The 72,089-nt window shown below is 35.9% G+C and overlaps 1 long non-coding RNA gene across 1 annotated transcript; it reads right to left on the bottom strand.

Annotated features, from left to right (window-relative positions):
- Positions 1-40,481: 40,481 nt before the first annotated feature.
- Positions 40,482-43,966, bottom strand: LOC138693714 (uncharacterized). The gene is made up of 2 exons (XR_011330397.1): positions 43,575-43,966; positions 40,482-40,809 (listed from the first exon to the last, which is right to left on the bottom strand). It is a non-coding gene; the product is annotated as an uncharacterized lncRNA (long non-coding RNA).
- Positions 43,967-72,089: the final 28,123 nt, after the last annotated feature.

Below are 72,089 nucleotides of genomic sequence, written 5' to 3'. Positions count from 1 at the left end.
CGAAGTGTCTGGATATTTTATCCACGTGTGTGGACAACATGCTATTATCCAAGACCGGCTAATCCAAATAAAGAAGCACGTTGATAACAATAAGCGATTGTAGTTTAAGAAGTCTGATTCCTCGATCATAAAATTCAACAAGCATAACAATATTGTTTTGCGGAAATTAAGTCAAAAAGTTGGCAAATGATTTTGCTAGAAATCCACGATGTTGGAAGCGAAGAGGAATGATTTTGTCGGTAACGTGCGAACGTTTATAGCATCGCACCTGATATGGGATTAGGATGTACTTAACGCTGACCAGTCGATCTTCCCGTGCTGTGAAAGGGATGAAACGCATCTTTGGCCACCAGGTGTTATTTCTGCAACAACACATTTCTACACGATAATGCCAGTGATCACAATGGCTGGAACTCTTTTATCACATATGTATAGTTTAGTGTCTGAAACAACGAGGACATCTCTTGCATAGGTACATGACTCCTAATCTGCCGAACATCAAAGCCTATCCCGTGAAGTTAGCAAAGATGTCCAAACAAGATCTTCAGATGTTTTTGAAAGACGTCTGGCCATAGCCAGACCTCACAGGAGGGAAGCACGTGCTATTAAGGTAAATGCCAGCAGTGACATTTAACCCTAAAACTCGATACATCTTCGGTGTGCTGAGGGTCCTGTGAGTAGCCATCTGGTATGGATTGAGGGTAGACTAAATGTCTTCGGTTGCTATAGTAACCATCGTGCTCTATCTTCTACTACATGCAGCTTATACGCCTGCTTCCATTTTCGATGCATATGCCTCCAAATTGTGAGTTTTCTCTCTTGTCTCCACTTCACTTGCTAATTTTTCCAATTTAATGTGGGGACTGTTGATTGTTCAGGAATTATTATTTTTTTACTTTGTTGTTTAACGGCGCTGTATCAACTACGAGATTATTAAATTTAGCATCGATGGAATTGGTGATGGCGAGATGATGCCTAGGATTAATCATATATTACCTGACATTTACTTTGCGGTTGGTGAAACAATCGGAAAAGACCCAATCAGATAATCAGCCCAAGCGGGAATCGAACCCATGCCCGAGAGCAATTTCCGATCGGCAAGCAAGCGCCTTAGCCGACTGAGCTACATCGGTGGATGAATTGTTATTCTAACCTTCTTCGTTACGATTCGTTTGACATCACTGCGAACGTCCTACTACATCGCATTCTGGAGTTACACTGCCTCGGTAGCCGTGCGTTCCGCCAATTCTTGCCTGAATTTCGTTCCTTCCGCGCATTGCTAGATGACGTCACCTTCTTAACTCAAGGTCACGTTGGATACATTGATTCTTCGGCTATCGATCGCCGTTTACCTCATTGGAATATGTCGTGTAGTCTAGGAATTATATGCGCGACAAAGCTGACCTGAAAATGTGTTGGTCGACTTTCAGAGATGACATCCTAGTACTGACCGAAATTACAGACGTATTAACGTCAAAAGTTGTTAACGATGTTAAGTTAATTATAACTTCATTATTTGATTTCTATTGTGCGCAGTAAGCCGCTTAAGTCAACATTTACATGGGTGTGAGAGGCAAATAGGCGAATTACTTCTGTGACGCAACAGAATTCCGTGATAAGCAGGTACAAGTGATTGGGCTAGACAACTCATGATAAATTTTAAATTGCCGCTAAGATAATTCTGCCAGTGAGTCAGAAATCGGGTTGTTAATTGTGTGGAACATATACAAAGTAGGTAGCCGCTAGTACTTCCCTACTTCTCTATTTACTCTGATATCAGTACAGATAGTAAAACAATATTGACGTTATTGTGATCAGTGGCGATCAAATGACAGGCAATTGAAAATTTTAAATTATGGTTTATTTAACGACACTCGCAAATGCAGAGATTATATCAGGGTCGCCGGTGTGCCGGAATTTTTGTTCCTCAGGAGTTTTTTTGCATGTCAAAAATCTAGCCACATAAGCGGCGCATTTAAACACACTTAAATGCCATCGATGTGGGCTGGGATCGAACCCGCAACCTCGGGCACAGAAGGTCAATGCTATACCAACTTTGCCACCCAGGGTGCCTATGCAGTTGATATAATATAAGTTTCAGTAGTTAATATTTAGAGTTTAATGACTTTTTTCGAGTTTAACGACTTTTGAAACAGCCTGTGAATTCGAATGTATATTGGTTAACTGATGTCAACGCCATCTCTACAGAGCGACTTCCTAGCTTACAGTATTTCGCCTGTCGCACCACTCGTGAGTGGTTTCTTTGCATTCGATTGAAGAATCTGGCGTAATGTAGTTATTATTACCGTATATTATGGTACTGAATTTATATTTCCAAGACTAGGAAGAGTTGTAAATTTATTTAAGTAGTTACTGATGCGCTAAAATCAAGACCATCTATTTTGAAGATTGAGTTCACCAGTATTATTGTGTAGTGCATAATTTTCCTTCACAGTATTCCTTCGTTGGAATCTGTTTGTGTGCACGTAAGTAGTTTCTGTGGACAGAGTTTAAGTTCAGTGTAAACCTGAAGATTAGGAACAGATTGCGAAGGGAACGGTGGAACATAACGGTAAGTTACATACTGATGATTTACAGCAGAGGCAGTTTAGATACTTAAAATAGTTATGTATATAAAGAAGTTTTGTATTTTGTCACGTTTAACCTCAAAATTAAAAAATAACCTTTTTATTGTACGTTTATCAACAGTAATCTCACTAGACGTTTTGATTTATCTAGAGAAAATCAAAACTCGAGTGGGATTTAATTGACTATTACACGATTAGAAGAAAGTATATAAAGATTAGAAGTAACGAAGTACTCCAATACAATAAAATATTAATTGACTTATGAAAATACAACTGTCTTCAAATGTATTATTGTACCATCTCAACTTTACAAATATTACGCTAGATGCATGCTAGATGGCAGTAGTGAGCAATGCCTTCTCGTCGAGAAGTTCTTGATCTATTATACACGATGGCAATGTTACTAGTCAGGAAGACTTTGTGGATTCAGTTTCATTTTTATTAAAATGCAACATTCCACTTCAATTATCCGAATCCCAGTAATCAACGTCACTTGACAGATGATTTTCAATAAATCTTAATATTAAACGATCTCTGATACGTGACTATCCATAATATCATATAGCATAAGCTATAACATAACCTAACTAATATACACAAGTGTTAGAAAAGTTTTAATTAACGACGTTGACATAAAAAATAAACATGAATAATTTTAAAAGGAATAATTAATGAATGTACAATTTTCAAATTTGAATGTGGTTGGTGGTTCAATTGATGTTATATTGAACATGTGCGTAATAGAAGTGGAACTCGTTGATTTAGGCCTACATGGTGCATTCAACTTATTCAGAATTTCCGAATGAATCATTTTAAAAGTAATAATTATTGAGTGTACAATTTTCAAATTTGAATGTGGTTGGTGGTTCAATTGATGTTATATTTTACGTGTGCGTAATAGAAGTGGAACTCATTGATTTAGGCCTACATGGTGTATTCTACTTATTCAGGATTTCCGAATGGTGCTCTTCATTTATTTGTAAATCGGATTTCAGAAGATGCATAGGTATGATCAGTGATTTTTATTAATTCTTGTTCTTGAATGCCAATGCGAGTCATATTTGAAACTGCTGTGCATCGACTGGAGTGGTTTGTAATTATATATATATATATATATATATATATATATTTTTTTTTTTTTGACGTCCAGACCAGCGCAATTTCAAATATTGGCAAACAAAGAAACAAATGCTAGGGACGCGATAAAATTAAACAAATGCTAGGGACGCGATAAAATAAGCAGCCATGATTGGTTGAAATACGTCCTTTCGTACCGTTTTATTGGTCAAAAGTAGTATGACGTAGTAAGAGTGTAATAGTCATGTAATACGTACTGTACGTCCAAGCTGCAAGCTGAAGCTTTCTGTGTATTATGCATATTTATTGTTATTTAAAAAATGTGTTATAGGCACACCTATGTCTATTTTTATTTACAACATTGCAAAAAACAACGTATTTGGGAAGAAATAGGCTAAGTAGGCCTATTGTATAGGTTATACACGTTTCATGCTCTGGGACCGGCAGACATTGGCCACTGTCTGCTTCTTCACCGGCTGATTTCAGGGCTTCCGTAGGAGCTGCTGTTTTCATTGCAAACATTTGTATAGCTTCGGTGCATTCGACTAGTTTGTCCAGTATTTTTCATAGGTTATCTGTATGTGAGACTGTGATGAACTGCTCTAATGGGAAAAGCATAGAGTTTACTGAAGAATACAGGAATTATCCTGGTCTGTGGCGAGCCTCAGAACCGAATTATAAGGACCGTCAGAAAAGGGGGAGGGATGCCCATCAATTTTTAAGCAGATATGTATGAGCTGGGATTTACGAAAGCAATCAACTATAAAATTAAAAGTTTCAAATGCCACTATCATAGGCTTCACGGAGGAGCGAAGAAAACCGAATTAATTAATTTATACAACTTGATCACACAACTTTTAACACTATATCACTTGGAATATAAAGTACCGTATACATACATATGCCTCCACGTGTTAAATAACTAAGTTACCTTGTTGACTAGTTTCAGCCTGTGAGTTATCCTCAGAACTGGGTGGTCTTTGCGCTTTCTGATTGCGTTTCCTGTGGGGGTGTGTTTGTGTAGTGTAATGTGGAATCAAAAAGTGTGTTCTGAAATTGAGTTATGTGTTGAGGATTTGATGCGGGTGTGTTTTTGTGTGTCTGTATATTTCGTATTGTTCTAGTGTGTTTAGTTTCTGTCTGGTTTTTCGGTTGGAGATATAGGTTTTCCATGTCTGTGTTTCTGTTTCTGTAGGTGTGGTTGGCTTTTGTGATGTATTCTGCGTATGTGGAAGTGGTTTGTTATTTGATTATGGCTGTGATGTGTTCTTTGTGACGTGTTTGAAATGATCTGCCTGTCTGTCTGTATACACCTGTCTCATTGTTACTTTATTTACCTATTTATTTATTTAGTTATTCACTTAATTATTTATTCACGTATTTATTTTTTCATATACATATATTCCCTTATGTATTTATTTGATCACTTATTTATTTATTCATTTATTTAATCAATTAATTATTCACTTATTTATTCATTGATGTATTTATTTACTTATTCAGTCGCTTGTTTATTTTGTCATTTATTTATTTAATGATTTATTTAATTTATTTAATTTAACCACTTATTCACTCAGTTATTCACCCAATTACTTATTCACTCACTTATTCATTCACTTACATATTCACTCATTCATTCATTCATTCATTCATTCATTCATTCATTCATTCATTCATTCATTCATTCATTCATTTTTAATTTCTCTTAAAGCAAGTACAGAGATAGGTTTGGAAGTAAATCTCGAAAAGACCATGTATAAGATTTTGTCTCGTGACCAGAACATTTTACGAAATAGAAATATAAAAATTGAAAATGTATCCTTCGAAAAGGTGAAAAAATTCGAATATCTTGGAGCAAGAGTAACAAATATAAATGACACTCGAGAGGAAATTAAACGCAGAATAAATATGGGAAATGTCAGAAATTATTCGATTGAGAAGCTTTTGTCATCCAGTCTGCTTTCAAAAAATCTGAGTTAGAATTAAAAAAAAAAAATGTAACCGGTTGTTCTGTATGCTTGTGAAACTTGGACTCTCACTTCGAGAGAGGAACAGAAATTAAGGGTGTTTGAGTTGAATGGTTTCTCTCATTGAATGGTTTCTTCCGAGGTTTTCCCCAGCCGTGGGACTGAAGCCGTATGGTCTATGGCGAGTCCTCAGCATCACTTCATTTCACCCCCTTGATTTGATTACCTGGTTGGGTTTTTCCGAGGTTTTCTCCAACCAAAAGGCAAATGCCAGGTAATCTTTTGGCGAATCCTCGGACCTCACCTCATCTCACTACATCTCACCAAAATATTATAAAAAATTGCACGAAATTGTAAAAATTGTAGAAAATTACTAAATTGTGAAACTGAAAATTGTAAAATATTGTAAAAATTTGTAAAAATTGTAATTGTAATATTGTAAAATTCTGACTTGTTCCTCATCTTAAAGCTTCATTGCTCACGTAAGATCTATGGAATAAAATAAATGAATGAATGAAATGAGAAAAGGTGTCTTAAGAAAAATATTTGGGGCTAAAATGGATGAAGTTACAGGAGAATGGAGAAAGTTAAACAACGCAGAACTGCACGCATTGTATTCTTCGCCAGACATAATTAAAAACATTAAATCCAGACGTTTGAGATGGGTAGGGCATGTGGCACGTATGGGCGAATCTAGAAACGCATACAGAGGGAAAAAAGACTTTTGGGGAGGCCGAGACGTAGACGAGAGGATAATATTAAAATGTATTTGAGGGAAGTGGGATATGATGATAGAGACTGGATTAATCTTGCACAGGATAGAGATCGATGGCGGGCTTATGTGAGGGCGGTAATGAAACTCCAGGTTTCTTAAAAGTCATTTGGTTTATTTTCCCTCCTGTCCCTACCGTTACGTATTATACTCTGTCCCGATAATCCAATTAATCATAAATAATTTTCACCAGATAATTATTGGGCTCTTACTGGAAAAAAGGAGCTTGATTGCAGAAAATAGAGTTTTATTCTATTGTCTTATTTCTTTTTGTTTATTGTAATGTTTCACAGTAAATTAATTTAGTAACATAATAATAATTAAAAAATCTTACTTTTACTTGAGTTTAGAGAGTCTACACGATCACTGGGAAAATTTCTTTCAAAGCGTGAAATAGTGTTACCTGACAATTTGAAAGTGAATCTTAAATTTGGAACGCTGTCACCAGTGGCTGAAAACCTTACACACATGACCAGTGTGGTAACTGCTGAAACTGCTTCATGGAAAAAAAATTCTTCCTGGTCCAATCAATTGTAATTTAATTTCAAAATCTGATCTTGACATACACGTAATTTAAACAAAAAATGATATTTCGGCCAACTCACTTCCTCAATCATGATTCTAGTTTCACTCCTTCCTTTGTGATATTTGCTTATCCAAAATGAATATGTGCGCAAATAGAAATGAGTTGTGTGCAAGAAAATCTGCAGTTTTAACTGGCAACTGCTGTTTCCCTCTCATTATTCCTGCGCAGTTGCAATAGTGGAAACGTGGCTTTACTGTAGAACAACATCATTGTGACCTGGAGGAGTAGTACATCCATTCTTAGAGACTACTATAACACTGCTTCAATGACACGTTCCCTTCCCTACTGATGTGGAGCTGCGCTTGAGCGTGGTTTCGATTCCCGCTTCGGCTGATCAACTGACTTTGTTTTCTCAAGTTTTTCCGAACTGTAAGCAGAATGTCAGCTAATCACATGGCGAATTTTCGACCTCATATTCTTCAAAAGACATCTCATTGTGACTAATCCCATCGACGTTAACTAATCTTGTAGCTGATGCAACGTCGTTAAATAACCGGCTACAAACTTCTTATATCAGCCAGGGAATACAACATGTTACAAAAACATTTTCTTAGAGACTAATCCTGTTGCTCCAAGACAAAATGTCATTTTTGCAGTCTTTCATGAGCGAGAATTACAAGTTTGTACGACTTGTTTAAAATCATAGTATCATGTTTTTTACAAGTTGGTTAGAAATTTATAGAAATACGTTATACATGTCATATTTTGCCACAATAAAGATAGGTCTAACATTAGGATGCACAGCATAGACTACAGAAAAGTCTCATTTTCGCCAAAAATTGATTCATCACATTTGCCTGGGAATCACAGAATTTCTGTACTGCCTATAGGCTATGTTGAAGCATTATCTCTTAATATTTTCCCAGGTGTGTTCCATAGCACCCAACACTGAAGGTATTATTGACGAAAAAAAAAAGTAAAAAAAATAATAATTTTCAAGCAGTTTGGAATATATAAGGAATTAGGACGTGAATTTGAAAACATTACAAAATAGGTAAAAATGTGAAAGAATTGATCGCTGCAAGTAACCTAAAAGTGATTATTTAACACTTGAAATAAAGATATAGAACACTTCAAAATATAACGCAAACACACATTTCACTTCACTTAGTATATGCAATGCACATAAAACGCCTGAACCAAGCTAATGTATCTTAACCTGTCACAGATTCTCGCACCAGAGAAGTTACAAAAATTAAAGTTGGAAGTTTCATTGTTGCGTGTTATAGTAAAGAATTTTTCGTGTCCGTAGTGACATGTTCGCTAGCTTTGTCTAAATTTCAGCCATGAATTGTTACGCAAAACGCACCAGCTTTGCACAATAAGTAATCGCATTGTGGAATCTGCTTTTTATAGATTTACAGCTGTGGAAAGACATCCCAGTTTGTCCGAATATTTATTTTATTACCGCGTAACAATCCCATTGCTGGTCTATTCCTCATTTAATTAAAAGAAAGGACAGAATTTGGTCGGAAAGATGAACATAGGTCCCTAAGTGCCTTTCATAGTTTGTTGGAGTGATTTCACGTACCTATTGAACTTCCACGTTATTATTACTGAATAAATTAACTTTTGTCATAATTAAATTGCCGAATCTTTCCGTATGTTTATGTAATTCAATTTTTACGTTTTCAGTAAAAATAATATTATAGAGGAATAAAAGGTAATTGTAAAGATACCAAATAAAATTTTAACCAACTAAAATCGGTAATTGAATAGTTACCCCGAAAAGAGATCTAACCCACAAACGACAAATTGTTGAGGAAACGAAAAAAACATTTTATTCTTATTTCAAGGTTAATATCTTAAGCAAAGCATACATACTTGCAATAGTCCATTCTATTTTAAACACATTTGAGTCAAACTATAGGCAAAATAATATATTACTATTAAATATTAACAAATTAATGCAAAATTGAGTGGAAAAACGATCTATCCCTGAAGATTGGAAAAATGATCTAACCTACAACTAACTTAAAATCTATAATAAGAAGTGTAAAAGTCACAATCAATGATGATTCAGTTTCAAATGTTATATTGTCACTTTCACTCAGCTACTTTGAGAGCTTTTTTATGAAACATCCGTCCCATTGTCACTCAGTTACTCTAAGATTTTGGTAGAATTCACGAAATTGGGGAGGAATGAACTTGCACATATGCAACAAATCCACTTTCTTTGCTTTCTTTATTGCTATATCTTCATTGTACAGTTGAGCTATAACTGTTGGGAGTGGAATTAGCTTATTACGTCGTTTGTGGGTTTCCAAGATCTCATAGGTTTGCCATGGTTGAAGAATATTATGGCTTGCTCGAGTTCTGAGTCTATTTGGCTTCTCTTCTGAAAACTGGATCCAAAAGCATGAAGTAATCTTAAATTTAAGATCTCTTTTAAGCATGCCAGCTATGAGTGACAGATCAAAAAATCTTCTGTGTCCATATAGTATGCGGAAAATCCCTGTCGCAGCGATAAAAACTATGTCCACTAACCAAGAACTTCTGATGAATGGTTGTAAAATATTTATTCCTAATGAGGTAATGATAGAGAGCTAAGCATCGCCAGTTATTATTCTGAGCGATGCAACGATCGTATGTTAGTTTGTGGAAGTTCTGGAATAACTGTTTCTTCATATCAGGAAGAATCTCTACACACTGATTACGACAGCGGCATACAGTAACATAAAAAGTGTGATAATAATAATAATAATAATAATAATAATAATAATAATAATAATAATAATAACCTGTATTGTACAAAAATCAACATATAGCTTACGCTTCAAATAAGTGTGAAAGCAAAATATTTTTGTAAAATTAATACTATTTTCTCCCTCCTAGTTTTCATTAAATTTTCATATTGGAAATAATGTGTATTCGACAAAACATGTTTTTAAAAATGGTTTCACGCGACGTAATATGTGTATGTTACCATGTTGCCTAAATATTTAATAAAATATTACCAATGAGTCGGACTACAGATCTGAAAAGTAATAAAAACAGGTTGTAATAAAAATTGCGGTTACATCAGTGTTCCACTCACCGATTCTGATACACATTTTCCCGACACAAAATACCCTTTTCTACTCATATATGGCTTCCCAGCATTCCTTAAGGCTTTATTCTTATTATCCTTCCATTCATTGATGTTTATTTTGCGCTTCCGGCCTTTATTGAATTGTTTTTCAGCACTAATACTCACAGCTTGTTTCCCTACTTCCGCCATTTTAGAACAGATAGATCACTATTCGCCGGAATCCCAATATTGAAACAAAAACACTAACCTTTGAAAGAGAAATTATGTCACTTTACGTCCGCCAGGCGATGGCATTTCTTTGATAGATCACTATTCCACTGAAAACTCATCTTTCGATTTTTTGTTGGTTAGATCTCTTTTCGGGGTAACTATTCAATTATTAGAAAAGGAAGAGGCAAAAATTAATAAAATAAACCAAGTCAATATTGATAGTGGATGATTTGCGAGTGCCATTTAGTATTCAAATTTATTTTAAATCTTTTAAAAATATTTTTCGTAAGTCATGTGCAAAGTATGTTGGCTAAATTTTATTCCCAGAAACGCTTGCGCGGCGATTACAAATTTCATTGGTTCTAGGTATTGTATTCCCAGCAGGATATGCGCGGCGATTATTTAATTTGATTGGTGTTTGTTGTTTAATTATATGAATTCCCAGCAACAATTGCGCGGCGACTACAAATTTCATTCGTGCAATATATGTTGGGTATATTTTATTCCCAGCAACACTTGCGCGGCGATTACAAATTTCATTCGTGCAAGGTCTGTAGATTACATTGTATACCCAGCAACACCTGCGTGGCAATTACTTAATTTAATTGGTGCAAGGTTTCTAGGATACATTGAATTCCCAGCAACACTTGTGTGGCGACAACAAATTTGATTTGTGCAATGTATGTTGGCTACATTTTTTTCCCCGACAATACTTGCGCGGCGATTACCAATTTCATTGGTTGAAGGTATTTTATTCCCAGCAGGATGTGCACGGAGATTATTTGATTTGATTGGTGTTTGTTCTATAATTATATTGAATTCCCAGCAACACTTGCGCCGCGACTACAAATTTGATTGGTGAAATGTATGCTGGCTACATTTTATTCCCAGAAACACTTGCGCGGCGATTACAAATTTCATTGGTGCTAGGTATTGTATTCCCAGCAGGACCTGCGCGGCGATTACTTAATTTCATTGATGTTTGTTGTATAATTACATTGAATTCCCAGCAACACTTGCGCGGCGACTACAAATTTCATTGATGGAATATATGTTGGCTACATTTTATTGCCGACAACACTTGCGCGGCGATTACAAATTTCATTGGTGCAAGGTTTGTTGGGTACATTTTATTCCCAGCAACACTTGCGCGGCGTCTACAAATCTTATTTGTGCAAGCTTTGTAGGGTATATTTTATTCCCAGCAACACTTGCGCGGCGTCTACAAATTTCATTGGTGCTAGGTTTGTTGGGTATATTTTATTCCCAGCAACACTTGCGCGGCGTCTACAAATTTCATTGGTGCTAGGTTTGTTGGGTATATTTTATTCCCAGCAACACTTGCGCGGCGTCTACAAATTTCATTGGTGCAAGGTTTGTTGGGTATATTTTATTCCCAGCAACACTTACGCGGCGTCTACAAATTTCATTGCTGCTAGGTTTATTGGGTATGTTTTATTCCCAGCAACACTTGCGCGGCGTCTACAAATTTCATTCTTGCAAGGTTTGTTGGGTATATTTTATTCCCAGCAACACTTGCGCGGCGTCTACAAATTTAATTGTTGCAAGGTTTGTTGGGTATATTTTATTCCCAGCAACACTTGCGCGGCGTGTACAAATTTCATTGGTGCAACGTTTGTTGGGTATATTTTATTCCCAGCAACACTTGCGCGGCGTCTACAAATTTCATTGGTGCAAGGTTTATAGGGTATGTTTTATTCCCAGCAACACTTGCGCGGCGTGTACAAATTTCATTGGTGCAAGGTTTGTTGGGTATATTTTATTCCCGGAGACCCTACAACAGTATGGCCAGGTTAGAAGACAATACAAACTACTGATAAAAGAGAAAAAAGCAGCGCACGTAGAGAAAGAAGGCAGAAGACTTGTCGAAGAAGCAGTGAAAGACCCATATGTAGCACTAAAATCCAGAAAACCGAAGTTCTCACAGGAAATATCTATGAGTACTTGGGAGGAACACTTCCAGAAAACATTAAACAACAAGCACACTGAGAGAGCATACCCTACAACCATAATAACAGAAGCACAGGATTTCCCAAAAATTACAGAAGAAGAAGTCACTGCATCAATACGGAGTCTAAAATGCAAAAAAGCCGCAGGTCCAGACGCAATCTTCAACGAGAATTTAAAAGACACTCTACCAATCTGGAGGGAAACATGGGCAATGCTATTCAATAAGTGCCTGGAGACAAGCAAATTGCCTGAAGTATGGAGGACGTCGACAATCAAAGTCCTCTACAAAGGGAGAGGAGATACAATGCTACCGGACGCTTGTAGGGGCATCGCTCTAGAGAATGCTGCTTTCAAGATCTTCACCAAAATCATCACACAAAGACTCTCGGAACTTGCAGGAAATATAATACCAGAAGAGCAATTTGGTTTCCGGAAAGATCAACGCTCCAGGCTGTCACAAAATTATTACAAGTAATAGAGGAAGCTCTACGTCATGACAAGGGTAAACGATACGTAGTTTTCATAGACTATAAAAAGGCCTTCGATCTGCTAGATAGACAGATATTAGTTTCAAAGCTGGAGACCAAGTTTGGACGGAATTATCTCACTAACATAATAAGGAATATGTTAGAGTATAATGTGGTGGACATAAGCGACAACATAAGGACATCAAGACCCATCACGCAAACAAAGGGTGTGTTGCAGGGAGATCCCGTCAGCCCCCTACTCTTCAAGCTAATGACAGCGGACGTGATAGAAGCAGTTCGCGGAGGTGGACAGACGGACGTATATGTGTATGCGGACGACATGGCCTTAACAGCAGCAAATGTGGAGGATCTGCAATCGTGCTTCGATAGATTGAATGACTGGGCGAATAACAACGGACTTCATATAAACACAGAAAAGACTAAGATTATGATATTTCGCAAAGGAGGTCGGATATCGAGGAATGATATAATCCAGCATAACCAAGAGCCACTAGGAGTAGTCAACTCGTTCAGATACCTCGGAGTGATCTTCCAAACATCAGGGACCTGTTTTACTATGCATGTAAAGGAGAGGTCAGTGGCCGCGATCAGGGCAATAAGCGACATAAACCACCTGCAATCACTGTCGTTGGAAACAGCAATGAAGCTATTCAGGGCAAATATAATGCCAGTACTGATGTACGGGGTTCAAATAATCTGGCAGTATTTAAAGAAGAAGGATCTGGAGATGCTAGAAAGTGTTAAAGCCACCTTCCTGAAAAGAGCCCTGGGAACATCAAAATATGCACCGTCGAGGCTGATATATATACTTTCAAGGGAAACCTTCCTGATAGAAGACCTCAGAACGGACTACTTACTGCCATCTACCAGCGGCTACGAGCAGCTTCTACGGAAAGAGAAGAGAAAAGACGCCAGATTCCTGACGGGTTCTACAGCACCGGAGCCGTGATAGACAGGAACTGGATGGGACCAAACCAACCGTTGCGACATGTGGTGACGAGACTATCAATTCATGGCTACCACCACAGACTGTGCATCAGATCAGGCTTCCATACTGCTGACGGATAGAGATGGGTAAAAAATAACACAACAGTTATTTTGGAACTGTTCCGGTCTCGGAACTGTTGCAAAAATGAACAGTAGGTCGGAACCTCCTGTTCCGAAATAACAGTGTTCCGACTCCGAGCTGCTCACTTGCCCAGCTGTTGCGGGCTCGCAGTACCGCGTTGCACAGGGTATGTTCCGACTCTCTCGGAACTGTTGCAAAAATGAACAGTAGGTCGGGACCTCCTGTTCCGAAATAACAGTGTTCCGACTCCGAGCTGCTCACTTGCCCAGCTGTTGCGGGCTCGCAGTACCGCGTTGCACAAGGTATGTTCCGACTCCGAGATAACAGTCGGAACGTCGGAGCTTGTTCCGATGAACCGACAGCTGCAGTTACACTGTTCTCGTTGTTCTTTATGTTATACTTGGAACTTCGTTGGATGAAGTTGGTACTTGAAACTCTCACGTGGTTGGAGGGGGGCGCATGGAAATTGAAATCCTTGCGGTGGCGCGAACTTTAATATCAACATTTGTAAGACTGGCCAATCATCTGTAATGTTATAGTAAGTATTTAATAATCTGTAATATTCATTCCCGCTTTATGGTTTATTTCAACATTAGTTGACTAATTCTGTTTTATAAACATTCTACAAAGTCATAAAGTACGCATACTATTATTAATTCATTGATCAGCTGATTCTATACAAAGGTTAAAGTCGTAAATGGTAATGAGTGGTTTAGTTACAATGTCTGTATGTCGTTTGTTGAGGTTAAGTCTGACAAGCACAAGTTTTTGTGCTATCTTCTCTGATATCAAAGAACGACAAAAATGTTGTAGCATTATTTGTTGGAAACTACCCATATAAGTACTGATTTGGAGAGCGAGGTTTAATGCGAAGTTTAAATTACACTTTGGTAAAGATGCGATTCCAACATTTTACTAACCCACTGCGGGGTTTCCAGGTTTCAGTACTGCCAATATATATCTTTTTTATTTATGAAATTGTAATATTTATTATTATTATAACTGCATTAAGAAAAGTAAAAATAAAAATTAATGATTTGTTTTTTTTATTATGTAATAGAGAGAAGAGACATTACATACCATATGTTTTAAATGTTATGTTATTTTTTTTAGTTGGCTACCATGTCTTTATAACTTTATGTACGAAAACAAAGTGTTGTATTCTGTCCTTGTAGTCAACAGCTGTTTAATTACTAACATTAAGCTTTTGAGTTCTGTCCGCATGCACAGCAATTTTCCAAAATCGATTCGAATGTGCATTGCAGTGCCATCTATAGATAAGAACGTGTACTATGTCATGCCTATGAGTGCTCCAGTGTGAGCAGCATGGTAATGAGGGAGGGTACTGTACCGTTCGTTTGAACGACTCAACGACTCCGACTCATCACCACTGGTGACTGTTATTTCGGAACTGTTATTTGGAACATAGTATTTTTTCGGAACCGGAACAGTCGGAACTGTTCCGGGAAAAGAACAACTTCGCCCATCACTACTGACGGAGATTGCGTGTGCAAATTACGTGGTGAACTATGTCGGCAATATCACATACTGACGTGTCAGAGGGCAGAAAAATCAATCACTGAGATAGGAAAAAGTGATATTTACTAGTATCTCTAACAATGCACACTCGTGCGCCTTTCTCTCTTATTATTATTATTCCCAGCAATACTTGCGCGGCGTCTACATATTTCATTGGTGCAAGGTTTGTTGGGTATATTTTATTCCCAGCAACACTTGCGCGGCGTGTACAATTTTCATTGGTGCAAGGTTTGTTGGGTATATTTTATTCCCTGCAATACTTGCGCGGGGTCTACAAATTTCATTGGTGCAAGATTTGTTGGGTATATTTTATTCCCAGCAACACTTGCGCGGCGTGTACAAATTTCATTGGTGCTAGGTTTGTTGGGTATATTTTATTCCCAGCAACACTTGCGCGGCGTCTACAAATTTCATTTCTGCTAGGTTTATTGGGTATGTTTTATTCCCAGCAACACTTGCGCGGCGTGTACAAATTTCATTGGTGCAAGGTTTGTTGGGTATATTTTATTCCCAGCAACACTTGCGCGGCGTCTACAAATTTCATTGGTGCTAGGTTTATTGGGTATGTTTTATTCACAGCAACACTTGCGCGGCGTCTACAAATTTCATTCTTGCAAAGTTTGTTGGGTATATTTTATTCCCAGCAACACTTGCGCGGCGTCTACAAATTTCATAGGTGCAAGGTTTCTTGGGTATATTTTATTCCCAGCAACACTTGCGCGGCGTCTACAAATTTCATTCTTGCAAGGTTTGTTGGGTATAATTTATTCCCAGCAACACTTGCGCGGCGTCTACAAATTTCATTCTTGCAAGGTTTGTTGGGTATATTTTATTCCCAGCAACACTTGCGCGGCGTGTACAAATTTCATTGGTGCAAGGTTTGTTGGGTATATTTTATTCCCAGCAACACTTGCGCGGCGTCTACAAATTTCATTCTTGCAAGGTTTGTTGGGTATATTATATTCCCAGCAACACTTGCGCGGCGTCTACAAATTTCATTGGTGCAAGGTTTGTTGGGTATATTTTATTCCCAGCAACACTTGCGCGGCGTCTACAAATTTCATTGGTGCAAGGTTTGTTGGGTAAATTTTATTCCCAGCAACACTTGCGCGGCGTCTACTAATTTCATTGGTGCTAGTTTTATTGGGTATGTTTTATTCACAGCAACACTTGCGCGGCGTCTACAAATTTCATTCTTGCAAGGTTTGTAGGGTATATTTTATTCCCAGCAACACTTGCGCGGCGTCTACAAATTTCATTGGTGCAAGGTTTGTTGGGTATATTTTATTCCCAGCAACACTTGCGCGGCGTCTACAAATTTCATTCTTGCAAGGTTTGTTGGGTATATTATATTCCCAGCAACACTTGCGCGGCGTCTACAAATTTCATTGGTGCAAGGTTTGTTGGGTATATTTTATTCCCAGCAACACTTGCGCGGCGTCTACAAATTTCATTGGTGCAAGGTTTGTTGGGTAAATTTTATTCCCAGCAACACTTGCGCGGCGTCTACTAATTTCATTGGTGCTAGTTTTATTGGGTATGTTTTATTCACAGCAACACTTGCGCGGCGTCTACAAATTTCATTCTTGCAAGGTTTGTAGGGTATATTTTATTCCCAGCAACACTTGCGCGGCGTCTACAAATTTCATTGGTGCAAGGTTTGTTGGGTATATTTTATTCCCAGCAACACTTGCGCGGCGTCTACAAATTACATTGGTGCTAGGTTTGTTGGGTATGTTTTATTCCCAGCAACACTTGCGCGGCGTCTACAAATTTCATTGGTGCAAGGTTTGTTGGGTAAATTTTATTCCCAGCAACACTTGCGCGGCGTGTACAAATTTCATTCTTGCAAGGTTTGTTGGGTATAGTTTTATTCCCAGCAACACTTGCGCGGCGTCTACAAATTTCATTGGTGCAATATATGTTGGCTACATTTTATTCCCGACAATACTTGCGCGGCGATTACAATATCATTGGTGCTAGCCTAGATCATATATACTAACAGATAGCTCTTTTATATAGGCTTTAGGGTTTGCAGTCGAGGCCGGCTTGATGTAGTTCAATAATCGTCAACAGATGGCATAATGACCAACACCATCACGAGACACGAACTCTGTGTTAAAGTGAAGTGTTCCAATTGTGTTAATACTTAGTGTTACTATTTTACATTTTATTATTGATCCTAATACCTATTTTCTTTGTGAACAGTATATATATTTTCGTGTTTTGTGCGAGTGTTTCGAGTGATCTTGATCCTCAAGCATGGACACTACATTAGTTAATGATCAATTTGATTTACACACAGACTTACCACGCATCTCAATTCAGAATCAGAAATCCCTCTATCCAAGTGAAACTATAAATGAAGAAATGGAAACCTCTCAAACTTCGAATAATGCAATAAATAATTTTCAACACATATCTGCAGAATCAACAATGAAACAATTGAAGGTGAGGAAAGAACCAAATAACAGTGATGATGATGAGTATTTACATCCAAAAAGACCATTACGATTTTATTCAGCAAACAAAATAGCTAAATCAATGGTAAAAACAAGCATACCCACTAACAATAAATTTCAAGTACTAGCCACTGCTTCTTCAATGGCGTCAAACTCTGATGGTATAGATGTAGTAAAAACAACAGAGACAAATTCACTAAATGTCAATTCCAATCCACAAATGTCTACAACATCAAACTCTGTACAATCAAAAACAAAGAAACCTCCACCCATTGTTTTAACTACAAAACTACCCAATTTCTTCTCCGAAAATCAGAAATTCCGCACCAACCTACAGGGCAACCTAAGAATTGTTTATTCCAATGAAGGTATCAAATATTTGTGCGATAATGATAAAGATTACAATAGACTCGTGGATATTTTCAGTGCTAACAAATATGAATTTTATTCTTTTACTTCGACCAACAATCGTCCGATAAGAGTTCTGATTAAAAATCTTCCACCCAATATCACAGAAGCGGAAATTTCAGACGAACTTAAGTCTCTCAACTTTCCAGTATTGAATGTTCAACAATGGATACAAAACAAAAATGATGAGAATTATTCTTACAGATTACCCATCTTTCAAATTACATTGGAAAATAATCCAAAATCAAGAGAAATATTGCAATTAAACAGCATAAACAACATCATCATTAAAGTCGAGGCTTATAACCCTCAACCTCGTTTACGTCAATGTCATAATTGCCAGTCTTTTGGACATGTATTTTCAGGTTGTAAACGAGAACCAAGATGCTTAAAATGTGGAGATAAACATTTAATTGCTCATTGTCCATTCAAAGGGCCTGATTATACCCCTAAATGTGCAAATTGTCAGGGAGAGCACACCTCAAACTACAGAGAATGTCCAGTTTTTAAAAAACATATTGACCTTTTCAATATGAGATTATCAAGTAAGCCTGTACAACAATCGATGCCACCTACACTCAATAATAAAGAATTTCCTCCACTGCCAAAGAGAAGGTTCCCTCAAAGCCAACAAAACATGTACACATCAAATACTTCGTCCACCATGGAGGATTTGAAATCCATTCTGAATATTTTCAAAAACATAAACCTGCAACAAATTTTAAAGAAATTAAGTGAAGTTTCACAAAAGCTTGGACAATGTAATGACACATGGTCTAAAATTATTATTCTGATAGAAAGTGTACTGACCTTCTCAACTGCAGATGGCTGCACACCCTAAATCAGTAATTTCAAAACCACTAATTATTTTAAACTTCAATGCAAACGGACTGAAAAATCAACTATTAGAATTTACAAAGTTCTTGCAAGACAACACTGTTGACATTGCTTGTGTAAATGAAACACATTTAAATCGAGCAGACAATATAAAAATCAAGAATTATAAAATCTACAGAACTGATAGGGAAAATAAACCAGGTGGTGGAACTGCAATACTAATTAAGAAAACTATTTCTCACAATCCTATTAAAATACCGAACCTGGAAAATGTTGAATCTACTGCCATAACTATATTGCTCAATCATCGTGAAACAACAATAGCAGCTGTGTAAAACCAACCTACAAAACCTTTGCTCTTATCAGACTTAGATAAACTCATACATACTACCAAAAATTTCATTATTTTAGGAGATTTAAACGCTAAACATCAAAGTTGGAACTCTTTAACTCAGAACTCAAGAGGGAAAGTCTTACAGATTCACAGTACTCAAAATAATTATGCAATTGTAACTCCTGACATCCCAACATTTTACCCTCATAATGCTAGATCTGCACCTGATATTCTAGATGTGGCCCTATTTCATCATACTGCAAACATACTGTCTGTTACAACAACAGCTGACTTAAATTCTGATCACAATCCTGTACTACTAACCATTGATTCGAGCGAAGGTCACACACTTTTCACGAGGAGTGAAAGAATTACGGATTGGGATTTGTACAAAGAAATTCTTACCAATATCCCTGGAAATCCAACAATTCAAACTAAAAGTGATATAGATACAGCTATACAAATATACACATATACAATTAAAGATGCCTTCGAAAGAGTTACTCATTACAAGTCATATAAACAAGTGCAATATAAAAATATAGAACTTGAATCACTTCTAAGTCGTAAAAGGGTACTCAGAAGAAGATGGCAGAAATACAAGATTCGTGCAGATAAAACTGCACTGAACAAAATTCAAAAAGAAGTCAAGAACTTACTTACAGAACTCAGACAGGATAATTTTGATGAAAAACTTCTTCTTTGTGAATCAGAACCTTCAAAATTGTGGAAAATTAGTCGTGCCTTGACAGGGAAAAGAACCAGACCTGAAAACCATGCGCTGAAGAACTGTGATGGAACAGTTGTGTATAGCGATCAAGGCAAAGCAGATATTATTGCCAGAGATTTACAATCACGGTTTCAAACAAACAGTCTTGCAAAATGTAATGATAATTTCACTCGTGATGTAGAATTCATACTTCAAAACTATTTCAGTAAACGTCCAGAAAGTTCACCAGAAATTATTTGTCCTTCAGAAGTAAGAAACATAATAAAAGATCTAAATCCTACGAAATCACCTGGTCCTGATCATGTTCATAATCAGTTATTACAAAATCTTCCTTTACCAGCTGTAACACATCTCACAAAGATTTTCAACTCTTGTCTTCGATTAAATTATTTTCCCTATGAATGGAAGAAAGGAGTTATTATTGCACTCCCAAAACCAGGAAAGAGTCCATCATATCCGGAAAATTTAAGACCAATTACTTTATTAAATACTATGAGTAAAATCCTGGAAAGAATCATCTTAAAATTTATTTCACAACAAAAATGTTACATACCTAATGAACAGTTTGGATTCAGAGAACACCACAGTACAACACATCAACTCTATCGTTTATGTAATCACATAAATTCCACTATAGTTAGTGGTCAACACACAGTTTGTGTCTTCCTAGATGTTGAAAAAGCATTCGATACTGTATGGCCTCAAGGTTTGCTTATAAAATTGATAACGTCTGACCTACCTGATACCTATGTGCATATCATAAAGAGCTTCCTAACAGAAAGAACCTTCAAAGTGAAAATCAATAACACATTCTCTTCCGAAAAAACAATAAATGCAGGTGTTCCTCAAGGTGCAGTTTTATCACCTACACTTTTTAATATCTATACAGCAGATTTCCCTCGCCACAAAAACTGTCGCTTCGCCCAGTATGCTGATGACACAGTTATATTCACTTCAGACATGGATATTCACGTTGCATATAATAATTTACAGGATTACTTAAACAAGATAGAAAATTGGCTCATAAATTGGAAAATAAAAATCAATGCCTCTAAGAGTTCTGTAGTAATTTTCACTAAAAGAAGACCGCAAGAACCATTTGAACTGAAACTTTTTGATGCAGTAATTCCAAATCAAAAAGAAACAACTTATTTGGGAATACTTTTGGACCATAGACTTTCTTTTAAGCCTCACATGAATAAAATTGCTGCCAAAGGATATGCTATGTTTCAACGTTTGTATCCTTTATTCAAGTCGCCATCGCTGAGTTTGTGGACTAAGAAAACTTTCTATATAACAATAATCAGAGCTAGCCTCCTATATGCATATCCAGCTTGGTCATCTGTCAATGGGTCTCTACTGAGAAGACTGCGTGGTGTACAAAGAACAGTTCTGCGCACAATTGCTGGAGCTGATTACACAACATCCAATAAATTTTTACATGACGTTTTGGACATAGCATCAATTGAAGAGTTTTCGGAAAATTTAAAATTCAAATTTATACAAACATTGAAAAATCATCCAAATCCTCTGCTACAGAAGTTTAATCATCAAACATAAATAATAAAACCCAAGTTATACCAGCCATATCTTTTACAAATTCATCATGGTTTAACATCAAGGACTGAAGAACTAGACTGAACAATTTCAAAGTGTTATAAATTAAAGGAGGAGTCAAAAGCAAGTCAGCTTGATCTCCGGTCATATAAACTTTCAGTGAAACAAGATGTTGGTTGGTTGGTTGGACACGAACTCTGAACCGGTCTGGTCGGTCTAAATCGATTATTTCTTGCTTACGAGATAACCGTAAGCAACGGTATGTACTGTCGACAATTGATGACCATGGATAAATATTATTGGCCTATATGACCTAGGCAAGTTCGGAACGAGGGAGTTCTAATTATAGTTGTCACGTGGGCGAAGCGGAGAGATAAGATAAAGTACGCCTTTGTATTGAATAGAATACAATGCAGAGTCTCGCGCAAAGCCAATCTACCTAGAATTTTTAGACCATGTTATAAAGTTATCGGTGGGCTAAATTATGATTCGTTATCTCTTCTGTTTTTATATATTTGTCGTGAATATTATTTATATTATCAACTGAGTGTATAACATAATTTATCCGTTAATTGATATTTCACTAATGATAAATCCAAAGAACAATGGGAAATAAGGGACTAAACACTGAAAAATAAATAAAATATGAGAATTTGACGTTCATAATTATAATGTTGTCGGAGTTTTGTTATACTTTACTTTTGAATTATTTTAATTTGCACCACAAAAACTTATGAAAATTAATGTTAACATTACCTATTTAGTTATGATAGTAGTATATTGGAAAATTTGTGCATATAGCCTGATTACAATATATAAGTAATCCTATCCTAACCTAACCAATGGTAGTCTTGTTTATTTCAGACTTGTTCGTATAATTATACAAAAACAAGAATAATCTAGTTTGCAGCCTGTGATATTGTCTCGTTTACAGTATTATATAATATACATATTACGATATTTACTAGGTACTTTAACAATATATAGTTAATAATATTATAAAATATACAGGCCTAATCCATTACCAAGAAATAGCCCTTCCCTCACATGTTCAATACTGTTTACCTCAAAAGGCCTTCAAACCTTAAAAACTATTAGAAACTGGATTAAAATAGTCATGTTGATGTAGGCCTACAACATTACATTTTTTGTCACTACTCCTGATCCCATTCTAACAGTTTCAGGTTTTGTAATTTGTAACAATACTAACAATACTGATGGGTCATTCCATAGTCACACACGTAACATTTTCGAACTATGATCTTCACAGGATACTTAATCAAATACTTAGGAGTTCATGAAAGACACATCACTGTTTTTTAACGTAAGCATTCCAAAATATAAACAGAAAATCATAATGAAAAGGAATAATTAATAATGTAAAAAATATTAAATATTATATGGTGTGACACATGAACATTTTCTTGCCACTTAATTTATTACCAAAATGGAAAATGTTCATATTATTGTGCCAAATGTCATAAATGCATTTAATTGTTTTTTAAACAATTGAGACATTTGTGAAGTACATGTAACTGCTAAATCGCATACTTTAATAAAAATAAGAGTGCCATTAACAAATAAAATATTACAAATTATATTGTGACACACGAACATTTCTGTCAAGTTGATTACTAATCTTTTCAAATGCATATAGAGATTTACCGTATACACTGTGTCTACAGTTCTTATTATACAAAGCAACACTTGATTACACACCTGTGGAGTAACGGTCAGCGCGTCTGACTGCGAAACCAGGTGGCCCGGGTTCGAATCCCGGTCGGGGCAAGTTACCTGGTTGAGGTTTTTTCCGGGGTTTTCCCTCAACCCAATACGAGCAAATGCTGGGTAACTTTCGGTGCTGGACCCCGGACTCATTTCACCTTCATATCATTCAGATGCTAAATAATTTAGATGTTGATACAGCGTCGTAAAATAACCCAATAAAAAAAAATTACACTAAAGTACACTTTCAGATTTAAAATATCCACGGTTGTTTACAACTATATGTGGTGATATCTCCTGTGTAATGTCACGTAACAAATACATCAATATAAGCTATCCACTTTTTCTGCCATTTGTAGTACTTCCCTTTTTTTTTTAACAACACAGACGCTTTAAATTCTTCGCCACTACAAGCTTTTGTAACTTCCTCTGCTTATCTGACGTCTTTTTTTAAATTGATTATTTAACGATGTTGTATCAACTACTAGGTTATTTAGCCTCGATGGAATTGATGATAGTGAAGTGATATTTGGCGAGATGAGGTTGAGGATTCGCCATAGATTACATGACATTCGCCTTACAATTGGGGAAAACCTCGGAAAAACCTCAACCAAGTAACTTGCCCCAATCAGGATTTGAACCCGGGCCCACTCATTTCACGGTCAGATGTGCCTACCATTACTCCACAGCAGTGGACCGAACATGGGTTATGTACATTAATTCTTTTGACTTTCGGTTAGCTTTCTTAAGAATACGCATAAAGAAATGTAGTGTTTTCCAGGCTATCCTTGTAATATTAGTGACTTATTTCAACCAGTTTGTTACTAAAATATATACAGTACCTAAGTGTTTACTTGTGACACTGGTGATCCATTTAATTGGTATATGAGACGAATTTAATTTTGTGTTTTGCAGAAGGATACATATTGATTTACTTCTGCTCACATTGATTTTAATTTTATTTGTTGTAGTCCAGTTTTCAATAACGTCAAGCTAGTTTTGCAAGGCGGTGATATAAGATTTATCACTAATTTTTTCTGTATATTATACAGTCATCCACGAATAACCTTGCCTGAGAAGTGACATTTCTAGTCAAATCCTACAATAATTTTCAGTAAATATTTTGCACCGAGAAGCTATTATACATTTAATTTTACTTCTGAGACCAGTGAAATATATGCCAATTTTATTAGAAAGGTGCATGTATAATTATCCAATAGCATGATATTATCTGCAACAAAAACTAAAGGGCATGAAAGAAAAGAAGAAAACATTAATGCTGTGGTTCTTAGAGTTGCATTAGAGTTACACGTTCATTGTCCACTGAAAGTTGTATTTCTCTATTGAAGTGTAAAAGAGAAACTCTCATAAATTATGTCAGAAACAAAGAAAGGCACCACCCAAATATGTGGGATAATTAATTTAATAATGTTATTACCGGGACTTGAAAAAAACAATTATATTTGGGGAAAAAAATACTTTTTAATCACGCTTCTATAGTTCGACAATGCTGACTATTCAGAGTTTTGCCTGACAGGTGAGCTACCATAAATTCCTTGAAGTCCTAGTTATTACTGAAGCCAAATGTGTGTCTCTTGTCAAGAGTCCATTTTATTTATACTTGTTAAGACATCATTCATAGACTAGTTACTGCTTTCAGTTTTGATACTACATACACTGAAATTAATCTATTATTATTCGTCCTATTTATACATTTATATTGAAAGATTCGGTCTACCTTCATAACACATCTCATCAACAATACTCGATAAGAGTTGAATTAGCTTCCATGCTGCGTTGTATTTATTTTGTCATGTTCCTGTAGCAGGAATATTAAATAGGAATTCCTTAAAACAGATTTATATTCACTCCTATGCCTTTATATAGAATACCAGTACATATACTGTATTTCTTAAGATTTGGTTACTTTATAAACAGTATGTTAGTGCAAGAATTCTTTTTTTCATATTTAATAATTCTGGCATGTGTCAATAAATATGCTTGAGACCTCTGTCTCTCTGAATTACTCTTTACTAACTGGAAACATATTCCAAATTTATATTTTAAAAAAGTATTAAAATATCCTCACAATTTAGAGCATAACAATTCCCGAAATAATCATCCTACATTAAATTATTAAGATAAAAATGATTCAATCTATCGCTTGTAACAATACCTTTATGGTCCTAATAAATTAAGAAATTATTTACATCCAACAGATTTATTTTAAAATGGCCTGCAGTTATTATTTTGAATTTTATTGTACCTTAATAAATTGAGTTAAGGTACAATCAAATTTCATCAAGTTTCAAACAGAGTAATTCCATCTTTCCAACAGGGGGACAATAAATACTTAAAGTAATGCTAAACTCGAAAAACTTATTGATGCAACTTAATTTCATATTCTATACCACTAACACCAAAAAAAAGTGTCCTATTGTTCATACTGATCCAAGATGAATAGTTTCTTAGTGTTTGTCCATTCCACTTTTTTTATTGTCCTTCCCATTTCTATTTCTCTCATTTTTAGTAGGTACTTCACATGTAGTATATGTTTTATTTTAATACATATAATGACCATGAAGATATTTGGATATGTCTTACAAAATTCTTGCTGAAGACCATTGTGGTAATATTCTGCCGCATCTGTAGTTTGTACATTTCGAAATTTTCGTGCTTCAGCCCAGAATTCAGGCGGGGGGAGGGGAGGTTGATGTGCCAATGTAGTTTTCCAGAATATAATAATATTCAAAACATTCTCTAATAGGAGGGGCCTCTGATATTAGCTCTGCAAAAAATCTGATATCGGTACTTCTGTTGCTGGTAAATAAGAAAGAACGAAATATAAAAATTTTTAACCACTTTCGAATTTCAGGTGCTTTGTGTCTCAGCTACTGGTTTGATATACTGTTTGTTTCCTTTAATTTTGCAGAGCAAAAACTGTCCTAAGCGAAATTTACACTCTGTAATTTTAACACTGGGAACATTTATTTTGGCAGCATTGTGTGATGCTATTTCATAATATAACAAGAGCTTTGAAATGATTAACTGCTAACTACTTACCTGGGTGAAGCGGTTCCTGTGATTTCTGAAGTGAAAACCGTTCAATTTATAAGGAATTTTTTTTGTGGGGATGCATTTGATTGTACATGCAAGGTGTAAAAGTGCCTAAACTAACTGACCCCAGTGCTGTCATGGAGTCCACACGAGGCCATATATCGTATGGAGCCTACAATTTTTTTTAATTAATCGTATGGGGAAATGAAAATTTTGTCTGTAAGGAGCCATACGGCATATGGGTGCCTAAGTTTTGTACGTGGAGATCTATACAGATCTTAGATCATCTCTTCCTGTTCCTACTGTACCTACCGCCTATTTTGTTTGATGTTCATAAACAAAAATTATCCACCTCTTCAGCACTGGAATCCATAATTATATAAAATAATGGTTGAAAAACAAGAAGTGCTGCAAATATACACTCCAAGATTCATCGAGACAAGTGTGCATCTATGGTGGTGCTACATGGTGTATTCTTTAAATCAAACTTGTACAATTAAATTGTAAAGCAAAACAATTTCTTTACTTCTTCTTTAGTATTAAAAAAATAATTAAATGACAATTGGAGAAATAGAGAGGGGAGAGTAAAATATATTTCAAGGGAGAAAACAAGGGGTGGGGTGTATGGCCAAGAAAAAAATTACCATGACAGCACTGACCAAACCTAACCTGTTACAGACTCATGTATGTAAGGTGAATAAGCTGAGTATGAAGGAAACTACCTCAGCGCTAATTTAACTCTTATAGATGAACTACATAAAGAACTTCAAGTGTCAATATTGTCTCAAAGGTTTCTGTGTAACAAACTTCATTTAGAAATGCCCATCTGCGATTATGTTAACTGTAGAAGAAGGAAGAAATATTGTCGTCATATGAAGTTACTCAAATTTCCAATTAAGGACAAGGAAAGGCTACAAAAGTTATTTTTGATTTCACCCTTATAAATTGAACGATTTTCACTTCAGAAATCACCGTAACTACCTCAGCACTAGTTTCAGTAATTTAAGGACTAGTATAAAGTAAATTTAATTAACGTGAGAAAGAAATTCGTAAGGGAGGCGGTAGGAGGGATTGAGGTTGTCTACTAATTCGTTGCAAACAACTGTTATAGGCTATTTCATTTGACTAACGATGATTTGTAGAGAGCAAAATACCTACAGTAGGGTAAAGAATCTAAATCAGTACGTTTGAGAACGGATATAAAAGTGTCAGGAAAATAACAGAATTACCGTATATTGCAATTAACTCTGCATTGGCAGAGAAACCACACAGGGTATCGTAAATCTGCTGAAAATTAGAAAATTGTGTAAAAAAATGCATTCAGAGCGAATTTTCCAGCCTGATAATATCTCGCCCACGTTATGGACATAATTCAATACCGTAAGACTGATATAAAACGAATACTAGAACAATTTGTTAACCAAAGACGATGTTCAGTAGTTATTTAACAACATACAGAGCAAATAAAAACACAAACGCATATTCTAGCAATAGTTCAGATGAAAAGAAAATGATTAGTACGACCGCTTATTCGTAAAAAGAACACTGCCAGCTGTGTAGCCTACATGAAGCAATATATCAGGTCTACGTTATGAACACGTTGAATTTAATGTGGACGAGAAACGTACAGTTATTATTTATCTGCTTCCATATCGCATCATATAATACACCTGTAAAATGAAAACATATAGGCCTAGAAAAAGAGGAAACAAGTTTGGGGGGGAGGGAGTTGTAATTTTTCCCCTTTCGGATAAATTTCAGAAGAGGGATACCTGCTTTTCCTTCATATTCAAAAATTGTAATCTTGTTCACACAAAATAAATTAGTGCCTTTTCGTGAGCATCATGATGTGCATTCAACAAACGCAGACAAATCTGATCTTTTTAGTATTTTGTGATAATTGTTGCTAGGGAGGTATTGTATACTGAAATTAAAAACAATTAGATTTCGTACATCAAATGATGACAGATTATATATTGAACGCAAACAACATTATATCAGCCATGTACCAAAATGTCATCTATGTGTGTTGATGAATTTGGATAAAACAAGCTTCTGTATACTACAATTTAGCGACACATCAAAGTCTTATTGGAACATAACCTCACATTACAATGAGAAAGAAATTTGGAGGTGGCATGACGTAAAAAAAGTCATCCCAAGTCGTATTACTCTATGTACTGTTCAGGTACTCTGCCATCTAGTGTTTGTTATTGCAAGCTCATTTCTCGACACTACCGACGCATAGCGTCCGTTATTTTCCAGTTGCGTCTAAATTTAATATAAGCTTGATCAATCTGTTTTATATATGATCTAGGGTGCTAGGTATTGTATTCCCAGGAAGACCTGCGCGGCGATTACTTAATTTGTTTGGTGTTTGTTGTATAATTACATTGAATTCCCAGCAACACCTGCGTGGCGACTACAAATTTCATTGGTGCAATATATGTTGGCTACATTTTATTCCCGACAACACTTGCGCGGCGATTACAAATTTCATTGGTGCAAGGTTTGTTGGGTACATTTTATCCCCAGCAACACTTGCGCGGCGTCTACAAATTTCATTGGTGCAAGGTTTGTAGGGTATATTTTATTCCCAGCAACACTTGCGCGGCGTGTACAAATTTCATTCTTGCAAGGTTTGTAGGGTATATTTTATTCCCAGCAACACTTGCGCGGCGTCTACAAATTTCATTGGTGCAATATATGTTGGCTACATTTTATTCCCGACAACACTTGCGCGGCGATTACTTAATTTGATTGGTGTTTCTTGTATAATTACATTGAATTCCCAGCAACACTTGCGCGGCGACTATAAATTTCATTGGTGCAATATATGTTGGCTATATTTTATTACCGAAAAACATGCGCAGCGATTACAAATTTCATTGGTGCAAGGTTTGTTGGGTACATTTTATTCCCAGCAACACTTGCGCGGCGTGTAAAAATTTCATTCTTGCAAGGTTTGTTGGGTATATTTTATTCCCAGCAACACTTGCGCGGCGTCTACAAATTTCATTGGTGCAATGTATGTTGGCTACATTTTATCCCCGACAGCACTTGCGCGGCGATTTCTTAATTTGATTGGTGTTTCTTGTATAATTACATGAATTCCCAGCAACACTTGCGCGGCGACTACAAATTTCATTGGTGCAATATATGTTGGCTACATTTTATTCCCGACAACACTTGCGCGGCGATTACTTAATTTGATTGGTGTTTCTTGTATAATTACATTGAATTCCCAGCACACTTGCGCGGCGACTACAAATTTCATTGGTGCAATATATGTTGGCTACATTTTATTCCCGACAACACTTGCGCGGCGATTACTTAATTTGATTGGTGTTTCTTGTATAATTACATTGAATTCCCAGCAACACTTGCGCGGCGACTACAATTTTCATTGGTGCAATATATGTTGGCTACATTTTATTCCCGACAACACTTGCGCGGCGATTACAAATTTCATAGGTGCAAGGTTTGTTGGGTACATTTTATTCCCAGCAACACTTGCGCGGCGTCTACAAATTTCATTGGTGCTAGGTTTGTTGGGTATATTTTATTCCCAGCAACACTTGCGCGGCGTGTACAAATTTCATTCTTGCAAGGTTTGTTGGGTATATTTTATTCCCAGCAACACTTGCGCGGCGTCTACAAATTTCATTGGTGCAATATATGTTGGCTACATTTTATTCCCGACAGCACTTGCGCGGCGATTACTTAATTTGATTGGTGTTTCTTGTATAATTACATTGAATTCCCAGTAACACTTGCGCGGCGATTACAAATTTCATTTGTGCAATATATGTTGGCTACATTTTATTCCCGACAACACTTGCGCGGCGATTACTTAATTTGATTGGTGTTTCTTGTATAATTACATTGAATTCCCACCAACACTTGCGCGGCGACTACAAATTTCATTGGTGCAATATATGTTGGCTACATTTTATTCCCGACAACACTTGCGCAGCGATTACAAATTTCATAGGTGCAAGGTTTGTTGGGTACATTTTATTCCCAGCAACACTTGCGCGGCGTCTACAAATTTCATTGGTGCTAGGTTTGTTGGGTATATTTTATTCCCAGCAACACTTGCGCGGCGTGTACAAATTTCATTCTTGCTAGGTTTGTTGGGTATATTTTATTCCCAGCAACACTTGCGCGGCGTCTACAAATTTCATTGGTGCAATATATGTTGGTCACATTTTATTCCCGACAACTCTTGCGCGGCGATTACTTAATTTGATTGGTGTTTCTTGTATAATTACATTGAATTCCCAGCAACACTTGCGCGGCGACTACAAATTTCATTGGTGCAATATATGTTGGCTACATTTTATTCCCGACAACACTTGCGCGGCGATTACTTAATTTGATTGGTGTTTCTTGTATAAGTACATTGAATTCCCAGCAACACTTGCGCGGCGACTACAAATTTCATTGGTGCAATATATGTTGGCTACATTTTATTCCCGACAACACTTGCGCGGCGATTACAAATTTCATTGGTGCAAGGTTTGTAGGGTACATTTTATTCCCAGCAACACTTGCGTGGCGTCTACAAATTTCATTGGTGCAAGGTTTGTTGGGTATATTTTATTCCCGGCAACACTTGCGCTGCGTTTACAAATTTCATTCTTGCAAGGTTTGTTGGGTATATTTTATTCCCAGCAACACTTGCGCGGCGTCTACAAATTTCATTGGTGCAATATATGTTGGCTACATTTTATTCCCGACAGCACTTGCGCGGCGATTACTTAATTTGATTGGTGTTTCTTGTATAATTACATTGAATTCCCAGCAACACTTGCGCGGCGACTACAAATTTAATTGGTGCAATATATGTTGGCTACATTTTATTCCCGACAACACTTGCGCGGCGATTACTTAATTTGATTGGTGTTTCTTGTATAATTCGTTGCTTACGGGATTACACAAGCTGGCGCATAGCACGATCGAGAGTAGGTCTCTGTGAGTCATGACAATTTCTGCCGCTAGGTTCGCCTCTCTGCCCTATGAAATGATGAATAGTACCATTACAAAGCATTGTGCATCGTGAAAATAGTTCGATTAATTGTGCATTACTGATTGAGTACGAATATTATAAATATGCCAAGCATATTACAGTGTTATTTGAAGTTTGTTCAGCTAAGTTATATTCGAAAATTGTCTGTGTTTTGCTATGTGAAGAACTCGGTACCAACAGGTCGTATCATTATAGGTTAAGGTAAATGTCAAAGTTCTCTCGTATAACAAGCAATGCTATGTTAAAAGTGGCGAATTGCATTTTCCGACTCTCGAATGATGTGACCCGAAATGTAAAATAATTTCATGCATTGTTTCACTTACCAAGCATTACTGATATAGGCCTAATGAAAATGTGAACGACGTGATGTAAACATTGAAGATAATGTTGTTACTATTTTCCCTTTCTCTTTTAGAAAATACCGACAAAATTAATGAATTATCTTCATGCTGTACTTATTAGGTAATTAATGTGTATTTGTCTGTATTTTAGACCTGTGTATTGTTACGTAATTATCAGTGAATTAGGTTAGAGAACTTAACAAGGTTAGTATGAGATTAGGTATGCACCTCAAACTGTAACTAATAATGGCTGCTGCCGAAATAGGCTGAGGTGGTTATCGTGTGAAACAAATTATATCTGGAATATCTAGTTTTATTATATACGGATACGTAAAGTTTTTTTTTTGTTTTGTTTTAGCATGTGTTTGTAATTTTGTGAGGTTATGTCTAGCCTAATTTCTTTTTATTCTTGTATCATTACCAATACATTAATTTATTTTATAATATTCATTTCAGGTGTTACATCTATGGTGGCAACTCTACTTATGTTAGGATATGAAGTAACAGTATATATTCAACTTCATTATTTGCTAAAAATTAAAGAAAAACTGTATGTGTTAGACTCATTCCATCGTCATTTCTTCTTATGTATGTGAACCACGTTCGTTCTAAAAGTGCTACAATAAATGAACACTATAGACAACGTGATGGAACAATTTACAAGTTACTGTTAAAATGCTCAACATTTTCAAGTGGTGCTATACCCATTGTTTCAAAATGTACATACATATTTTTACATTTCTATAAGAGGTGTCATAAATTATTTCAGCATATTTGTAAATTCTTCAAAATTAATTCTTCTAATTAATAGCATAAAGTAATGAAATAATATAGCCTAGGCCTATATGTGATTTTATACTACCGGTATTGATGTTGATCTTGGTAAATTAATCCAATTTCACAGTGTTGTCTTTTGTATTGTGGTTCATAATAATTATAACAGTATGTACGTGGAAATGTTTTTAAAATAATAAATTCTAGCTCATGATTTTAAGTGGTCGTTTCAATGGGAGGTTATATTGGAAAGATGATCACAAATGGATAATTTACTGCAAGATACAAGAACTGAATATACCCAGGTAAGTAAGTGTTCCGTTGAAAGTGAAAGTGAAAATTTCGTTTTACAAGAGCTGAGTAGGCGTACACGCACTAAAATACTACAGCGTTTACTATTACTATGCTCAATAGATTAATCAGTAGGCCTATAGAAATGTTTTCACCACTGCAAGAAAAAATCGCGCAATAATTATACTTCTCAGTTATTGTGACGTCCGTATTTTTTTTAAAAAGAGAGGGAAAAGTTAGGCCTTCTTGCAAATGCGTAATTATGAATTCAAGGAAATTAAAGATAATGCAGTACCTTAATTAGTTGCAATATCTTATTTAATAACAATATTAATAATATTAGGTGAAAAGGGTAGGCTATAGTGCGTATATGTAAGATGTCAAGTTAATTTATTTCCGGAAATGTTTGGTGTATGAACTGAAGTACAGAGCAGTTTATATGTAATATGTTTTAATATCAAGAATGACAGCCTTTTATTGTAATATAATTGAGGAGTAGAAGTTTGCAAATTACGTCTATTGTCCATAAAATATTGTACGAAGCATTTAATAAGCAATGATGAGTCCTTTAAATGTCCCAAATGCCAATGTCTTTTAAGTGTTCTGCTATGAATATATAGGGCAGAACAGCGCTCCGAGCGGCGGAATTGGCATTACGAGGGAACCACTTCAGACTCGTTTTCAAGCTCTATGCGCCAGCTTGTATAATCTCGTAAGCAACGGTATAATTACATTGAATTCCCAGCAACACTTGCGCGGCGACTACAAATTTCATTGGTGCAATATATGTTGGCTACACTTTATTCCCGACAACACTTGCGCGGCGATTTCTTAATTTGATTGGTGTTTCTTGTATAATTACATTGAATTCCCAGCAACACTTGCGCGGCGACTACAAATTTCATTGGTGCAATATACGTTGGCTACATTTTATTCCCGACAACACTTGCGCGGCGATTACAAATTTCATTGGTGCAAGGTTTGTAGGGTACATTTTATTCCCAGCAACACTTGCGCGGCGTCTACAAATTTCATTGGTGCAAGGTTTGTTGGGTATATTTTATTCCTAGCAACACTTGCGCGGCGTGTACAAATTTCATTCTTGCAAGGTTTGTTGGGTATATTTTATTCCCAGCAACACTTGCGCGGCGTCTACAAATTTCATTGGTGCAATGTATGTTGGCTACATTTTATTCCCGACAACACTTGCGCGGCGATTACTTAATTTGATTGGTGTTTCTTGTATAATGACATTGAATTCCCAGCAACACTTGCGCGGCGACTACAAATTTCATTGGTGCAATATATGTTGGCTACATTTTATTCCCGACAACACTTGCGCGGCGATTACAAATTTCATTGGTGCAAGGTTTGTAGGGTACATTTTATTCCCAGCAACACTTGCGCGGCGTCTACAAATTTCATTGGTGCATGTTTTGTTGGGTATATTTTATTCCCAGCAACACTTGCGCGGCGTGTACAAATTTCATTCTTGCAAGATTTGTTGGGTATATTTTATTCCCAGCAACACTTGCGCGGCGTCTACAAATTTCATTGGTGCAATATATGTTAGCTACATTTTTTTCCCGACAACACTTGCGCGGCGTTTACAATTTCATTGGTGATAGGTATTGTATTCCCAGCAGGACCTGCGCGGCGATTACTTAATTTGATTGGTGTTTGTTGTATAATTGCATTGAATTCCCAGCAACACTTGCGCGGCGTCTACAAATTTCATTGGTGCAATATATGTTGGCTACATTTTATTCCCGACAACACTTGCGCGGCGATTACAAATTTCATTGGTGCAAGGTTTGTTGCTTGGAGCATTAAAGTATATAGAGAGGGCGCTCAATATTACTCTGCCGGATGAATATGGCACCAAAATAACATCTCTCTCAGATAAGCTGATCTCGGGCAAAACGTTACACAGTATGCTTACGAACAAGCAATTTATTGCACTTATTGCGGATAAGACAGCATATTCTAGAATGTATTAAGATAAAGAAAAGTTTCGCTAGATCCTAATTGAACAAGTTTCTTGTTTTAATGGCTTGTTTTGTAATACAACATGAAATAACTTAAATATGAGCCTGCTATAAATGTCTTATGAAAATGTGGGATACTTTTACTGTAGAAGTTTTAATAAGGAAATTGCAGTTAGAAGTTACTGAAAATGTATCAAGTGAGATTGAAACAATGGAGTTGACAAAAGGAAGGATACTATTGTTTTTAAAAATGTTTAATCATGACAATTTCTTTACGTCACTTGACAGTACTTCATTTGGGGCGAGTGAAAAAATAGGTTATGTAACTTTAATTGATTTGAAAACTATAATAGTGTGAGATAGTAAAGTTGTGTCTTACTGAAATATTAAATATAATAGCTTTGATTTTGTGATTAACATCTTGAGGGCTCTATCGAACCTTGTGTTTTAGTTTAGTTATTCGTAAGTTCGGCAAGTTTATTTACTAGTAAAACTGGAATATAGGCCTAGGCCTACCGTGTCTTTATATAATACTTTAATTCACAGATTAATAAAAAATATTATTATGTAAGCCCATAAAAAGGAATAGGTCACAAACTGGCAGCTACTTATACAAAGAGGAAGGGAAAGAACATGATTTTTCGCTCTTTCGCGTAAAATGAATGTTTGAAAAAATGTAACGAAAAATGTTAACCCATTATGTTTCAGTTTTAAAATTTTCTCGGTAATTTTACGCAGGTAACAAGAAACATGGATGTCTTGTAAATTAGAATTAAATCCTCACAATAGCCCTTATAACTAAATATAAAAGTATAATAATAAAATGAAAACTTACAAATGAAGTCATGACACAGAAATTATTTAAATAAAAACTTGGGGAAAATAATATTTCTACGTTATTTCACATAAATTGAACATTTAAACGGGAATAAAAACAATATAAATAACATTATTAGGCCTAATACCGGTACTTTTTTATTTTTATATACGGTATTCTGATTTTGTTTCGAATCTGGGCAAAACTGCTTTTGAATCAATTCATGTGGTTGCTTATAAATCATCTATGTTTTACCCACAGTGGAACTGGAAGCTTGAGTCACAAGCTTCATGCACCTCTCAACTGGCTGAGTGTGATTCGGAAATAAAGGAAACTCCAATGCCGAAATTTCTGGATCACTGATTAATATTTCCATACCACTTTCCTGACATAGTCCTCAAAATTAGTGGTGATGTAATTCAATTTTCGGCTAAACTAGTGCTGAAGTAGTTCCCTTTGTACTCCTTCTAAACACCTTGCATCTGTGCACCTTTGGTTAGTTTAGGCGTTTGTTATGCCTTGCATATACGATCAACTGCATATCCACAAAAAAAAAAAAAAATCCATTCTAAATCAAACGTTTTTGACTTCCGAAATCACAGAAACTACCTCAATGCTAGTTTCATAACTCTCATATCCATTTTTTTCTAGTTTTCAGAATTCTTCTCAAAGCAAATTTCCTTAGAAGTTGACTACTATCTTTGATCATTACATCCCTTCATAAGCTATTCGGAGCTCTTGCAAATGTTTAAAAATGGTTTTATAGATTAGTGAATTCAGTACCGCTTACTTTCATCTGAAAAGCTGTTCAGTTCTTCAAAATCTAAAGACAGTTAAAATTTTAATGAATAAGGACAAGGTAGCAATAATCAAGACAAAAGGAAACAGATTCCAATAATAAAAACAACACTTCCCTGCCTGGCATTTATTTACCACTAAGAGGCGCCATCATGACAATGATCCATTAAATGTTATTACCTCAGTCGAGCCACTTCTATCAAGTACCGAGTCTATCAAGTACATTTTTCGAGGGCTTCTAGGTTTTATAATGGATGCAGGAGCTAAAGATCTACATAATCAATTTGAGAGACAAAGTCTCAATTGCACCATAAGTCCTACTATACAAAATTAATTAATCTTATCTGTAGGGAAGTTACTTGCACGGTCATAATCAGACACATTAATCTTGTGAAATATTTTCATAGACATAGGCACAACAGAGCAGATGACAATCAGATATGTGAATATGACGATCTTAGTTGTTGTTTAGTCAACTATCCAAACCACACAAGTGATATCAACAAGGCACCACTTATGAGGCAACTAGACCAGGAAATGGGGTAGGGTGGCCTGTTCTTTACTCCATCCATTGCATACATCGCTGACCAGCATTAGACAATTTCTTTTCATTTCAATGACCTCTACGAAATGTATAAAGGAATTGAAGGTCCTGGGTCTAAACTACAATGATGTTCATGGACAAAGATATTGTAGAGAGTGTAATATGTCGGGGAAATTTAATGGCTTGCAGTGTCTATCTTAAAAGAGGCCTCTATACACACTGTTTTAATCCTGAAATCAACCTGTGCATTTCTACACTCTGCAATGTGCCATACTTAAACAACCAGCTGGGAATACCGAGTTCAATTTCTACATTTTTGTCAGCATTGCCCAAGAGAGTGGCTGTACTTAACACTGTTATTTCTGAAGCAGACTCTCTCCACCGAAAGAGAGAACTAAAATCATTGTATGCTACAAAGTGGGTTAATAATCATGATTCTTTCATTACTAGGGCCAGCTCTTGGTCACTAACTGAAGAAAAGATATTAACTGTGCTATGGGGTATAGATGATAGCACATGCACATAGGATGTTTGGTAGAGTCAGCACAGAAGGTAGGAGTAAAAGAGTATGGCTGGTAATATGGATAAGTCTCGATTATTTACATAATCATACTCAATTTTTTTTTTCTTCACTTCACCCTACCCTTCATACCAAGTTCATTTACGTTTGTTGATTTCAAATTCAAACATTATCATCATCAGCCATTCAAGCAGTTGGCCTAGTGGCCTGTTACTGTCTCCTTCCATCTTTTTAAGGGCCGACACAAAGATCTTTTCCCTTGAGGTATGTAGCTGAGGATCTGTCGAGGCAATCTGGAACGGTCCATCCTGTTGACAATGCTGGAGCCAATTCTGTCTATAATTGTTGATGTGTTCGTGACTGGGGGTTATGTTTAATTCCTTTGTTATCAGGTCATTTATCAGGGACACCTAGGCCAAGAAAGGAGACTATCCCATTTTTTATGGGATGTATGGTAAGCTTACCTAAAGATCTCTTCACTTGTTTGTCCACCTGAAATAAAAAGGTTAAGGAAACAGAATATAGGAAGTTTTCAAGAACATAATACCAGTATTTATATTTGACACTAATTTCGGGAATTTTATTGTGAGTTACAGGCACGAGCATTGTTTCAGAGTATGAATCACTGAAATATATAAGAAATAATTTACCTTAATGGTGCATTCTCAAATTTGTTATGGATGTTTTGAAGTTATTTGTCACAATTTATTAACAAACATAAATATTAATAGGAGCTTACATCACAGGTATGGTTTAAAATGTATTAAACAGATCTATTATTAAAACACAAGTAATTACATTAGTGAAACTGTTTTAGTTCCAGTTCCTCCCCCTCCACTGCATACATCACTGACTAGTAACATATTTCACTAATCAGACTTGAGATGTAGTATAGCCACAACCTCAATCTGAGGTATCTCATATCTATGTGCAACATTAGTGATCATTTGGAACATAATTAGCACTGTAGCTGTCCAGTACTTTCAAGTTGTAGGCCTAACTCAGTATCTTAGGAAAAGGCATCCCAATATGCAAAATATACTTTATTTTTCTGATGGTGCTGCTAGAAAAAAATAAATAAATAAGAATTTCACAGGTATACTGATCCATACAAAATACTTCCATGGTAAAGGCTAAATGACATTTCTTTGCAACAAGTCATGGACTTTTTTTTTTCATTGTATAATAATGCATAAATGTACATTTCACTGTACTGGAAATAAAAACTGGATTTCATGTTGAAATATGACAAATAAATTTCTAATTTTCAGACTTTCCAAAGAGCTAATTTGGTGGTGTTTATGCATCACCCTTTGGTTGCATTGGCATGGAATGACCCTAAATACAATGTGCACAAGATACAAAATAACAAGATACAAATGTAACAAAACCAAAAAGTTAATTAGGCATACATGGGAAAAATTGGTATAGCTATATCTGAACCCCACCTATTAGGTATTAAACACAATGTACACAAGATACAAAATATTGGTGTTCAACAGCAACCTTGTTATGGCAAAAATATGAACAAAAGCAGGTTTCACTTAATTCTTATCAAAGAAATTTTCCCGAATCCTCTGCAAACATATTTTAAGTCAAAGCTTGAATAGAAACTTGAGAAGAAGAAATTTAAATGTCCTCTTGCGTCAGATATTTGTTCCTTTTCAATATTACTAATTTTTTTTTTTCGCTCTCCTGTAAAATTGAATTTTCTGACATACCGGCATGAAGTTGCTGTTCAACATATTGATATAACAGAGCCGAAAGTTAAATATATGGAAGAAATACAGACACTGGTTAAGGATATCATAGTACCAGTAAGTAATAATTATGCCCACATGCAAAATATTTGTATAGTCTTGGACTAAATCTCAACTCTTAGGGATTAAACAAAATATACACAAGACACAAAATATAACAGAGCCAAAAGTTAAATATAAATGTAGGCCCTACTATGAAAGAATTGCAGATACTTGGTAAGGATCACAGTATATGACCTAAACCCAACTACGGTATTAAATACCATATTAAACACAGAACTGTATAAGATACAAAATATAACAGAAACAAAAAGTCAAATACAAATCTAGATCCTACTGTGAACAGATTAGAAGACAGAGGAAGAGAACATAGTAAACAGTCTTTTTCCTTGATTGGACAACAGAGCTTCCAGTAGAACTAGAAACCTTTGATCCTAGTATATAACATTCTGCCTTATGTACATACACTTTAATCAATTCCTGAGTCTTTGGGGAAAAACCCACTCTTGTAGCCTTTCTTCAACAGATTGCGGCTGTTCAAAATGTCGAAGATATTGTTGAATAATTCAACGAACTCGGCTGTAGGGGCAGAGTCTTGAAATTCTTCATACCCAGTGTTTCTTAAGTAATTAAGTGCCTGGGATACACTATTACTTAAAGTTTGGGCAGCTAGTTTAACTTTCATTTTTTCTGACTCCCAATTGACATGACGCTTTCTAACCCTAGTAGCCAGAGTTAATCCTTCTTCACGTTGCTTCTCAACTAGCTTTAATATGTGATCCCACTTTATTGCACTGCCATCGCTGTTGTATATCACACCTAAACTGGCTAAGGAGTTTCTTACCTGGCATGCATCAAGGAAAATAAACACTGGTTCATTTGTAACTGGATGTGAAAAAAAGGTCTTTGCACTATTTTGATAGATGTCAACCCCTAGATATTTAGTCATTGTTATATTGCTGGCAGCACCATCAAACGTCAAACTAACAACATGAATTCCAGTATTATGTAACATTGTAAGTGCATTTGTTACTAAATTTGCTTTCTCCTCTCCTGAAAAACTATCAATTAAAAAGTATCCAACTGGAACTTTCCAACAATCGTTAACAGCATTCACTAACAGCACAAGTGCCTCCCTCGCCTCTGGTAGTGAATCGTCATCAATCTCAGTTCCCATATCAACATAGCCACATGTTTCCTTACCATCCCATTCAATCTTACTCCTAATGGCCATTTCATCCATGAGAAGGCTGCACACAACTGATTTACCTGATGTTTCAGATTCTTCAGCTTTTAGTTTAAGCGCTGTTAATGCTTCCTGTGTAAAGTCAGGTGAACCATCAATATGCTGGTACCATCTTCTTAGGGTACGGGGATGTGGAAGACATGTATTAAATGTTTTCCTCACATATTCGTATGCTTTTGCTGAATAAAAATGTAGTGTAAGGGCAAAACTTCGTAGTTGCTGAGAATAAGTATCTTTTTTCCTTTTACCATTCTTTTAAACAGCTCCTCTGCAGGACCAGAAAATGCAGTCTAAGGAGAATAATAAAATAATAGTTAAATTCTTGCTTCCTTATTCAACAACATAGCTATAACAGACAAATACAGTATTAGGAAAACAGGAGGAGCCATGATGGATGGATAACTATACTATACCTGACGCTCTAAATTTAACATCCATGGAAACATTCTATGTTTTACACAACCATGAAATCTCTCAGATCCTGCTGTTTTGCCTAATTATTTACATCATTTATGAAAAGTCAATTTAATTTTTTAAAATTTTGTTTAATAATATTATAATATGGGCAACCATAAAAGCATCAACGTTCCCATTTTAAGGGCAATGAACATATGAAAGTGCACATGCAAATAAGTTGGTAATTTCTTAGATTAGATCACTCATGGGTTGGGTTAGGTTAGATTCTATTGTAAAATTAATTGCTATACTGTGAATGATTTGTTTTTCCATTATGTGTTTCTCCATTCTCACACTATATATTATGTACCCTCTTTCGAACAAAATTGTTATAACAATGTCACCTGACCTAACCAGCAAGTGACATATTCCTTTAAAGACCAGTTTATAGTAGGGACTTGACATAAAAATACTAAAACAAGATTTTTAAAATACATTACATTTTAACTATATCTGTAACCAACCTTCAGCACTGTTGCAGCATTTTCATTTATCATCAGTTCCTTTTGTAAGTGGGCAATTAAAGTGTTTAAAGAATTAATTTTCTTCTTACATCTCACATTTTTCTTCATTAAGTTTCTAATTCTTTTTCTTTGATCCTTGATCGTATTCTGAGCCATGAATAGGCACTTTTTAGCCTTTTTTAGGAGACTTCATGTCACACTCTTTAAAGTCGCCCATGAAGTGTTTCATCTTAAACCCTTTCATTTCTAACTGAGGTTGGCTGCTGTGGTAGGTCTACAGTTGTCGATTCTTCAGAGCTGAAGGATTGTGAAGTATTAATCCTTTCGTTTGAGTTTCCAACTGAGGTTGGGTGCTGTGATAGGTCTACTGTTGTTGGTTGTTCAGAGCTGTAGGATTGTGAAGTATTAATTAGACCTACATCACGAGGTTTAGGAGGCTTGCGATGCCAAATCTTTTTCTTGAGATGCTCAGGAAAATCAAAAATTGTTGGCACCGATCGTTTTATAAGAAATGGATGGCCGAACCTTTGCTTGTCGAAACAGCTATCCTCAAAATGTTTTGAGCATATTTTATTATATTTCGATGGATGAAAATTCTCCCTTTTCATGTTTATAAATCATTTTTAGTAGCTCAGGATCAGACGGGAAGCTGGAAAAAAAAAAAAAAAGAAGACATTGTGATTGTGTCCCACATATACTTGTAGGCTATTTGGCTAAACTAGCACTGCAGTACTCTGCTTATACACCTTGCATATACGAATCTGTGACGGGTTAGGTGTTGTTCATTTAAGCTTTTGTTATGATTTGCATTTACGATCTCTCTCTCTCACACACACAGACACACGCACGCACACACACACACACACACACACACACACGAAATCACCAGAACTACCTCAACGATAGCTTCACTGGCTATTTATACAAAGTTGGTTTTATTTACTTTATCGATACCGTTCGTATCCACTATTTGCCCACTTCTTTCTGTGTGACTTCCATCCAGCCATGCTTTAGACTACTCCTCACTCTTCGGAAATTAGTTACTTAGCCTATATGTTAAACAACACCATATCAGAAACACAATGCACTATGTTAATGATGCAATAGTTACACGCCAACAACTACGGTATCAATAAAGTATATAATTACTAGGTTAGGTTAGAAGCAACCATGTTATGTTAATTACTTATATAACGTATGTTAAACAACGCCATGTCATACACAACGCACTATGTGAACGATGCAACACTTTTACGTCAACAACTACGGTATCGATAAAGTAAACAATTAGGTTAGAAGCGACCATGTTATGTTAGTTATATGTTAAACAATGTCATGTCATAAACGCAGTGCACTATGTGAATGATGCAACACTTGTACGTCAATAACTTTCATTAATTACACATAGCCTATATATTATGCGAGGTGTATAAGGGAACTACCTCAGCGCTAGTTTAGCCAAGAACCTTAGCCTTGTCACAAACACAATGCACTATGTGAATGATACAACACTCGCTCGTCAACAACTATGGTATTAAAGTGAATGAAATTTGTTTAAACAAAAGCCGCCCTAAATAAGGGTTCGATAGATCGGCCTACTAATCAATTCATAAAGAATAATAAAACAATTTTGTGACATTTGGAAAGAACAAGAAAAAACATTAAGATAAGAAAACGTAGGAAATCATTTATAATAAAAATTTTGTTGGGTACAAATGATTACTAATTATAGCTAAGGATGATTTTAACACGTGAGATCCTATGGCATCAATCGTTGCATCAGAAATTTTATATTGTTTAAGTTGATTTAAAGTTTCACGTGGGATCGTGCCACGGGCACCGAACATGAGCCCAAAAACTGTCCAATGTGTAATGTGGTATTGTGCTCCAAGATGCTGACAACAAGGCTCATATATGACTTGTTTTTCACGACACACCTCTTGTGGCTGTTGCTCATGCATCTCAAAACGGATTGTGGGATCAAGAATGACACCCTTATCCTTCTGCCGATCAATTATGATGATATCAGCCCGTCTAGTATGTATGTATGTATGTATGTATGTATGTATGTATGTATTTTATTGTATGTGTACCTTATTTAATGTACTATTAAGAGTTACAAATTTAATCCTTACCTGTGAAATGATATCTTGCTCCTTTTTTTTAAACCTTTGGGTGCAATTATATGCTGCACAAGACATTACCATTTTTACAATTGAATAGGACACACTGTAATTACTTTCTTGCAATAACTTGAGACCTACTGAAGATACGACTGCAAAACTGAAAGAGGAACACGAAACAATTATGGTAATTTGGTAACTTGAGGTAGGCCTATTTGTTTTTATGTATTTAAATTCGTAAGCGTGATGATACACATTCGGCAAACGCAGACAAATCTGCTCTTTTCTTAAGATAAATTTCTGGCAGTGTAGAAATCGTATACTGAAATTTTACGAAATAAATAAACATCATTAAATAACATTATCGCACTTTAATACATTGCAGTGAGGTTATTAATAAGTAGTAAGTGTACCCACCTACGAAATATTATCATTATTTCTCATTTTTTTGCCCCAAAATCAATTCAAAACACTTGTATTTCACTAAACACACAATGGACTTTCCATATTCCATTTCGCTTTCCCGTCCTAGATCAGCTGATTTAACTCTGGTGCCACTACCCAGCAAGCTTTGCCCCTTTATGTTCGAAGTATAGGCTAATTATATTCAATTCCCAGCAACACTTGCGCGGCGACTACAAATTTGATTGGTGCAATGTATGTTGGCTACATTTTATTCCCAGAAACACTTGCGCGGCGATTACAAATTTCATTGGTGCTAGGTATTGTATTCCCAGCAGAACTTGCGCGGCGATGATTTAATTTGATTGGTGTTTGTTGTATAATTATATTGAATTCCCAGCAACACTTGCACGTCGACTACAAATTTGATTGGTGCAAAGTATGTTGGCTACATTTCATTCCCAGAAACACTTGCGCGGCGATTACAAATGTCATTGGTGCTAGGTATTGCATTCCCAGCAGGACCTGCGCGGCGATGATTTAATTTGATTGGCGTTTGTTGTATAATTATATCGAATTCCCAGCAACATTTGCGCGTCGACTACAAATTTGATTGGTGCAATATATGTTGGCTGTATTTTATTCCCAGCAACACTTGCGCGGAGATTACAAATTTAATTGGTGCTAGGTATTGTATTCCCAGCAGGACCTGCGCGGCGATTATTTAATTTGATTGGTGTTTGTTGTATAATTATATCGAATTCCCAGCAACACTTGCGCGTCGACTACAAATTTGATTGGTGCAATATATGTTGGCTGTATTTTATTCCCAGCAACACCTGCGCGGAGATTACAAATTTAATTGGTGCTAGGTATTGTCACAGTCGCGAAGTTCAATATGTAGTAAAAATGCAAACATGGGTAGTTGCCCACCACTAGGATCGCTACTATCGCCTCATCATCGCAGATCTCTCTCCTAGCAGCCGACAAAATATATTACACTTTCGTTGTCGTGTTCTTTTGGAAAAATTAACACCTTCCTTCCATTATTGAAATATTAAATGCATAAAGTTAATTTATTATTTTAATGAAGTATATTAAATTCCACCATTAACTCGAAGATACCTGCAAGAAATAAGTTTATATAATTTTTGTTTGTGCAAAACGAACTGAAATTTACTATAATAGCTTCACTCATTCAAGATTATAGCGATAATTAACTATGAAACCAATGAATATTAATTTGCATTTCTCTTTACAACAATAATAATGGAAACATGAATTAATGGAGTAACTTACGTTTACCGGTAGTTGTAGTGTAGGCTTACGTAGTTAACAAAGTGGGATGAAGTTAAGCAATAATAATCACACCAGAATTGGAAATAAAACGTGATCAATAAATTTTATTGTAACAGACTTTTTCTACGTCTCTAGTAAAGCAACAAATAAAAATAACAACAAAATAAACAGCTATAATTAAAAACATATCCTTTGAAGAAAAAAGTAGGCCTAAGCAATAATGATCCCACCAGAATTGAAAATAAAACTTGATCAATAAATTTCACTAAAACAAACTTAATTTTTCTACATCTTTAGTAAAATAACACATAAAAATAATAACAAAATTAATAGCTACAATTAAAAATATATCCTCTGAAAAAAAAAGTAGACCTAACCTTTATTTTTCTGGAAATTTAGCAGCCTAAGTGACAGAACTTTAACCGGTCGGTTAGACTGAAACATTTCATTGTGAAATTTAAGGATATAATGTATTCTAACAGTCACAAAGAACTTCAAATTAACAGTTTTGTTTCTGCACAGCATTCTTGTGGAAACCCAGGAACCTTTCTAATTCTTTCGGAAATCGGAAAAAGGATAACTCTGGCCTCTTTCTCTTACTGTTGCTACAATTTGTAGCACTACAAACGTCTCCTCCTTGTCCCATATTATTATTCCAATTATTATATTTTAGCCATTAACATTTTCATTATAACCAATAACGAACATTTCACAAGCATCAATGTGAAATACGCAACGAGCTAGCACTCGATAGAAATACGACACAGTCCAAAGTCGACCATGGACAGTCTATTGTTTCTAGTTGCTAACCGCTTGGAGCGCTTTATCACGAGATTTGCAAAAAAAGACCTCAAGCTTCGCAATTGTATATTGTAGACTGTGGTATTGTATTCCCATCAGGACCTGCGCGGCGATTATTTAATTTGATTGGTGTTTGTTGTATAATTATATTGGATTCCCAGCAACACTTGCGCGGCGAATACAAATTTGATTAGTGCAATATATGTTGGCTGTATTTCATTCCCAGTAACACTTGCGCGGGGATTACAAATTTCATTGGTGCAAGGTCTGTTGGTTACATTTTATACCCAGCAACACCTACGTGGCGATTAATTAATTTGTTTGGTGCAAGGTGTATTGGAGTAATATCAGCGTATAGGTAATAGTGTGCTCTCAAATTTGGGTTTCTGGCATCTTGTCAGCCCATTTGAGTTGTGTGGATATACTCGGCCGCGGGCGATAAGCAAAGGGACCCGGGATAGATACCCGGCTCCGGAACAATTTTTCTCTTGAAATTATTAAGGCCTGGTTCACAGGAAGCATCTACATGAAAGCCAAATTTGCATAATATTAAATAACAATTCTTGTATACAGCTAAATTGAAAATTTTTATTTGAAAAGCATTTATTTGAAAATATATATAAAAGCCGCTCCACTGAGTAAAACACGACTTGAGCCACTGCACGCATCCCCGCGCTCTCGACCACTTGCTGTCTGCACCCTTGCCCGAGAGCAGCTCACTTCAACACGGAGCTACGGTGCGTCACATTTATACTGTGTGTGTGTGTGTGTGTGTGTGTGTGTGTGTGTGTGTGTGTGTGCGTGCGTGCGTGCGTGCGTGCGTGCGTGCGTGCGTGCGTGTAATTTTAATTGCTAATTGAAATAAAGGGAAAACGACTGAACAGTTTTTAATAAATGACCTCTCATTTTGAAGCTTGGAACCCAAATTTTTTCGGAGAAATGGTAGTTTTAAATGAAAAGTCAATTTTCTACATCATTTTCCTATTTTCCATAATCCATCTGTCGAGAATTTTGAGAAATAATGGGTTTTCACAATAAAACAAAACACAAACACACTAAAATAAACAATATCACTTGAAGGCTAAGACCTGCAGAATCGCTGATATATTTAGAGTTCAGATGACTCAGATTCTCTCACATCATAATTCCAATATGTCGATCTTTAAAATTATGGTTTATTTAACGACTGTCGCAACTGCCGAGGTTATATCAGCGTCCCCGGTGAGCCGGAATTTTATCACAGAGGATTTTTTTTACATGCCACTAAATCTAGTGACATGAGGTTGTCGCATTTAAGCACACTTTAATGCCATCGAACTGGGCCGGGATCGAACCACAACCTCGGACATAGAAGGCCAGCGCTAAGACCTATACTAACTTAGCCACCCAGGGCGACTGTCGATCTTCATTTGTGTACATTTTTCAGAATGTTTCTGTAATGTTGATAATCAAAAACTTCAAGACTTTCTAAAAAGAATTTACAGGTCAGTGTGTCTGGTGTGTAATTTTCTGAGTACAGCTGTCTATGTATTGGATATTAAAAACTACAAATCTGAGGAATGTTTGATGACATTATAATTAAAAATGAAATATTATTATAGTGAATGCCATGATGTATTTGTCACTAATTATACAGATTAATGCTTTATTGATGATGAAATCTTTTAGGTTTATATAAGTAGGCGTACAGAATATTTGAAGTTAGGTCTTTATTTCTATACTATTTACTGAGTGACGGCTATATAGTAGTCTATACAAAACTTAAGTAATATAACAATATTGTTATTGAAATGAAATATTTATATAGTTATTAATCAAGTGGTATGGGTCTTTTCGATAGTATATTTAATGGTGGTGTGGTATAGATATTTAAAGATGAAAGTTAGAATTTATAAAACAGTTATGCTACCGGTTGTTCTTTATGGTTGTGAAACCTGGATTCTCACTTTGAGGGAGGACGAGAGATTAAGTATGTTCAAAATAAGATGCTTAGGAAAATATTTGGGGCTAAGAGGGATGAAGTTATAAGAGAATAGAGAAAGTTACACAACGCAGAACTGCACACATTGTATTCTTCACCTAACTTAATTAGGAATATTAAATCCAGATGTTTGAGATGGCAGCGCATGTAGCACGTATGGGTTAATCTAGAAATGCATATAGAGTGTTAGTTGGAAGAAATTAAGGGAAAATACCTTGAGGGAGGCAGACGTAGATGGGAGGATAATATGATAATTGATTTGAGAGAGGTGGGATATGATAGTAGAGACTGGATTAATCTTGCTCATGATAGGGACCAATAGTGGGCTTTTGTGAGGACGGCAATGAACCTCCGGGTTCCTTAAAAGCCATTTGTATGTAAGTGATGTAGATATTAATGTTTGTGATTCTCTTGAGTAATATCTGGAGGAAACGCAAAAATTACAATGCCTAACGGAAGACCAAAAGGTATTACTTACTGATAAAACAAGAGGCCTACAAAATGTTGTAGTGTCCCGATCACTTTAGCAAGATCTCTTAGCAGAAAAAAGTGATTTTACCCTCTACATTTCAAGGTAGTTCACGAAACATGCAGTAGCTATACCAAGACGCTATGTGTATTATTGGAAAGCATGGCAAATCTGGTATTTTCATAACTCTCACCTGCAATCCGCAATGACCTGAAATAACTAGGCCTACTGCTTCACTTCCACATGAAAAACGGACTGATCGTCCTGACTTTGTTACCTGCGTTGTCTCATTGAAACTCAAGAACTGATGACGTATAGGTTCAATAAAAAGTATTTAGCATGAAGAAAACCATTCAGAGGGGTATGTTTCATTATCATGGAAGCAAATAACTTCCAAAATGTCTGGTATTCTTCATTGGAAATAAAGTTGTAAAAATTTTAATTTGAACTTCTAATTAACTTAGTTTGCAGCATTTGCTGCACAAGCCAGTAGTAATGTATAATTCAAAGAAAATCAATCAATATGCATTTAGAAAAAGGCTGTGACTTAGTGCAAATTAAACGTACCTGTAAACAAACTATGTGATATGTTGATTACGGTTCTTTGAATAGTATAAATAGGTAGAAAATCACTTATTATATTCTCTGTGAAAATATTACACATCTTTTTAATAAAAATGTAAGAACATCATTATTACGAAGCAATTTATATTTTTTTATTTTTATTAACTCTCATTAGCCCTACCACTACATATGAATAGATAATAAAAAGACATATTAATATTACTGCCTTCAATGTGGAAAAGTTGTCTTCAAGGACTTTCAGAATCTTGTCTAAGTTTAACAATCTCCAGGTAATTTTCATATTCAATGGGCAGAATAAAATTTATCAAATTGTCCAAACCTTCTTGCTGCATTACTGATCTCAAATAATTATTCAGGTACATGCAACATTGGATTTTCTTCATTAATTTTCTAATATACCAGTAAACACCTGCGATTATATTAACGACTTTTATTTTCTGAAATGTTTAGAGCTGTGCAGTTTAGTAAGTTCGTAGTTGAATCTTCTTCCCTACAGAGAACACGTTATGGAGAAGTATAGTATAAACCCTAATTCCGAAGAGATACTGGACTTAAGTCCAGTTGCTAGTCTAAAGATATCGGTTGTTCTTGGAGAATTACGAATCACAGTTTTATTTCTTTTAATTTCACACCAGAAACGTAACCATGTCATTCAAGTACTATCATCTGGTGGTAGATGAAAGAAACGCACTGTCCAATATTACCCAACTCTCTCTCTCTCTCTCTCTGTATATATATATATATATAATTAACTGGTCGATACATTTTAGAATTTCGCTGTGTGTTAGAAGCGAATCTTTCATTTCTTCTGTCGTTGCAAGTATATTACAGTTATCATTGCGTTCTTCTTCCCCAACATTTCAGCTTCTGGACCATCACAATTAGCCTATAACTTATATTATTTTACAGAAGGAAAGAGGTACGACCACTTACAATAGCTTGCAGGTACAGTACGTAGTAGCTACTGTTACTTCTAAGCATAAGGGGGTGGGTGAAAATTTAAAAAAATGCTTGGTAGTATATTATAAAAAATTTGTGTACAGCACTACAAATAATTACCAACCGTTAAATTACCTATTATTAAAGTGGTGAAAAGTGCATAAATATAGCCAAACTGTGGTCAAGGTTCACGCTAGACAGGAGGTCAGCTTAAGTAGATTCTATACAGGGTGGATATAATACAATCTAGATAGTTGAATAAATAAATTTCCATTCTAGACAAAGAAATAAAATTTGCATATTTTAGCAGGTTATTCCTTTGAATAGAGTACAACAAAAAATTATACCATATCAATTCCAAATGAATAGGCTACTTACCTTAGAAAAAATAATTTTCACATAAATGTTAAGACTGTTTGACTGGATAACTGCTATGTTTTCGGGTTATGTGAGCCACGTATTTGGTGGCTTACTTAACCTCATTTAAATTAAGACACTATTACACAAATATGGATTAAGATTTATGTCTGATTTTGGTGTTGAAGACCAATTTTGACTGTATAATTAAATATTTCCATGTATATTTTGCTATTACACTGCTTTTGAAGAATAGATTTCTATCTGTCTTCTTACTTTTTAACAATTTGCAAAATTCAGTGTTTTTATTATCCTTTTATTAGGAGATATTCTTTTCCGAACTTCTCTAGAAGTTCCTTTTTAAGGAAACTCTTGGTGCTCTTAATTTTCAAAATGTTCCTCAGTAGTGTGAATTATAAAACAGCAAAAATTAACACTAACACAAATATTCATGTACAAATAGGCCTAATCAAATAAATAAATGAAAAGAAATAAAATATACTTGCTTACTCACAGAGTCTCAAGTACGTGTGGTGACACATCCCTAGCAGAATTAGAAAGGCGCTAATGTAATTTCTCACGAAATTAACTGTACTCTCACAGTACCATCCTACCCCTTGGGTCAATACGTCGTGTATACTCCGTGAGTTTAAACTTCAGTCTCGCGAATCGGTGACGCTAGCCCGCTGTTTGGTTATGGCCCTAAAGGGAATAATAAAGAACAAAAGAGTCCTCCGAAAGTTTGAACAAAGTCTGAATACGACCCCGTCTATGTATAAAACATATCTGATGTGACAGTTAAACAGCGAATTGTTTGAATATTTTATCCAAATATGTGGACAACATGCTATTATCCATGACCGGACAGTTCAAATAAAGGAGCGCGTTGATATCAATAATCGATTGTAGTTTAAGAAGTCTGATTCCTCGATCATAAAGATTTTGTCGGTAATGTGCGGACGTTTAGGCTATAGCAACGCACCAGATACGGGATTAGGATGTGCTGACCAGTGAAGCTTCGAGAAGGAACTCCCTTGCTGTGAAAGGAATGAAACGCATCAGGTATTTTTGAAAGACATGTCATGGACAGACCTCATAGGAGGTAAGCACTTGCTCTTAAGGTAAACGCCAGCAATGACATTTAACCCTAAAAACTCGGTACATCTTCGCGGCTGAGGCTCCTGGGAGTAGCCATCTTATATGGATTGAGAGTAGAATAATTGTCATCGGTTGCTATAGTAACCATCGTGCTCTATCTTTACTACTGGCAGCTTATACGTCTGCTTCCATTTTCGATGCATCTGCCTCCAAATTTTTAGTTTTCGCCCTTCTCTCCATTTCACTCGCGAATTTTTCCAATTCAACCTGTCGACTGCTGATATACCTTCCTCTTTCTTTGCATGAAGGGACTGAAATATAGATCATTTTAAATATTACAGTAAATATCCATTATTGTGTCCTTAAAACAATACTAGTAATACTGAAAATTACTGTTGACATTGCCATTATTCAATATTTCACATACTTATCCCGAGTGTATATGGGTGATTTTATTTATTTTTTAGAATATCGCCAAACATGAATCATTATAATACTTTAATAAATATAGCGCTCCTCTGCATACATGTTTATTTCATCACGACTCATCCTTTGTAAAAGATGTTTAAAACAGTGTCTATCACCAGGCTACGTCAATGTATTGCGGTACTGTTTTCGAATTTCGCGCCGCAAACTCTGCCTTTAATGGCGGATTCTATCCGATTCAATTTGTGACATTTTTCTTGCCTGCCACTTATGGGTATGTGTCTCTAGTAAGTATTACAAACTCTTTGGTGCTGCCTTCCACTTAGCGGCAAAAGAAGTTTGATTGAGCAGGCAGTTTACACAATGGTCTACAAAATGGCGAATAAAGATTAATGGAACTAAGTCACAGGCAGTGGTTTTCACTAAAAGATTCCCACACTTACCAGATGAACTCACAGTTCAACAACAAAACATACCTTTTAATTCGGCTGTAAAATATCTCGGCGTTTATCTTCATAGAAGACTGACTTACAGACAACATATAAATTTAATCAGAGACAGAGCTTTTGAACGTTTCATGCTGCTGTATCCTCTTTTCAAAAGTCGCATCTCTCTTAAAGTCAAAGTTTTAATATACTCTTGTCTGATCCGTTCATATATGTTATATGCTTGTGAAATTTGGTCAAATACTCATATACGTCATATTAAAAGACTGGATGGAATACAAAGATCAGTATGCAGGACGATCACGGGAGCAGACTATGATATCAGTAACTCTCAACTATATGAGTCACTAAATATAATGTTATTTAGTGATTATATTGAACATGCCAGAACCAAATTTTTAAACTCTGTAAGAACACATCCAAATCCATTGCTCAATAGTTTAGTAATTTCTCGTGTTTAATGAATGAGTGATTTCTTGTAAAACACTTCACTCTTGGTGAAAGTGTTTGAATGTAAATTGTATTTTTATACTGAATCATGTACATCTTGTAAAAGGCATGGGTCCATTTTGCGACCTGGTACTTAAATAAATGTACATTTCTGGGGGGGGGGGGAAGGCAGTTTACGCAGCTATAGGATGCGATTCAGCAGGCACTGGTTATAGAAAAGCATTTTTCGTGTCCGTAGTGACATGTTCGCTAGCTTTGTCTGAAATGCAGCCATGAATTGTTACGCAAACCGCACCAGCTTTGCACAATAAGTAATCGCATTGTGGAATCTGCTTTTTACAGGTTTACAGCTGTGGAAAGACATCCCAATTTGTCCGAATATTTATTTTATTACCGGGTAACAATCTCACTGCTGATCTATTCTTCATTTAATTATAAGCAAGGACAGACTTTGGTCGGAAAGATGAACATAGGTCCCGAAGTGCCTTTAATAGTGTGTTGGAGTGATTTCACGTACCTATTGAACTTCCACGTTATTATCACTGAATAAATTAATTTTTTTTATAATTAAATTAGCGAATCTTTCCATATCTTTATGTAATTCCAGTTTTACGTTTTCAGTAAACATAGACCTAATATTATCAAGAATAAAAGGTGATTGCAAAGATACCAAATAAAATTTTAACCAACTAAAATCGGTAATTATTAGAGAAGGAAGAGATACAAATTAATAAAATAAAACAAATCAACATTGATAGTGGAGGATTTGCGAGTGCCATTTAGTATTCTAATTTATTTTAAATCATTTAAAATTATTTTTCGTAGGTCATGTGCAAAGTATGTTGGCTAAATTTTATTCCCGGAAATGCTTGCGCGGCGAATATTTAATTTTGATTGGTATTTGTTGTATAATAAATATTGAATTCCCAGCAACACTTGTGTGGCGACAACAAATTTGATTGGTGCAATATTATGTTGGCTACATTTTATTCCCAGAAATACTTGCGCAGTGATTACAAATTTCATTGGTGCTAGGTATTGTATTCCCAGCAACACTTGCGTGGCGACTAAAAATTTGATTGGTGCAATATATGTTGGGTATATTTTATTCCCAGCAACACTTGCGCGGCGATTACAAATTTCATTGGTGCAAGGTCTGTTGGTTACATTCTATACCCAGCAACACCTACGTGTCAAATACTTAATTTGATTGGTACAAGTTTTCTAGGATACATTGAATTCCCAGCAACACTTATGCGGTGACAACAAATTTGATTGGTGCAATATTATGTTGGCTATATTTTTGTCCCGACAACACTTGCGCGGCGATTACAAATTTCATTGGTGCAAGGTTTGTTGGGTATATTTTATTCCCAGCAACACTTGCGCGGCGTCTACAAATTTCATTGGTGCAAGGTTTGTTGGGTACATTTTATTCCCAGCAACACTTGCGCGGCGTTTACAAATTTCATTGGTGCAAGGTTTGTTGGGTATATTTTATTCCCAGCAACACTTGCGCGGCGTCTACAAATTCCATTGGTGCAAGGTTTGTTGGGTATATTTTATTCCCAGCAACACTTGCGCGGAGTCTACAAATTTCATAGTCGACCAGGTTGGCGAGTTGGTATAGCGCTGGCCTTCTATGCCCAAGGTTGCGGGTTCGATCCCGAGCCAGGTCGATGGCATTTAAGTGTGCTTAAATGCGACAGGCTCATGTCAGTAGATTTACTGTCATGTAAAAGAACTCCTGCGGGACAAAATTCCGGCACATCCGGCGACGCTGATATAACCTTTGCAGTTGCGAGCGTCGTTAAATAAAACATAACATAACATCTACAAATTTCATTCGTGCAAGGTTTGTTGAGTACATTTTATTCCCAGCAACACTTGCGCGTAGTCTACAAATTTCATTCGTGCAAGGTTTGTTGAGTACATTTTATTCCCAGCAACACTTGCGCGGTGTCTACAAATTTCATTGGCGCAAGGTTTGCTGGGTACATTTTATTCCCAGCAACACTTGCGCGGCGATTACAAATTTGTTTGGTGCAAGGTGTATTGGAGTAATACCTTCTGGTCGTAATGTAAGTTGTGTGTCGGCTTTTCTATTTGAGTGTATGAAGCGCGTGCAATAAATTACTTAACTGCGTATTAGTGCTGAATTTTATTTAGTGTAAAGTGTGCATAAAATCCGTTCACTTTTTATTGCATAATATTTTGTAGAACTAATTACAAAACTGTGATATTTTAATGTGAACATAGATTTACATGTTATCATAACCTGTTTGCTTCAACCTTTTGCTATTTTGTGATTTAATAAAGTAGAATTTATATTGTGATTTTAATTTTACACATCTCTCTACTTTCGTTACTTGTAGGTAGAAAATTCATCACAGTCCCTTCTATGACATTAGCTGTACGTACGTTTGTATGTTACTTCCTCTGTTAGAAAGGCCTAATATATAAATGCAATTCAATACAAGCCATTATAAAAAGAAAGAAGTAAATAGTGCAATTAAAATTTCATTTAGTGCAGCATGTAGGCTACATATGTTTTATTAACTTATTTTATATTATGCTACAGGAATACTTATAAAAGTGTGCCTACTTATTTAATGTGAAGAGAATTCACCAAGTTAACGTAACATGTTTGAATCAACGTATAGAGTTCAGAATGAAGGTATATTTTTTAGATTTAATAAAGAAGAATTTGGGATAAAGTTTAGAACTCAGTTACCTTCCTTACTTGCGGGTAGAAAATTCACCAGTCCCTCCTATGAAATGTGCGTATGGTTATATTATCAGCTCTACTAGTAGGTAGTCAATAAATATAAATCAATGCGGCCCAGCATAGAAAGAAATAAATATCATTGAAATAAATGCAAATTGCATGTGCTGGATTCATACATAACATTACACTCAATTATAATGTAGGTATAACTTGCGAATGTAGGTATATAAGGTGAATACACTAAACATAACCTATAATTCCTATATGACATCATAATGTATGTAATGGCAGCGCATTGGAGAACATTAAAAGTAGGCAGAAAGTGTTATATAACTCCTCCTTAATTTGAACTGAATTCATTAAGCATTCTTGATCTTTGTGCTGAAATTTTTATCAGTACCTACGACTAGTTTGTTTGAAAATTTCTATTTTCAAATGTTTGCTTTGACTGTGATATAATAAGAATAGGCGCCCAGAGCAAGGTTGTAACCAGAATATCAGAAATTTTTCAAAAATGGGGAAAAAACCCAGAGTGGTGTACATGCTTTTAATTTTATAGAGCGAGGTTGAGAATCAGACGTGTGCTGATATTAATACGAGTAGGTAAAGCATTATCAATCATTATTCAAGAAATGAGGTTTATATTCTTGTTGTGGGCGGCTATTCAATTATTTAGCAATATATTTATTAATGTACTAACACAGTGGTCTGAAATTTCAATAATTGTGCTACCACATTCACATTCGACATAATAACCCTGTAAATCTAGTTTCTTTTTTCTTTTCGGAGGAGACCCGGAGGCAAGTACCGCAGCCTTAGGCTTATTGTGCAGCTTCTTTATATTGGGATGATTGTTGAAGTCTATTAGGATCGCTCTTCAAGCACATGATTCACCGCATGGTGTCATTGTATCGATTCAGCCATAGTATCCAGTCCTGACTGGAGACCTGATCCTCCGCCTTCCTGTGATGTTATCCTGCGTTCTCCTTAGATCGATGGCATCTGTTCGCAATTTATGTGTTTGAATCAGCTGCATTCTTGACCATAAGTATAGGCCTATGTCATATTTGATTCCGTGACTCACTAAGGCATCATCTGTCCCAGTCCACTGTAAAACCCCTGCTGGTTCGCTGGATATATGCAGCTCCCGCAGACAGATGCCGCCTATAGGCAGATCTTGGAATCACGTCCGCCATCTTTTGCTGGTAACCTGTAACTATATTGAGATGATTAATTAAGACGAAATGAATCCGAGGTGCAACGCCGATAGTTACTCGGCAATTCTGCTTCGAGTAACTGATGAAAAACCACAAAAAACCCAACGAGGTAACCTGTCCCGACCAGGATATTGAACCCGGGCTCTCTAGTTTCAAGCCAAGAACGCAGACTATTGCTCCACAGCGGTGGACAAAAAAATTTAGTTGCTCAACGCTTTGAGGTTACCGGACCCTATATCAGTACACTACAGTACATCTGTTGCTTAGTCAAGTGTCCGAAAGCACATAAGGCAATTCTCATAAGGCAACTAATCCAAGAGATAATGGGGTAGGGTGGCCATGTTCTTTCCCCCCTCCACTGCATACATTGTTGATTAGTTAACAGGTGAAACCAGCGCTGAGATAATTCCTGTGATTTCGTAAGTGAAATTAGATGAATTTATAAGAAATATATATATATATATATATATATATATTTTGTGAAGATGCAGTTGATCGTATATGCATGGCATAATAAAAGCCAAAACCAAACTAACTTGTCACAGATTCCTATATGCAAGGTGTGTAAGAGTGCGAAAGGATCTACCTCACAGCTAGTTTAGCCCTAGTAACGTATCAGACGAATCACACTTCAGATTGTAGTATCGTAAGAAACGAATAAAAAAAATTGAAGTACAGTGTAGGCAAATTGAATTTGTAATGCTTAATTATAATGGATAATTGCGAATATAGAAATGAGGTATGTATAATTAGTAAATATAACTTAACCTGTAATTTCAATATATTAAAATATTCGTACAATGCAACTAAAAATTATTGAATGGTGCATAGCCTAAATGAATGTGTAAAAATTTCGTAATGATGCGTGCTTTATTTAAATTAATTACGAGATTATGTACTGTAACACTAACGAAAATTATGCGGTATCATTTTATAATTTTTAGTATAAATATTTCTAGCTCTGTTTTGTTAAAATTGTGTATATTATCAAACATCGTATTATTTATAATATAGGGTATTCTCACATAAAAAAGGACCCAATAATTTAAATGTAATAAAATAGATACAGTAAACAATAATGGTCTGATTACACAAGAGTAGCATCAGTAACGCTCCACCTAGGCCTAATCACATCTTAATTTATATGCCAGTCAATGTTTCCACTTTCAAATGTACATTATTACACATATTTACAGTTTATAACACCAAAACTTTACTTAACCACGTAAAAGTGCGTAATAATTAATCGAAATTTAGATAGGTATACACGTAAAAAACTTTGCGTACATCAACGTAATTTTCACACCTAAATAATATCATATCATAAGTCGCTCTTAAGAGAGCCGCGTGGACTGCTTTACGGCCTTTATTATGTAAGGATGGCAGAGATTTGATCCATTGTATTGACAGCAACACTTGCGCGGTGATTTCAAATTTGTCTGGTGAACACTATGTTTGATACATTGTATTCACAGCAACACTTGCGCGGTGATTTCAAATTTGTCTGGTGAACACTATGTTTGATCCATTGTATTCACAGCAACACTTGCGCGGTGATTTCAAATTTGTCTGGTGAACACTATGTTTGATCCATTGTATTCACAGCAACACTTGCGCGGTGATTACAAATTTGTCTGGTGAACACTATGTTTGATCCATTGTATTCACAGCAACACTTGTGCGGTGATTACAAATTTGTCTGGTGAACACTATGTTTGATCCATTGTATTCACAGCAACACTTGCGCGGTGATTACAAATTTGTCTGGTGAACACTATGTTTGATACATTGTATTCACAGCAACACTTGCGCGGTGATTACAAATTTGTCTGGTGAACACTATGTTTGATCCATTGTATTCACAGCAACACTTGTGCGGTGATTACAAATTTGTCTGGTGAACACTATGTTTGATCCATTGTATTCACAGCAACACTTGCGCGGTGATTTCAAATTTGTCTGGTGAACACTATGTTTGATACATTGTATTCACAGCAACACTTGCGCGGTGATTACAAATTTGTCTGGTGAACACTATGTTTGATCCATTGTATTCACAGCAACACTTGCGCGGTGATTACAAATTTGTCTGGTGAACACTATGTTTGATCCATTGTATTCACAGCAACACTTGCGCGGTGATTTCAAATTTGTCTGGTGAACACTATGTTTGATACATTGTATTCACAGCAACACTTGCGCGGTGATTACAAATTTGTCTGGTGAACACTATGTTTGATACATTGTATTCACAGCAACACTTGCGCGGTGATTTCAAATTTGTCTGGTGAACACTATGTTTGATCCATTGTATTCACAGCAACACTTGCGCGGTGATTTCAAATTTGTCTGGTGAACACTATGTTTGATCCATTGTATTCACAGCAACACTTGCGCGGTGATTTCAAATTTGTCTGGTGAACACTATGTTTGATACATTGTATTCACAGCAACACTTGCGCGGTGATTTCAAATTTGTCTGGTGAACACTATGTTTGATCCATTGTATTCACAGCAACACTTGCGCGGTGATTTCAAATTTGTCTGGTGAACACTATGTTTGATACATTGTATTCACAGCAACACTTGCGCGGTGATTACAAATTTGTCTGGTGAACACTATGTTTGATACATTGTATTCACAGCAACACTTGCGCGGTGATTTCAAATTTGTCTGGTGAACACTATGTTTGATCCATTGTATTCACAGCAACACTTGCGCGGTGATTTCAAATTTGTCTGGTGAACACTATGTTTGATCCATTGTATTCACAGCAACACTTGCGCGGTGATTTCAAATTTGTCTGGTTAACACTATGTTTGATACATTGTATTCACAGCAACACTTGCGCGGTGATTTCAAATTTGTCTGGTGAACACTATGTTTGATCCATTGTATTCACAGCAACACTTGCGCGGTGATTTCAAATTTGTCTGGTGAACACTATGTTTGATACATTGTATTCACAGCAACACTTGCGCGGTGATTACAAATTTGTCTGGTGAACACTATGTTTGATACATTGTATTCACAGCAACACTTGCGCGGTGATTTCAAATTTGTCTGGTGAACACTATGTTTGATCCATTGTATTCACAGCAACACTTGCGCGGTGATTTCAAATTTGTCTGGTGAACACTATGTTTGATCCATTGTATTCACAGCAACACTTGCGCGGTGATTTCAAATTTGTCTGGTTAACACTATGTTTGATACATTGTATTCACAGCAACACTTGCGCGGTGATTTCAAATTTGTCTGGTGAACACTATGTTTGATCCATTGTATTCACAGCAACACTTGCGCGGTGATTTCAAATTTGTCTGGTGAACACTATGTTTGATACATTGTATTCACAGCAACACTTGCGCGGTGATTTCAAATTTGTCTGGTGAACACTATGTTTGATCCATTGTATTCACAGCAACACTTGCGCGGTGATTTCAAATTTGTCTGGTGAACACTATGTTTGATCCATTGTATTCACAGCAACACTTGCGCGGTGATTTCAAATTTGTCTGGTGAACACTATGTTTGATCCATTGTATTCACAGCAACACTTGCGCGGTGATTTCAAATTTGTCTGGTGAACACTATGTTTGATACATTGTATTCACAGCAACACTTGCGCGGTGATTTCAAATTTGTCTGGTGAACACTATGTTTGATCCATTGTATTCACAGCAACACTTGCGCGGTGATTTCAAATTTGTCTGGTGAACACTATGTTTGATACATTGTATTCACAGCAACACTTGCGCGGTGATTTCAAATTTGTCTGGTGAACACTATGTTTGATCCATTGTATTCACAGCAACACTTGCGCGGTGATTACAAATTTGTCTGGTGAACGCTATGTTTGATCCATTCAGTTCGCCGGCAGCAGCCGTGCAGTGTACATCGTTCCGAGTGACTAGGAAGCGGAGCGGTTGTTGTGATAAGTTATAGTTCGATAGCCGACCCGGATGGCTCAAGCGGTAGGGGCACGGCATGTCCCTATCGCTTGGTCCGAAGGGTTGTGGGTTCGAGTCCCGCCTCGGGCATGGGTGTTGTGATTGTATTAGTAATAAGTAAAAAAAAAAAAAGAAAAACGAAGGAAACAAAGGTAAACAAACAGAAAACAAAAATAGATAACTTTGGAAAACGGCCTCTGGCCGGTTGAAATTAAAAAAAAAAAAGATAGGTAATAGCAATATAATGGCAACTAAAATAGTGCGTCAACATACATTGAGAGCAACATTTGACAAAGAACAACAACGACCTACAGCTTTAGATGTGCACCGTTGGATAGACGAAGTATTGAAGATAAAGGATGAAGAACTACAAACCATTCAGCTTGTTGGTAAGCAAAATGCAGCATATTTAAAATTTACATCCTCTGCAAATTACGAACGCTACGTACAGAGACATACCGGTACATCAGTAGTGGAATTACTTAATGGTGCTACGACGACAGTGACAATCACACCAGCTGAAGATGATTATATTTCCGTCCGGGTTTTAAATATTCCACCAGAAGCTCCCAATGATAGGATCCGTAATACTTTACAAAATTTTGGGAAAGTGCTTCAAATAGAAAATGAAAAATGGTCTCATAGATATCGATACAAAATAGATACTGGCATACGAGTAGTGCAAATGGTGATCAAACAATCTATTCCCACGAATCTAACAATTGCCAATTATGAAGCGTATATCACTTACCCTGGGCAAGAACAAACTTGTTTCTTGTGTGGTAGTTCTAGTCATTTGCGGCATACTTGCCCTAACAGAAGTGTCAAAATGCCGATAAACACTGTACGTCGTACGCGACTGACATTTAGTGACATACTCCAGACACATGCTAATGTAACTACTGATGTGAGTGAAGATGGCATCTCACCTGAAATATGTGATGTACCTGGGCCATCTAACATGTCTACAAGATTAGTGAACGCTGATAATCAAAATAAACCAGTGAAAACAAACATCGAAAATGAATTGCATGCAGTTACAGACAAACCAGTAGGCAAAGAGGTTACAAATAGAGTCATCACAACATATGACGTGGATAAAACGCAGAAAGATAATGGGACTGTAACTCAACCAATACCTGATTCGGACACTGATTCAGCTGAAGAACTTCCTTCAGCTGATATGCATGGAAAGCAGAAGACAGAGGACACGAGAGTAACAGAAAAGCAAATGGGAACCAAGTTGAATAACTCTGCCATAGGAAAGATGCCTAAGAAGAAACAAGACTACAGTGCTTCAACAGCTAACACAATGAAAGAGTCCGGTGATTTGAGCAATTCTCCTGACAATATTCAAAACATCAGTAGCCTACAATCTGGTTCGATACCAACATCCACCTCGAAGAACCTGCAGCATACGGAGGATTGGTATCAACAAATGGAGCAGGATGACACGACTAACACACAGTTTGAAGACAAAGGTCAGCAAAATGTAAAGAAAACAATTACTGTTACTAGACACCGTTCACATCCTTATAAGGGGGAAGGTAGTAAATTGGGGTTCCCCTTGTTAAAACACAATGAGTAATTTAACTGTTAATATATCATGTTAAGATTTTGCCCGATGTTGTATTTACCGTATTTAAGAATTTAATAGATTCAATCTATGTACAATAGATGTCAAATTAAGTTTTGTATATTAAATACAAAAGAGTAGAGATATTATAGATTATTGTTATAATATTGTATATATTTTTTTATATAAGAATATGTTACTTGCTATTATTACTTTACAAATGTCACTTGTAGCTATAGTCGGAACACTAAATTTTCACGGAAATTCTTCGCCTGTTAAAATGAAATTGCTGAATATTTTCTTACGAACAAATGATGTTGATGTGCTCTTCCTCCAGGAAGTTAAAACAAATGATTTCTCAGAGATCTATGGTTATACAGCTTATGTCAATGTTGGGTCAGAATCTTTGTTGAAAAACTTCCATCAGGGAAAGGTATCAGTGGTATGTATAAAGACTATATGTTTTTAAATTTATATGCACCTTCGGGGTCTAATAAAAGGAAGGCTCGTAACTTGTTCTTTGCCCAAGATGTGCCATATCTTCTTCGGTCCCTACCAAAATTTCTAATCATGGGTGGAGACTATAATTGTGTTTTAAGAGCAGTAGATACGACAGGGCATTTTCTTCCCAGTAATAGTTTACAGACATTAGTTACCGACTTTAAACTTTCAGACGCTTGGATATTAAAAAACAATACGGTTCAATATACTTTTTTCACTGGGAATTCGGCCTCTAGATTAGACAGAATGTATGTAACACCGTTATTAACATCGCACATTAGTTCCATAGAAACGGTTCCGGTTCCTATTTCCGACCACTCTGCTGTGTTATTACGTATTCGTTTAGATGTTCCTTGTCCTGTATTTGGAAGGTCATATTGGAAGCTAAATGTTTCCTGCCTTAGTGATAAATCACTACAACAAAACTTTATAGAACAATGGCATCAATGGCTGACAAGGCAAACTAAATATGATGACTTAGTGGATTGGTGGGAATGTTATGTTAAACCAAAGATTCGTACATTTTTCAAACAATATACCTACCTTAAGCATCAGGATGAGGAAAGACTGATTAATTTTTATTATCGTTGTATATTAGAAGTTCAAAGTAATTATATACCTACTCCTGAGAGTAAGAAAATGATATCCAGATGTCAAGCTAAGATATTGTCTATTTATCGAAAACGTATGCAGGGCCTTATGGTTAGGAGTAGGGAAACGAATTGCACTAACAATGAAAAAAGTAACTTATATTTTCTGTCCAAAGTAGTCAAACGACGTCAACAAAACACGATTCTTGCGATAGCAAATGGAGCAGGCCGGATTGTTACAAATAAATCTGAAATATGTAAAGCAGTGAGAGAACATTATAATGACATTTTTGTAGAACATAAACAGTTAAATGGGTCTATTTCTATCTTCAAGCTACCGGCACAAAAACAGATTTCAGAAACTGAGAATAAAAAATTAGAAAGTTCTGTAACACAAAAGGAAATTTTTATAGCTTTACAGCAAGGGAAAAGATCTAAAACACCAGGAGAGGATGGGATACCCCATGAGTTTTATGCGGTTTTTTGGGAGTGTATAGGACCCACCCTGACAAAAATATTCAATCAAATGTTATGTAAAAAAAAAACTAGGTCCTTCTCAAAGACGTGGAATTATAGTACTTATTCACAAAGGAGGGGATAAAACGGAAATTAATAATTATAGACCGATATCCTTGTTAAATTATGATTACAAACTACTTGCAAGGGTTTTAACAAATAGAATTAAACCTATGCTTTCGGATATAATACACCCCTCTCAAAATTGTGCAGTATCTGGGAGATCAATATTTAACGTAGTATGTCAATTAAGAGACGTTGTAGCAGCTAGCCTACATGGTAAATCCCAAGGATATCTCGTTTCTTTAGATTGACTGTGTTAGTCACAAGTATCTATTTGAAGTCTTAGCTTGGCATGGGCTCAATCCAACATTTATTGGCTATTTGAAATGTCTATATACTGATATCAGTGCTGTTATACAAATTAATGGGTTTCTTACTGCTGCTTTACCTATTACAAGATCTATTCGACAAGGATGCCCGGCTTCTATGATTCTATTTGCTCTTGCACTAAATCCGCTCCTATATTTATTACATGAAAAACTTTCAGGATATAGGATCGGAAATTCTAGGCTAGTAGCGACAGCGTATGCTGATGATGTAAGTGTAATTATTAATAATGAAGAGGATAAAGCTCAATTGGAGAAAGTATTGAAACCCTTTGCAGCAGTATCAGGGTTAGAAATCAATAAAAGGAAATCGACTGCCTTGCCCATAGGGGTGTGGACAGAGGAACCAAGTTTTGAAAATATAAAAATTGTTGATCAACAAAAAATACTCGGTATATATTTTCATCGCCTTCCCAATACTATGCAGAGTATAAATTGGAGTAAGGTTGTCCAAAAAATAAAAAGACTTACACAGATATATAAATGGAGGGATTTCTGTCTTTATGAAAGAGTATGGTTTATTCATACTTTTATTTTATCTGCCTTATGGTATTTGGCACAAGTATTTCCAATTATGGTGAGTCATAGCAGACAAATCACAAGTGTCATGTTATGGTATTTATGGAAAGGATGTATATTTAAAGTACCACTATCCACCTTGTATCGTGCTACTGACGAAGGTGGGTTAGGGTTATGGAATGTAACTAAAAAATGTACAACGTTATTTCTTCATCGAAATCATATTCTTCAAAATAATACAGATACAATATCAGCGGTGTGGTTTCAACAATGGAGACAAAAGGTCGACCTTAGGAATCCACCCGATTTACGAAACATACCTTCCATGTTAAAATATTTAAGATTATACATGCAGGAAGGGAGTTACAAAAATACGTTGGATGTGGGAAATACTTGTCCTACAAAAAGGGAAATCTATGGACACCTACAGCAATATGGGGAGTTGGTAACAATGCGGGTAGTCAACATCCTTCCGGTAGGAGTTAATCTAGTGCAATTGTGGGAAAATATCACGATTAAAATACTAGATGCGCCGGTCAAATCATCGTGGTACTTAGTTATTCACGATTTAATAGCCACCAGATACAGGCGTTATAGAATAAAATTATTAAATGATACAAATTGTGAGTTTTGTGGTGAACCTGAAACGTTGACTCACATTTTTGGACGATGCACCAGAACACATGCTATTTGGCAACGTATGGAATACTATTTACAGGGATTGAAAATTGATCGATACCCGTGGTTTAGTCCTTATATACTAACGAGGCCAGATTTTAAAGTAGTCTCTAAGTTTAAACAGGACGCTTGTATTTGGATTCTTGGAAACACGGTGCATTATATTTTACAAAATGAAATATGTGATTGTGATGGCTATGAATTGTACATGAAATATAAAAAGAGTCAAATACGAGTGAGCAGGAACAACGCAAGAATTATACACTATCTTTGCTGTATATAGAGGGGGGGGGAAGAAAAGTACCAACAAACTTGTATCATAGTATTAGTTTGTATGTAAATACCTATGTATATGATGTAACATAGTGTCTAAAAAAAAAATAAAAAAAAAATAACACTGGACTAGTGTGTGCACTAAAACTAATTAATAATTAATTTTATACAGAATTGTTAAATGGATATTTTGTAAATTAACCTATAGTATTTTAATAAAGTGGTTTTCAATAGCAAAAAAAAAAAAAAGAAAAAAAAAACACACCGACCGTACGGTGTAGCCCTTCGGCCACAGTTACAGAAAAAAAAAAATTAAAAAAAAATTTAAAAAAAATTGTATTCACAGCAACACTTGCGCGGTGATTACAAATTTGTCTGGTGAACACTATGTTTGATCCATTGTATTCCCAGCAACACTTGCGCGGTGATTACAAATTTGTCTGGTGAACACTATGTTTGATACATTGTATTCACAGCAACACTTGTGCGGCGATTACAAAATATGTTTGGTGCATGGCATGTTGGCTACATTTCACGCCCAGCAACACTTGCGCGACGATTAAAAATCGAGCCCCTACCACGCCGTAGCGGAGAAGCGAGGAATATGTTCCCAAATTGAAGCAGCAGAAAGCCGCCATTTGTTTGTTAGAAAACGCGCGGGATTTCGAAACCGCTATTTGAATACGTGTTGTATTGCGTATCCGAAAGCTAAATGTTTTTGTTTAAAGGAACAATACTTGCTTTGCGATACCTTTAATACCGTGTGTCTGCTATCAGCAGAGTTGCTAGGTTTTCTGCGAGGAAAATCAGGATATCAGATGCTAACTTAAGACATTAGACTTATCAACACTTTATTATAAGATTTATAATAGTTTTCTGTAAAGCAGTGTTTGCGTGCTTTTTAATGTAGGCTAATAGGACTATTCGCCTTCGTGAGAAACACTAAAATACGAAGGACACACAGTACAGTGAACACTATAATAATTTACTTCTTTTATTAACGACGAATATGTTTTAACCATTTTCTACTAAATTAATTTTGCAACTTTTCTTTTGCGGAACCGGTACTGCAACAGTTTCAGTATCTGACGATGAATCCATGTTTAAACATACCTAGTCCACTAAACTATAAAACGCAGCAATTGTATGTGTCTGTTATTAGCGAAAAATATGATATCAAAACGCTGTCTTTCTTGCCACTCAACATACTGTACTTAAAGGACACAATGTTTACTAATTGCGAGAGCAGTGACTAGGGATCGAAAGGGATTAATAAACAATGCGGAAGAAATAAAAGAAGTATTATTTTGCGAGTTTAGTTGCCTTACGGCAATCAGCTGGGCTACCGCATAGACTTCCTAAATATCCGCGGGTTATCTCTATGTTTACAATGTTATCATCTGAGTCAATATATACACACAGCTCGTTCCTGGAATTCCTTGTCACAGGAAATCAGGAGAAGTCGGAGTCTAAAATCTTTTAAGCACACTCTACTTAGAAATGTTTTTAATGAACAGAACTAGACTCTTGTGGAAGTTTCTAAATAGTCTTAAATGACCAAGTTGTTATTATTTTCTCCTCTCTCTCTCTTCTTCTTTTTTCTCTTTTTTTTATTATCTTGATACATTACTTAATCATTTGTATTTGCATGCCATTTAGTACGACTTTGTTAATCAACATTTTATGTCTTGTAACTCACATGTACTCTTCTATTAGTATATTAACTGTATAGTATATCTGAAGTGAATTGTAATTTTATATTATGTAACTGGTCTTGTCTATTGTAATTTTCTACTATATTTTATGTAATTTCTAATATATTTTCTTTCGTGTTGTTTTTTAATCTGATTTTGTATTTCATGTATATAATTGAAACCTGGTTGAGTGGAAGAGAAGGCCTCATGGCCTTAACTCTGCCAGGCAAAATAAACCTACTACTACTACTACTACTACTACTACTACTACTACTACTACTACTACTACTACTACTACTACTACTACTACTACTACTACTACTACTACTACTACTACTACTACTACTACTACTACTACTATATAATTATAAATATCGGATAATGGGAAATAGAAGTAATTTAAATATATTCTACAATGATCTTTTTAAAATAGGGATTTTTGTCAATCCCAACTCGCTTTAATCGGGATCCAACAGGGAAATTGGGAGAATCCCGCCTAAATAGGGATACCCGGCAATCCTGGCTGTCAGACTTGCATCATTTGCATAGGAACTCTGAATGTGAATATTCATAAACATGGTTAATAAAAGAATTACTATGTAAAATTTTCAATTCAGTCTGTAGGTTAAACTGCTGTATGAAGTTAAAAAAACATTATTATTATTATTATTATTATTATTATTATTATTATTATTATTATTATTATTATTGATATTATTATTATCACATTCATAAACACGGTTTTTTTTTTCACCATTTTTTTTTTATTTTTATTAAAACAGATACAGAACAAAGACTTCATAAAATTATTTTAGAGGTAACTTAACCCCAGATATAGATGTCATTCTGCAAAACCGTTCTACAAAAGGCATTATGGTAACAAGCATTCTGAAAATTAAATTTTTGCTCTTATATACCTTGTAAAAAATTCTCAACACACCATTGAAAAGTGAATCCCGAGACAACAGTAAATCAATGTTCTCTCTTCAAACTCAATTTTACATATCTAATCGTCTTAGAAAGATCAGAAATTTGACACTAAACATAATATCTATAATATCTTATCTTTCTTACAACATTATCTCAAACATTATGTAAACTGAAACAGTTTCACATTATGTGAAACTTAATTCCTACAAGTTCATAATTACTCTTTTACATTCTTAAACTGTGTTGCAAGAGCATACTACATTGCTATCCTAGATGCCCAATGCAATCTGATAGTATAATTATTTTGAAACTTATCGTCAATAACCTCAGTTAACTTCATGGCTTGAACTTTTCACTCTAATTCATCTTCATAGTCAAAATATACCATATAGTTTCAATAGTTAACAGAATTAAAGTTCTATGCTATTAACTGTAAAATTAAAATTACATAAAATCATACAGTAATTCCTGGCATATCATTATAGCTACATTACGAGAACCTGTGATGTTGAATGAATAAGTTATAAACTTACATTATTTTTTTTAAACTGAGAATAACTGAAATTACGTTAATCTATTACCTCAAAATTCTCCTTATTTCACTAATAACAACATATTTACATACATTTAAATATTGAATATAAGTTGAGGTAAAATGTACACTAAATATTGTTCAGTGTTGGTTTAATATTACCAATGAGCGAGCATGCAATGGTTAGAGAACAAAACAACAAGGGGAACACGTTTGTAATCCCTGAATTAAACTAAATTGAGTGAGCTATTCAGTTGTAATAGTTTGAGTTCTTTTAAAATTTGGGATGATTTGTCGTCCTTCATTTCCAACTTGGCTGCCTCTTCTTTCAACATATGTAGGAATTCTTCCATTTTGTGCAAGGACTTTGTCAACTGGTAGTGCAGGAATCCTGAAGCAAGCCATACCGTTACAAATTTGTTTTGTTTTGTTGGTGGGTCTAATACCAATAATGTTTGGAACCAATCATGTAGTTGCGAATCTGGCCATACTTTTACTAGTAAAGCTTTTGCTCCTTCCCATATGGTTTTCGCAGCACCACAATTTGTGACACGATGTTTCAGTGTGTCTAACCACCCACACTTTTTGCGTGCCGGGGAGTCTGTTAAGTTATGGCGATGTCTCTTTTCTTCAGTCGGTATAATCTGGTTGAGATAGCAATATACTGTTGTCTTCCATGCAGTCGGGATGTTTGCCATATGCAAATTGCGCCATATATTTCCCCATTTTTGGTTTGGCAACTTTTCCACGATACGTGGCGTTTGCACGGCTTTCTTCATGAAGTAAGTGTAGATAGTCTTGGTGTTTTGATTCTTTTCATTCGTGACTGTTGTTGGTGGATATGACTCTATTATTTCCCAAATCATTTTCAGCGAGTGCGGTAAGGTGGTAGTTTTACTGCATAGTAGTGGAATGTGGTCTTGCCAGAATTTGTTGTCCATGGGATCGCTTTCATCGTGTTTCGCGCGAAGAATATTCCGTGTCAAAAGGGCCTGACTTTTCTCTTTTATTGCTGTCAGCTGTAAACCTCCTTTAGTTATTGGTAGATGCAACTGCGTTTTCGGAAGCTTGTAAAAATATCCTTTCCAGACATAGAAGCTGATTGCTCTGTCTAGCATTGTGGAGTATTTGGAAGAAAGAGGCAAAATCTGTGCTAGATACCACAGTTTGGACAGGCAAAATACGTTTATGTGCCATATCCTCTCAAGGAGATTGAGGTTTCTATGTATATGCTGAAACATTGTTGCTCGAGTTCTTGCAGACGTAATGGACCAATTGATGTCAACCATTTCTTTGAAGGATGCACATACTGTCAATCCTAAAATCTTTGCTTTTCTTTTTATAGGGATATGATTAACAGTGTGTGTAGCAGCCCAGTTGCCTAATGGTACTAATGATGACTTTTGTACATTTATTTGTGCACAGGATGCCATACTATATGTGTGTAGAATCTGTGGTAATTTTGTACACTCGTCTTCATCTCGGAGTAGGATTACAACATCGTCTGCATAAGCCCGGATCATGAACATGTTGCACGTGGCTCGTCCAGCTTGTAAGGTGTTATGTGACATTCTAATAAGTGGTTCTATACCAATAGCGAATAGGCACATTGATAGAGGGCATCCTTGTCGTACCGATGATGCAATTGGGATACGTTTCGTAAAGAAACCGTTCACTTGAATTTTGGAGTATGCACTACCATACAAGCTACTTATAGCATTAACAAATTTTTCTGGTATACAGAAGTGTTTCATAACTCGTTGTAGATAGAGATGGTTCATTCTATCAAAGGCCTTATTAAAATCTATTGATAACAGTGCTGCTTTTTCATCCGGGAATTCTTCATAATATAAAATTGAATCACGAATGGTGGCAAGGTTGTGTATTATTGATTTGTCTGGTACACTGCAAGTTTGGCCTATTTCAATAATATCCCGAAAAGTTGTTTTGACTCTGCACGCTAGTATCTTCATAAATAACTTATAATCTGTGTTCAAGAGTGTAATTGGACGATATTCCGACACTGTACGTGGATTTGTAACCTTCGGGAGAAGTATTACAATCCCATCACTGAACCCCTCAACTACAATCCCTCTATCAAAAATGTAATTGAACAAGTCCACTAATGTGTCTTTAATTAAATTCCATTGCATTTTGTACAATTGATATGTAAGTCCATCAGGTCCAGGGGCAGAATTCTTGGGTGCAGTTTCTATTGCCCTAAGAATTTCTTCTTCTGTAATTGGTAGCTGAAGATCGTGTTGCTGCTGCAGATTCAAGTGTCTATTCACGTGCTTAAGTAAAGTGTCTGTTTCCGTTGCAGATGTGGGAGATGCAGAATAAAGGGCTCTGAAGAAGGTTTCAATTTCTTTAATACAATCTGAGTTAGATGTTAATTGTGTTCCTTCCGTTGTTTGGAGGTGGGATATATATTTAGTCCTAGCGTTGCGTTTTTCCTTTACAAGATGGTATAGGGCGCATCTTTCATCTTCGCTTACTGTTGGCGTTCTCGCACGTATCTTTACACCGTCCATGAATTTTTGTTGAAGAGCACAAATAGTCGATTTGATGTTCAGAATTTCTTGCCACTTATTACCACCCGCCTGTTGTACCGCATACAATTCATTTAACAACTGATAATAAAAATTCAGTGTGTCTCTATTTGCTTCGGCTCGAATGATACCTGCTTGTTGAAAATAAGTTTTTATTCCAGGTTTTATAATGTTTACCCACTTTTGCATGATGTTGAGTTTGGATTTGTTGGCTTTGCTTTTTAATTTTTCAAAATGTTGAGAAAATTGTTCACTAATTTCAGGAATGTGTAGTAAAGTGTTGTTCAGTTTCCAAGAGCCCTTATCATATATGGGAAGAGTAATATCAGTCTGGAGTGAGAGGAGGACACAGTCATGGTCAGAAAATGGCGTTGGAAAAACTTGTATACGGTAAATACATTTACTGTGTGTTCGAGTGATATAGAAACGATCTAATCGCGATGCTCCATTTTGTCGGCGAAAAGTATATTCGACTCTATTACCATGGAGAAGCTCCCACGTATCTACTAAATGTAAGTCTTGTGTTAGGTATGCTAAAACCGGAGATGGATTATACTGCCCCGTTTGATCTTTCGCGTGAAGCACGCAGTTCCAGTCCCCACCTATCAATAGACAGTCATATCTG

Source organism: Periplaneta americana, unplaced genomic scaffold (assembly GCF_040183065.1).
Source record: "Periplaneta americana isolate PAMFEO1 unplaced genomic scaffold, P.americana_PAMFEO1_priV1 scaffold_18, whole genome shotgun sequence".
Taxonomy (NCBI): domain Eukaryota; kingdom Metazoa; phylum Arthropoda; class Insecta; order Blattodea; family Blattidae; genus Periplaneta; species Periplaneta americana.
The sequence above is the reverse complement of the archived record's forward strand: the minus strand, read 5'-3'. Positions and strand labels throughout refer to the sequence as shown.